This window comes from Epinephelus fuscoguttatus, linkage group LG3, assembly GCF_011397635.1.
Source record: "Epinephelus fuscoguttatus linkage group LG3, E.fuscoguttatus.final_Chr_v1".
Taxonomy (NCBI): Eukaryota; Metazoa; Chordata; class Actinopteri; order Perciformes; family Serranidae; genus Epinephelus; species Epinephelus fuscoguttatus.
Window position 1 is genome coordinate 18,170,856 of NC_064754.1, and position 72,089 is coordinate 18,242,944.

A 72,089-nucleotide genomic window follows, 5' to 3' on the forward strand; every position below is an offset into this window, starting at 1 on the left:
GGTTTTCTTGAGATATTGGGTTCATGAAAATGGGACGGACTGACAATCCATAAACATAATGCCTCTGGCCACAGCTATCTCTGGCAGAGAGGCATAAAAAAGTCTTTCAGAGGATGTTCAGCTTTTTCTTCAGTAACTGACTGAAATCATAATTTTCTGTCAATCAGCTACGCTATTATTTCACTGACCATTTCAGCTTCAACTGTCACTAAGATGAAGTACGAAATCATGAAATAAAAAAACATGTTGGGTTTTAATTGACCAGCTAAAGCAGTTGCATTTCTAGTCAAAGAAAGGAGTGCCAAAGACACTGAATTATTATTTAAGAGATCCATGTTGTTAGGCACGTCTGTGTGTAATGAGCCTGAAACTCATAGGAAAATAAGAGCTTGATTGTTTATTGTAGTAAGAACATTATTCCTGAGGCAATATGCATTGTTACAGCATGAGTTGCACAGTGAATTCTGCAGAGGTCCCCTGGTCTCTAATGAAATTTAAATAGCTGCATGTCCCAGAGCTAATCCCTTTTTCTTTTCCGTTCTTGGCAGGTGTACTCCTTAGGAGTGTTATTTCATTTTACATTCATTCAAGAAAGAAAAAAAAACACACTTGCATAAAGCCAGAAGTTTATTTAACTTTGCATACTTTGGAGAGTTGACCCTACTTATATTATTCTCTGACAAGACTAAGGTTCGTTGCTCAAGGCAAAGCAGTATGTTTTAACACTAATGTATGTGAGAATGTGTTGACAAAATGTCCTCGCAAACAAATTGCGCTGCTGGAATGTAATGAATTCTTATTCACCGGGAGGAACTTTTCTTACGTATGCCTAAATACAAGCAGAAAGCTTTGAAAACAGCTGTAAGGGAGCAGGTCTTTAATCATGCACAGAGAACAAAGGTAAATCTTATGAAAATAGTGCATTACTTTTATATTCCCCAATGGCATTACTCAACGAGCTTATAAAGAATGTCCTAAGATTATTGCAAAGCTATTTCTTTAATTATATGTGTGAATAAGGCTGGGTCAGGAGAGTCTCACGGCATGTTGCGTCTTTGAACTGAATCAATGTATGGTCATACAAAGGTTCAAACAATATTTAACAAATCGGTGCCCCAAAATGGACTATATAAGGTTAAATACTTAATGTAAAGTTACATACTTAAAGTAAAGTTATGTGGGATAGTTTAGGGAAAACAAAAACAAATGACGACGCACATTAAGGACGCATTCACGGTTCTGCATTCACACTGGTGCTATTTGGTCCGCTACAACACTCATGTTGCTCACATGAACACTCCTTCAAACTCTGGTGTGGACCAAACGAGCGAACCCTGTTCCGCTCAAAAACTGGGGGTCTCTGTTCACTTGCAAGTGAACCCTGGTGCAGTTTACTTACAGTGGGAAATGCAAACAGACTATCCAGCGAACCAAAGAGAGGAAGTGAACCAAAGAGAAGAAGTGACGTAGAGCACAGTGCATTTTGGGTAGGAAAAAAAGCAAAGCCAACAGCACAAACCTGGAGAAGCAGAGGTAAAAAAAAAAAAAAAAAAAAATGTTGGAAAATGTGTGGTCGGAAGACATGGAGTAGTGAGGAGGTGCAGGTGCTTACCCTAAGGCTGCATAAATTTGGTGTTGCTCCATTGTTTTTGTGGTGACTGAGCCGGATGAAGGGGATCGGTCCTGGCCAATCGATGAGCCGGGTTTTCCTCTTCCTCATGCTTTTTTTCTTCCTGGTCAGTGGTCATTTTGGGCAATATCATCCCCAAACGAGCAGCTGTTGTAATTGCGTGACGTTGTGCAGGCGGTTTGGTCCGCTTTAAAAAGTGCAGTGTGAAAGTCAACCGAACCAAATGAAGGTGTAAAATTTTTCGGCATCCCCAGCCCAATCGAACAGTCTCCCAGACTATCCTGTTGTGAACGCACCCTAAAATAACTTCACTTTTTGTCACATGGGACACAATCACTGATCTCCGGGTGAAAAGTCCTGTCTTTGTTTGACCAATGCAAGTTTCCCTCTTTTAACTAATTTCTTCCATACTCCCGTTATCACATTAGTCACATGTTCCCAGCTTTCTCAATTACGTGGGCTATATATGAATTACTGGTTCATGATTATATGGGTTATACAAAGTAAACACGTAGGTATACGTATGAACAGTGTATGAATACTGGCTGACTTAATACATACCTACAGTGGTGGAAAAAAGTTTTCAGACACCCTTAAAATTTTACACAATCTCAAATATTATCATGAAATATTTGTGGAAAAATCTTTTTTGTGTTTCAAAAGGTGTGGCTGCATTAGACAGATACAAACAAATACAAATTATATTTTTTTGTTTATTGTTTACAAGAAAAACTAACAAAACTAAATTCTTGACAGTTTCAATATGTCAGTTCTCAACATTGTCGGTATCAAAGTCAACAAATAACAGAGAATGTGTTCAAAACTGAACAAAAAATAAATAAACCATCACATCATCAAATTAATATTTAGTAGTCCCGCCATTGGTACGTAGTGGAGCTCTAATCCTGGCTGGCATGTTCCCCACGAGCCTTTCACACTGTTGAGGGGTAATCTTGTCCCATTCTTCTTGAATTACTGCTTTTAATTCTTCTAAATTCTTTGGTTTATGCTTTGAAACAGACCTTTTGATAATCCACCACAGATTTTCAATGGGGCTCTTGTCCGGGGATTGAGCTGGCCACTCTAAGACCTGGATACTGTGCTCCTGCAGCCAAGTTCTACTGGCCTTGGATGTGTGGCAAGGGGCATTATCTTGTTGAAACATCCAGTTTTTACCTCGACGGAACAGTGCACGCGCAGAAGGGAGCATGTGGGTTCTGAGACTGGTCCAGTACTTGGTCGAGTTCAATGTGCCATCACAGACAGTGAGATGACCAACACCAGCAGCACTCATGCATCCTCAAACCATGATACTGCCTCCACCATGCTTGACAGTAGGTACTGTACATGCTGGAGATAATGCTTCGCCTGGCCTTCTGCGTACCCTCACATTAGTAGGAGGAAGATAAAGCTGGAAACTGGACTCATCTGACCATAAAATCTTCTTCCAATTCCTGGCTGTCCACTTCTTGTGTGCCTGGGTCCAACGACGCCGGGTTAACCTCTGTCTCTCATTGATCAGGGGCTTCTTGATAGCCTTGTAGGACCTTAAGCCATGATCTAAAAGTCGGCCACGTACAGTGCGGGTGGAACACTGGACACCAGTTTGGTTTGACCACTGCTGCTGAAGCTCCTGTGATGTCATTCGGCGGTTTTGCCTGCACATGCGGATCAGGATGCGGCCATTTCTTGCTGAAGAAACCCTTGGACGCCCAGATCTTGGTTTGTCTTCCAAGCTGTTGGTTCGTCTGTATTTCTGCAGAGTGTATCCAACTGCTGAAGGACTGCATCTGCACTTCCTGGCTATCTGGCAGCAGCTGTACCCTTCCTGGCTGAGAATCTTTATCTTCAGGTGTGTCTCCTGCGTTAGGTTCCTTGTTTTAGCCATTTTTGTGTCTGAAGAACTTTCAAATGTGCTGGCTTTATGTAGACATGAAGCTTGGCAACAAAAAAGAACGACCTTCATCACTGGTACCAAAATGACCCAATACTCAAAATTTCTTTTTTCTTTCTTTTTTTAAGGAACCAATCAATTTTAAGTTTTTAATGGCCTTTTTAGGATTTATTTAGTATTTTGGCTGTGACTGTACTAAAAGAAATTGCACTTGAAGACCTAAGAGTGATTCTTAATGCAATAATTCACAAATGCATGGGGTGTCCAAAAACTTTTTTCCACCACTGTATGTGATGTCTGTAATGCTGCTGGTGAGCCATTTTAGATTCTATCAGACAATATTGTGGCAGTGATTGAAATTACAAATTACTGATTCTTCTACTGATGTACAAATTGCGCTTGAAATAACTAATTATTTCTGACGCCTTTTATGCTTTAAAGGGGCAATAAGCAAAATTCATAATTTCTTGATTGAAGGAATTAAAAAATTGCTATGTGAAGAACTAGAGGTGTAATTTCATCTGGAGTATAGCATGACCTCACACAACCTCTCTCTGTGTTGATCTCCAGCCCCTTGTTTACAAGCCGGTCCGGCTGCGCATTCATGTACGTTCATGTGAATCTGCCTGTAGTGAAACCGGGGCTAACCAGTGCTTCCTCCTCAGGCTCCACTTCACTCAGCTGCCAGCACAGCCAGTTAGCCTCCGCCAGCCTCCCAGCTAGCGGGGGCTAACCAGTGCTTCCTCCTCAGGCTCCACTTCACTCAGCTGCCAGCACAGCCAGTTAGCCTCCGCTAGCTTCCCAGCAAACGTTAGCCCCGGCTTTCCGTTTGGATCCAACTGGAGCACCGAGCCCTGGTTTGTTATTCAGGTTAATGTGGGAAGAAACAGCGGGTACATCGGGCAGCTGAGTGAAGTGGAGCCTGCAGAAGAAACACCGGGACCATCTGGATGTAACAGTCCATGGAAAGGCTGTGGTGCTCGGCTGCACAGACAAGGCGAGTGAGGTGGGGGGTGGAGAGCAGAGGCAGAGGGAGGTGTGGCTCATGACATACTTTGTTTTGGTCTACAGGCAGTGCACAACAGCGAACCTAGCGGTGAAACGATTTCGCTTTTTGCCCCTTTAAGTGCTGAAGACACAGAAACACTAACACATTTATTTGGATAATAAGGTTCAGACTATCATTAACAGCCACTGTTATTAAGGTTAAACAGATATGGTGTCACTAAACCTTGAAGTTGTCAGGATTTGCCATTGCACATTGACGAAGAAAGAAAAAACAAAGGAACTGTGACGCACAACAAAATACGTAACATGTAACTGCACTTCAGTCCAGTATTGTCAAAACAGTTTTTCTTTTACTGAGAAGACTGATGACAAGTACATTTCTGATTTTGGTTTCTGATTGTCTGCTGCCTCTTTTCTTTTATAAAGTGAAGAACTATTAGCCTTGGTCCTGCCCTACAAAATCCGGCAGATAAAAAAAGTACCTGGTTGACCAAGCCGGTGGGCACTTTTAAATGTATGCGGTGCCCTCACTGTGATAATGTCCTGCAAACTAAAAGTTTTGTTGATGTAAATACAAATAGGACTTATAAACAAAGTAATTTCATTAACTGTAACACTACTTTTGTTATATACCGCCTGTCCTGTCCATGTGAGTTTGTGAGTGTGTGGGTTTTTTCTACATAGGCCGCACCAAAAGACGCCTGAGAGATCGTCTAGCTGAGCATAAATATGCCATTAGAATTAAAAATCATGACTACCCCATTGCCAGGCATTTTAGTGAATATCACAATGCCAATGACTCCTTACTGCACATTGAGGGCATTGAGCACATTAAACCTCTGGTTAGGGGTGGTGACAGAATACAGAGACTTAACCAAAGGGAAGCTTTTTGGATTCATCAGTTGGATGTATTAAAATATCCTGGTTTTAAAGGCGCTCTATGTAAGAATGTGGCCAAAACGGTTACTTGCTACTTATTTGTTTGCCCACGGGCGGCTGCCGTGGCAGGGCCGCGTCGCCGCGTCCTTCATCTTCGGTTTTCCACGGAACGTTCGAGCAAGTCCGGCTTCTCTGCTGCTAACGCTGCTGCCAGGATACAGCTGAGGAGACTGCTAATGCTACGTACTGGGACACTGCTAATGCTGCTTGCCGTGCTGCTGTAGCTCAGTCGTAACTTTAACTGATGCTGAGACTCTACTGACTGTGTGACTGGTAGACGGTGGTGGGTGGCGCAACAGGCCAAAACACAAATTCAAAATATAAACATGATTTGCGGACCGTAAAAATTTTTTTTAAATGCAAATATTCTGGCTGTACTATTGTTGTCGGTGAGATCAGTATATTATATGAACATTATTCCTTAGTCTCTGTGACATATTAGGATGATTTTATGACTATTTGCTTTAGATTTCTTACATATAGCTCCTTTAATGAAGATATAGACCTTACATGTTTCCTTTAATGTTTCTGTTATGTTTAATATGTTTATCATATCTTGAACATATGTTGAATACTGGTTCATGGGTATTTTATTAAGTTTGATTGATGTTTCTTTTGGTTATGTTTTGTGTGTTTTTCTTGTTCTTTTTATTTATTATCATGGTTCATTGGCTTCACCTGTCATGTCATTAACTGTGTCATGTGATAGATTCTTATTGGCTGCTGCTACTATATAGATGAAACCACACCTTGGTGCATCTGTTTCTCCAGCCCTAATGAAGACCAACAGTGGTCAAAACATGTTGGCTTTTTAATGAGTTGGCCATTATATTAAAGGCTTTTTAATCTAATCTTTCCTCCCTCATTCTCATTTTTGTTTGGAGTGCCTGGATTATTTTCCTGTTTGCAAAATCCCGCCATACTTTGAGTGATTGAAAAAGCTCTTATAGCTCTCTCCAGTAATATACACACAAGGCACCTGTGTTGTCACTATGCCAGAATTTCAAACTTAGATCAAATACTTTGAAAAATGTCAATATTTCATTTTTGGCATTGAGAGCATGCAATTTGTTTTTCACTACTTACTAACATGATAGGAGCACTTCTTCATAACAAGTGCTGGGGGGTGCTTCACCCCAGTACCGCACTGCCACTGTTTGTGGAGTTCATCATTATGACTGTTGCCATCTTGGTTTATTTGGAGCCAGAAGTGATCAAATTTCAGCAAGAGGCTGGCGCTGTGGAGGAGTGGATCTGACTGAGAAGCCGACACTATCTGCCTGTCACTCAAAGTGGCCCGTCCTTAATTAGGCGTAAATTTAAGCCTTAATAAAATGTAAACGGGTTATATAAAAATTCCAGTACAGTTGTGATGAAGGGGGAAATCAGCTATAGAGACCAACACTGTTTTTTGTACCAAGCTATAAAAATGTTACATGTTTAACTTCAGCAGGTCGTCTTGACCATATTGACATGCCTAAATGCATTGAGTTGCTGCCACGTGATTGGCTGATTAGCTATTTGCCTTCACAAGCAGTTGAACAGGTGTACCTAATAAAGTGGCCAGTGAGTGTATTTTGCCAACCTCTTACAACTCCTTTATCTTCAAACCTTTATTATAATGCAAAGATTTGTGAAACACAACATGAAAGTAAAAGCAGTGGTGTTTTTTTTTTTTTTTTTTAATGTGAAAGTACAATAAAAATATTTTGTCCCTAAAATCAATGAATAATGGTGCTAAATAGTCATGATCTCATGATTAATTAAAATAATCATAATGGTCATTTTGGCCAAGAGTCACACAACCCTATGAGATTGTTTGTTCTTGTTTTTATATGTGCTTCTATGTTGTAGGTCTTTGGGCCCTATTTAGATGGTCTAAAGTGGACGGCGGAGGGCGCATAATCCATGTCGCAACTGTCTGTCATTGCTATTTAGATGCAGGCGCAGTTGTCACTTTCACGCCCTGCGCCCTCGCCGTCTAACTAGCAAATGAACTTGCGCTTCTCTGGATGTGTTGGTCTAAAAATGAGGAGTGGGCAGGCGCAGTCATGGCGCATTGCTAGTTAGATGACGTAAAAAGCAAATGCGCCAGTGACCAACAAAAACCTGGTCTAAAGTCAACGGTGCAGTATTTCGCTATTAAACAAGTTAGTAATATGTGTCTCTAGGCGGGTGCACAACACGCGTGCACTCTGCTCAGACACACACGGAGCAGCCACACATATGCAAAAGATAACAAATAAAAATATGATTACAAAGTGAAAGGTTATTATTGTGCACATTACAATATTTATCAGAAACACGTCTTAATGGTCAGTCATTAATCAGAATGATCTAATCGCAGTAATAATGATCATCATAACTTGTAATAATGACAAATGAAATTGTGAAATTATCTGGCCAATCAATCATTTTTTTGATTGGAAACCAAAGCCCACACATTGCATTTATTTTAACATTATATACTAGGCTACATTATATTATATTATTATATTGTTATCTGAGTGTAGAGAGGACACACATGCAAATAAGAGGCAGAACACAGCTCTAGGAAACATGTGAGAACAATTAACAAACGTGGGTGGGGGAGAAAACGCTGAACAGGTCCTAGCTGCAGGATCAGCACCTTGGGGAGCTCCGCGGCAGTCCTGACAGCTGTGCTCTGTTATATGATGAAAACAGGTTTGAATAATATTCCACAGATACTTACTAAGATCTTTCTTGTATTAGTGATCCCACGCCTGCTTTACCTCGGGGAGCTTGGGTGCCTGTCTGCTGTCCCCGTAGATCTTGTTCTGACAGGCCTTAACCTCCTGCACAAGGAGATCCGTCTCCTCAGCTGTAAAACGCTCACTGTTTCCAGTTGGTAGGTCCGCCATCTAACTAGCTCTCTAATCGCGCTTCTTTTAAAGGGAATGAGAGGTGACACTCTGATTGGCTTATTGAATGATACGCCCAAAACACACCCATAACTAATTCACAGAGTAAGTCCAACCCTTTTAGACTCTCCACCATGGCGCACAGTCTAAAACCTAGGGATGCACCAAATATTCGGTAACCAAATATATTCGGCCGAATATTGCAAAAAAACACACATTCGGTATTCAGTGGAATAAGTTAAAAGCAAGGCCGAATAATAGCGGTGTTTTGATAACGCAATCAAACGGCGTGCCGTGACGGGCGGAATAAAATGTCGGCAGTGTGGCGATCCGTCCGTCACGGCACTCGCATTTGCGACTAAAAATAGTTTTGAGCGAGCAAAATAGGCTTAAATCATTCAGCACGCTGTGCGAGCAGCCTACAGATTTCAACCAGTAGCAGAAAGGAAAGTTGAATCCCACCGATTGTGGGTTGAACGGTGGTCACAGACACAGACAGTAACGTTAATGTATTCCTGTCAAATACGGCGGCCATCGGCTTACCAGGCGACGGAGAAGTTGGTTCCAATAATATCCTCTTCTTGGTGTCATGACTGCCCAGAAGTACCTGAACAGCCGAGCCAGCCAAACACAGGTATGTGATGTGTCAGAGGAGAAACGAGCCTTTCACATTTCTCTCTTTCTGGCAGTAACAGCCCACAAACCTCACCGAACTTTAGGGACTGTTCTTTACTTATGAAGGGGCCGTCAGGGGAGGAGGGTGGCTGGTGGATTTTTATTTTTATTTTGATCCCCCCATGTTAATCACGTATTGATGCTGTTTTTGAAATATGAATAAGTCAATAAGTGATTTATTCCATTGAAATGTCATTGATGTATTATAGAAAAGTGATTTATCTTTTCATAAATGACAAAAGGCACATCTGCCTCATTTTTGCTGTGGTATCGTGATACTACTCAGAACCATGATATTTTCACTGGTATCGCACAGTGGGTCCCAATTTTGGTACCGTGACAACTGGAGGGGGTTCATCTGCAAAAACTAATGAACAACTAAACAATGATATTCGGTATTCAGTACTCAGTATTCGGCCAAGTGTTTAATAATATTCGGCTTCGGCCACAAATTTTCATTTTGGTGCATCCCTACTAAAAACGCACTGTCTAACTAGCAAGTGACTGGGACACGCCCATGCGCCGCACGCCTGGCGCTTTGCATTTTAGACCATCTAAATAGGGCCCTTTATTTCATTATTGCTTTGGACCCTTTTGTGAGTCTGGAATAGTTTGAACTGAACTGAGTAGCAAGGTAGAAAACTTTACTCAGTCCTGTAGAAGGCCAGGAGACTGTGACATTGAGGAGGAGAATCCTTCAATTGGTCTTTCTCCTCAAAGCTACCATTACTTTTCAAGGTTGCATGCCACCTCCTTGTGGTCTGACTATTGATTTAGAATCCACTTGAAGAAAAAGTAATGCACATGAGCACTTGAATTAACTTAATGTATGTTGGAAAAACACATGCAAAGTCTATTTTAATCACAAATCATCCACCTCAAAAATAATATGGCCTTTGATTTCATGACAAACTTTAACACAAACAAACCCAGCATAGATTGCAGATCAATAGAGGCAAGCGTGTGACTCACAACAAGTCAGTTACTTCAATACAGCACCATCAGCCACCGGAAGATACGGGAAAGGCACATTCGGTGTCATATTGACCTCCCAGTAATGCAGCATGACTGCGATCGTTAACAAGCTCTGCAGAAAAGAAATTCAATGCGAGCTCTAATTTCAAAAACAGGCAGTACCATGACAGTTGTGTGAGTGTAGGCGAGTGCAAGTGTATGTAGGGAGGGGTTATGTGTTTAATACATCTGCCCCCATCTACGAGCAGTTTGCACCTGTGGGGCTAATTAAAGGAATGATTGGACTTTGATCACGAGGGTAAGACCATGTATCAGCTACAGTGGACTATGAGAGATGGTGAAAGGCCTAATTGCTGCGTCGAAGCAGCAGAACAATGGTGAAGCTCAAAGCATGTTGTGGGAGGAAAGGAGAAAAGGTTGTTTGTTACAGAAAGTACAAGCTTATATATATTTATATATATACACACACATTTGGAGGATGACTCCCTCCTATTCCTTCCCCGCTTTGTACTGTGTTCATTTTATTTGCATGATAATAACAATACTAACCTAATAATACTCAATGCATTTTATATGCGCAGTGTGAGGTTGTGTTATGAATCACTTAAGAATCTTATTATATAATATTAGCAAAGAAATTGATGAAAATAACACAGCAGAGAGGTTTAAGTTGACTTTTTTCTGAGGGTGTTTTCACACCCTTTTCAGCACTCTAAACATGTTGTGCATACATGAACATTCCAAGAGAACTCAGACCCCTCTAAAGCAAACTGAACTCAAACCACCTCCAGATGTGGTCTGAGTTCAGTTCACTTCAAGCCTACAGTGCGGTTCACTCGTGTGGTTCACCTGTCTAGTGTTTCCCCTAGGTTTACAGCTTTTGGTTGGGGGGGGGCAGCAGAGGTATTTGTACCTCAACACAAATACCATTCCACAAAGGAATCATGGTGTTCATGTGTTTCTTGTAATGACAGCAGTCAGTATAACTGAACAATTATTTGAACATCATTTCTTCTTCACCATCTTCACCACCCTGGGAGTGTATAAAAACCACAGATATTTTTGTTTGCTTTTCAGTTGGTTGAGGCAAGTATCTGTATCTGAGGCTGTATCCGCTGTGCACGATACAGAGAGCAGAGGAAATGACATATCGTTGTGTAAATAAGATCAATAACGTTAGGCTATTTAGTTTGTTTAATAAAAGGACAAAGTATAGATAGACCTGTTTTGTAGGAAAGGTAACCTTACATGACTTCTGTTGTGATCTGGCACTATTAAGAAAATAAAATTAAATAAAATTAACTTGACATTCAAGGATGGGGGGGGGGGGGGGGGCGCCACCCTAATATAATAGTAGGGGAAACACTGCTCTCCCTTGTGAACACAAAGTGCCCCAGGTTCGCTTTGCTCTTTGCCACTGTACACTGAACAAAAACATAAATGCAACACTTTTGTTTTTGCTCCCATTTTTCATGAGTTGAACTCAAAGATCTAAAACATTTTCTATACACACAAAAGACCATTTCCCTCAAATATTGTTCACAAATCTGTCTAAATCTGTGTTAGTGAGCACTTCTCCTTTGCTGAGATAATCACCGGACATGTCACCCACTGAGCATGTTTGGGATGCTCTGGATCGGCGTATACAACAGCGTGTTCCAGTTCCTGCCAATATCCAGCAACTTCGCACAGCCATTGAAGAGGAGTGGACCAATATTCCACAGGCCACAATCAACAACCTGATCACCTCTATGCGAAGGAGATGTGTTGCACTGCATGAGGCAAATGGTGGTCACACCAGATACTGACTGGTTTTCTGACCCCCCCAGACCCCCCCAATAAAGCCAAACTGAACATTTCAGAGTGGCCTTTTATTGTGGCCAGCCTAAGGCACACCTGTGCAATATTCATGCTGTCTAATCAGCATCTTGATATGCCACACCTGTGAGGTGGGATGGATTATCTCGGCAAAGGAGAAGTGCTATCTCCTATTTTATGTTTCATCTGAAAGTGAGGGGCTTCATAACTGCACTGCAGTGCCACGTCAAAGTAAAAACAAAACTATGTCAAATATATATTATATATGTATAGGCTATAGTGTGAACAGTAAGAGGATTGAGGCCCCAGCAGAGCTGAAGTTGACCAGAAAGAGAACTGAGTCCCTTTTCTGTTGGTCCACTTTTTGGTGCACTTTCAGAGGACTGAGTTCAGTTTGTTTAAAAAGGACTATATGTGAAAACGCCCTAACTGCATGTATTCCCAATATTTTGATTTTTGACAAGTGAAGGGATGACAAGAGCATTCAACATCAGGAATATCTGATTACGCTGACCATTTACTGAGAAGTACACGTCGAGGCAACGGAGGAATCTTGATTTTTGAAGGTAAGCATGAAAGCAACTGGCAGCTTTGAAGGTGAAATGTGAGTAGATTACGTAATGAATTACCACTCACAGAAAACATGGTTTAAAAACATACTGGAAGAGCTTTTTTAAACCTTCTTACTTTATTTGCTTAAAATGAAAAGCCAAATGCTAACTTTAGTATGCTGCAATTATTTGTTGCCAAATTAACCTGATGTCACAAACAGGTTTCAGTATGTGAAAGGCAATTTTTAATGATTCCAAGCACACACACACACACACACACACACACACACACACAGAGTAAAAGTTCCATCATGCTGAGAGAAAACTGTTTCTGTTATGTTGTCTCATTCATTGTGGTATTATGCAGAGGTACCAAACCTTGACTCCATACTGAACACACACAATAACACACAAAGCTGTACACTTGTACCCTGAAAAAAAAAATTGCATGCAGAGGAAGTAAAAGAGGGAGCTGCAGGAAGAAGAGTAAAACATCTACTGAAAGGCAGCAGTTGCCCGACCTCACCTCAGTGTCATATTGGACAAGTGAGGCTCCATCATGCAATAGTGCAGCAGTTCAATACAAGCTCTAATCCCAGCCAGAAATATCGATGGTGTGTTGTCCAGCATGTTCATCATTCCTATTTTTTTTTTTTTACCACTGTGGTGACAGAAAGTCTACAGACACAAATCTCATGTCCAGGTCACAGTCACTGAGGTCTCAGCGTCCACCCCAGAGGACGTCCCTGCAGAGGCATGCAAAGGTTAGATTTGTCGCACAAAGCTTTTTGTTTTTTTGCTTATTATTCCAGGTGTCTGGTCAGGGGCGGCAATACAGCTGATGTGATGTGGATGAAAATCTATGGCCTTTTGTAACAGAGAAGATATCAATGGTACATATACTGTCAAAAAAATAGGCTTGTTTTTGTTTTACTGAGGCTATGGTGATGTGTTGGTAAATATATTAAGATCAGATTGCTTACAATTTTGCTTTGGCCTCTACTTTTAGTTTGTATTCAACATAATACCTTATCATCTAAATGACATGTACTGAAACAAATGTATATGTCACACAAAAATACAATATATTATTTTGGCCAGTAAAACAAATATGCTTGCCCAGTGAATTTTTTCACCCACCAGTCCTCTTGGCTTGTGACTCAATAAGTAATTTAGGATGCTGGCTATACATGCAGATGGACGACAAGGCAGTTTCCCAAAAGTAAAGCCAAAACATCTCACCCCCTGGTGTGTGGATGCAGTATAGGTCATAGACCTTGCCCGCTCAATGTTCTCAGATGGGACAAACTAAAACATTAAAAGACACAAACATGGGTTTTGTCATTGTTGGTTATCACTAGTTATTTAATGCTATATCAAAGGGGACCAGTAAATCAAACCAAACCATCTACGTCCCAACTCTCACCTATGGTCATGAGCTGTGGGTAATGACCAAAAGAATGAGGTCGCAAATACAAGGGGCCAAAATGAGTTTCAGCCTTAGAGATAGAGTAAGGAGCTCGGACATCCGGAGAGAGCTCGGAGTAGAGCCGTTGTTCCTTCTCGTCGAAAGAGGACAGTTGAGGTGGTTCGGGCATCTGATCAAGATGCCTCCTGGGCACCTCCCACTGGAGGTGTTCCAGGCACGTCCCATCGGTAGAAGGCCCCGGGGCAGACCCAGTACACACTGGAGGGATTACATATCACATCTGGCCTGGGAACACCTTGGGGTCCTCCAGGAGGAGATGGAAAGCGTCGCTGAGGAGAGGGACGCCTGGAATGCTTTGCTCAGCTTGCTGTCCCCGCGAAACCAGCTTCGGATAAGAGGTTGAAAATGGATGGATGGGGGGTTTGACATCATGATTCTGAGCTGTGTGTGCTGATCTGTGTACTCGCAATCAATGGCGCTGCTCCCAATTGGATGAACAGCCATATGGATAGAAACTCGATACCACTGAGATCTCTACTGTGCTGATACAGGCTTCAAATGAAGTCACCAAGAATGCAAGCATGCAGCAGCCGTATCCAGGATATTGTGGCTTCATTTTTGTACAGTAGCAGGAAGTGGAGATGCATTGTACATCTTTTTATACTATCTTCACCTGGTGAATCTTTAATTAATCCAGTTTAGCATTGAAAGTGACCTTACCTGCTCTCAGGTATAAAAACATCTGAATATAAAAAAAGGAACTGACTTCTGCTTAAACAGAAAAAAGGGGACGGTGCATAAAACAGCCTACTTTAACTGAGTCACGTCTGAAAAGGGATTTCCAAATCTTTTCAGATTGACTTGAGTGCGATTTGTGTGAATTTTGAAGTACTGTAAAATCTGAAAACAGTGAGGAGTGCGCTTGCCCTTTCTAACGGTCAACTGCATTGACAGAAGCAGACAGTATTGTATGTTAGGCACTGAAAAAATGGAGATATTCAAACTTGTAGGCTGAGGCGAGACAGAGTGAAAACAGTGCGCTCTCTAGTGATAGTGAGGGAGAGAGGTGGGTCTTATTGCCATTCCCATTCAGTGAGCGACTACACTGCAGCACAAAGCAGTGGGCAAAGGAGCACCAAGAGGTCGAGAAACAGAGCAGACAGAAATACTGGAGCAAAATATTACCTGTATGTCTGTGTATGTGTGTGAGACAATAAAAAAATACTTAATTTCTACGACATAAGTACTCAGTGTAGTCAGAAGCATGGATGACATTCATATATACAGTGGACACCGCAAAGATGTATGACAATGATTGAAAATAACCCCTCCCTGCCAGCTGCACCAGTACCACATATAAGAGGCTCACTTTCTTCCATGTCAGCTATCCTATAAAGTCCTTCAGGAAAATGACATTACATGACAAGAGGCAGTCATTCATCATGCGTGCCCTCTCCTTGAAGAAGGATTATTTGAACCGTACTGAGAATTTAACTGTCACTTTTAAAAGCAAAAGTAGAAGAGCATTTCCGTAGCTACAGACGCTCACAGCACGGCACATCAAAATCTCTGGGCTGTCAAAAGATTATTAAAGTATTTAAGGCTTTTCTTATACTACTTTCATACAAGAAACCCATGTATAACATGCTCTGCTGAACACATATTCAGCCCGTGTTGGACCCGTTCATAATCCCTGGTTGTCAACATTCAGAGACTCAAGTCTGCATCTGTAGTTCCACACACGGGACTGCTAAACCACAGCATCACATGAAATGACAGAATTACTTTTTATAAAATAAGTAGGAAGTAAAGCTCCAGTTTCAGATAACAATACTTTTTGTACATTAAACAAACTTTCTATCCCCAACAGAAACACATGTTCACCGAAGCCAAGCAGTGAGGAGGAGGAGAAGGAGGAAGTCCAAGTCGGACAACTCTCACTGATCTGTTCAGAAAAACTGTAGACCAGGGCGGATTTTTTCAATACCAATGCCAAATCTACTGTCAAGTTTCTTACTACTTATTACATATAAAAATGTTTTGATTTGAAACTTTTCTTATTTGATGAAGGCAGCCAAAGTTCTCAAATATTATATTGTCCAAACATAAGCTCCTGTACAAGAACTCAAATTAAGATAGTATAAGAACAACATATTCTCACTCCGACCTCGTCACATATTGACATTTTGGTCAAAAACACGTAGTTAGGTTTAGGCAACAAAAACACATAGTTAGGTTTAGACAACAAAAACGTGGTTAGGATTAGGCAACAAAAACGTGGTTAGGTTTAGGCAACAAAAACGCGTAGTTAGGTTCAGGCAACAAAAACACGTGGTTTGGTTTAGGCAACAAAAACACGTCGTTAGGTTTAGGCAACAAAAACATGTGGTTTGGTTTGGCAATAAAAACACGTCGTTAGGTTTAGGCAACAAAAACATGTGGTTTGGTTTGGCAACAAAAACAGGTGGTTAGGTTTAGGCAACAAAAACATGTGGTTTGGACTAGGCAACAAAAACAGGTGGTTAGGTTTAGGCAACAAAAACATGTGGTTTGGACTAGGCAACAAAAACACGTCGTTAGGTTTAGGCAACAAAAACAAGTGGTTAGGTTCAGGCAACAAAAACGTGGTTAGGTCTAGGCAACAAAAACACGTGGTTAGGTTTAAGCAACAAAAACAAGTGGTTAGGTTTAGGAAACATGTAGTTAGGTTTAGGCAACAAAAACGTGGTTAGGTCTAGGCAACAAAAACACGTGGTTAGGTTTAAGCAACAAAAACAAGTGGTTAGGTTTAGGAAACATGTAGTTAGGTTTAGGCAACAAAAACACGTTGTTAGGTTTAGGCAACAAAAACATGTGGTTAGGTTTAGGCAACAAAAACACGTGGTTAGTTTTAAGCAACAAAAACACGTCGTTAGTTTTAAGCAACAAAAATATGTGGTTTGGATTAGGCAACAAAAACAGGTGGTTAGGTTTTGGCAACAAAAGCAGGAGGTTAGGTTTAGGCAACAAAAACAGGTGGTTAGGTTTAGGCAACAAAAACGTGGTTAGGATTAGGCAACAAAAACACGTAGTTAGGTTTAGGCAACAAAAACACTTAGTTAGGTTTAGGGAAAAAGAACAGGGTTTGGCTTTGGAATCTTACGGGACATGAACACTGCTCTCTCGGGTCAAAGTCGACGTTTGTTGGACCCATCCAGCATCCTTTCCACCCGCCCCACTCAGACATTCACCGCCTTAACTTTCATCCTTGTTCTGGCACATTTGGCAACTGGCAGCGTATCATGCAGATGTAAAAGGAGGTTTCTGAAGCCACAAATCACTCCCCAAACACCAGATTTTAAAGAGTTCAGAGTGAGACAAGCTCCTAAGAATGGCAAAGGCTGGAACCTGCAGTTATTCCACAGGCTAGCTAATAACATGTTGAGCATGAAATCATTCATTGACTATAAACATGATATATCATCTGAAACATGGAAGTAGCTACATCCGCATTGGCACAGTCATTACTGCTTTGCCGACAGCGTCATTAACAGACGGCTCGCTCAGTGTGTGACGGCTCGCTCAGTGTGTGACGTGCACTTATAGATAAAATATAGGCCTATATTAATGAAGGTTCATTATGGTTTTGTATTTCTCTGTAATGTAGCACAGTGTTAACAATGTTACTGATACTATTCTTTCTCACACCTTCAACTCAAACCATTGTGTTGTCCTGCCTAAAAGTAAATTAATATCTTAAACATGTGAGGGACTAGTCGACTAATAGCCCTAAATGATGATTATTGGTCAACTCAGAAAATTCTTAGTCAGGGGCAGCCCTGATAATATTAGGCATGTTGGATTATGTAGCAATGTCAAGATGAGACAAAGACTGACTTAAGATGGCTTGGACTGAGTTTGATGACTATCTTACACCAAACAATCAGACCACAGGAGCATACACCAGCTGATGTAAAACTCAATTTTTTTCCGTCATTGGCAAACTGCCTGCGACAGTAAATTACTCATCGACTATTTTGATAATCAATTCATCATCTGAGTCACATTATATAGCAAAAAATTTGCCAGTTCCTGATTCCAGCAATGCTACTTTTCGTTGTCCTCTAAACTTTCTTGTCTGTAATGATCATTTTGTACCATTTTCTAAGCCCCCTGCTACAGAGCTGTGACGACACTTTGGCGTCAGTGGCCATGCTCATTAATGGAGCGTCATGTGACACACACTGGCCCAAAAGACTTGGACAAAATAATCAATTATGATAATTACTGAAAATTATCATTTGCAGCTGTATTTAATAAAGCAATACTGCAGGTGTGGAAACTACCTGGCTGAAAGGGACAATAATGTCACGGCTGCACAAAGTTCTAGCACAGATTTAGCCCACTGTTGTGCTGAAGTTACAGACTTTCTGTAATTATATATACACATACATGGAGATCCACATTTTGCCTCAATACACCCACAAAATATGTGACAAACTGGCAGTGACTCTTTAAACATCTTTAGTCACTCTCTGCTTACTGTTAAAAAGGCAGAAATGCCACCAAACTTTAAAACGTTAAACGCTATTACAGTAATGAGCCGCCATGTCTGCGGGCACTGTTGAACATAAACAAATGCTTTAATGTCCCTGCTCCAGATGGTGCCTACATATATCTGTTACATGCCAGCAAAAAAATCATTGATGTTGCAGAGTGTCTTAGCGTCTCCACAATCCATTCTTCATCTGATATTAATTTAATCAAGATGATGAGGGGGAAGCGTGAGAGAGAATTAATAAGAGATCACTTGGTGAACAACATATCAATCACTCAGCCTTGGGTAACAAAGCAAAGTGCTATATTCTCTCTTTTGTTTGATGACCCCAATTTACCTCTGTCACCTCTTGTCCCTGCTGACTCAAACAAGGCTAAAAAGAAAGCCATGTTTTCAGGTTTTCATTTTGTCCATCAGCACTATTCTATTGCTAAAGGGGGGATTGCAGAAAGGGGGGGGGGTCCTGTTTACGGCTACCTCTTCCATCTTGATGTTCTACCCAGCACAGCAGGTTTGGCAGCACTACAGTGAGCACATTAGCGCGCGGTTGTGAAGAAACCACATGTTATCTCCTCTTTGCTGACAAACACAGAGAGAGCAGCGGAATACGTGCTGGCCCATTTTTACAGGACACCTATCATCAAGAAGCTTTTTGTTAGATTATAAAAAATGTACAATACATTGCACCATCTCCGGGTTGTAAAATTTTAACGGCACTCATTCCTCCTACAAAGACCAAAGCAATGAGAGGGGCTGGTCTGGAGACAGCTATAAGTGTTGAGGTTCTGTATTTGTGGTAAGATACAGTTAGTGGGAGAGCCTAAGGAGAGATTGGTAAAAGCATTTAATAGAACTGCATTACCCATTCGAGTCATACATGCTCAGATATTAAACGTTATGAGCTTCTGTACGAGCAGACAGCACAATAAATAATTTAGATTAAAAACTACTGAGCTCACTTAATAAAAACGCAGCTTGTTGAAAACCGCTGCAATCGTAGAAAAGAGCCCTGATCAGAGAAAGGAGGCAGCTGTCTGGGGGTCGCTTCAAGGCTAGGTGAGGATATGTTGTTATGTGGTATTTATCAGGTGAGGATGTGCCCAAAGAGGATCGTTTCAAAGCCTTTGCAACACAGTACAGCAGTACATGCTGTTCGATGGAGCCCACAGTATATTTTTTCTCCCTCCAGGGTCCCCCAGCAGGCCCTGGATTGAGAGTCCATGTGAATGTTTAACACTTGATGGTGACTTACATCCCCTGTATTTATTTCTTTTTAAACATCACAGTCAAAAGACAGTCAGTACATTTTACAACCTGTAATTTTTGATTACCGCAGTTACCATTTCACATCATATTGTTTCCTGCTTTGGATGACTGTACTTTGTAAAATTTCAGATGGAATTCAAGCAACACATTCTCAGTCCGACTTGTCTTTAGGGATGGGCATCAATTTTCGATTATCGATGATTGATTGTTAAGGCTTTTGATCAATCACAAATAATTTTGATCAATAGTCGCAGTGTTTCCCCTACAATGCCTGGCATAGGTCCAGCGAGCCGCCGTGCCAACAAGACCCTTCCGCCCGGCGAGCACGGCGGCTCGACGGGCCTACGAGACTCCCGCCGGACCTATGCCAGGCAAAAAATCAGAAACAGACAGAGGCTCTCATCGCTTTCCAAAGCCTCGGCGGCTTCCCTTGAGGCCTCTGAAAACACTACGCCATTGAAAGACGGAGGTTTTGCTGAAAACTGAAGCATGTAACTCTGGCTGACAATGGTTATAAACACCCAGGGGTGAACTGCGCATGCGCGTCATTCTTCCTCTTTGGCCTAAGGGGTTGAGGCTCCAAACTGGGGCAGCTGCGCTCTCTTGCGGTGACATTCTGCACTGCACTCTTTTGTTTTCTCTCTTTTGAAATACTGGCTTATCAATTAATCGATAAGTGATTGTTAATTTTTTTGATGATCAAATAATGAATTTTGATCGTTTGCCCATCCCTACTTATCATATCAACATTTGGTCATGGACTTTCCACGTCCAGATATAACATGCAAGGTACCCTGGGTGTGTTGGTTATTGACTTCTGGGACACCGTGTCAAGTTCTGCCTGTAACATGCATTGTCTTCTTTCAAAATATACTTCAGTTTTTACAGTAAATTTACCCTTCACATACCTTCTCTTTCAAAATAAACGCGCGTCATGTGTGCAACAGCGCAAAATGATGGTTTTTTTTCCTCCAACTACTAACGCACATGGTTAGGTTTAGGAAAAAAGAACAGGGTTTGGCTTTATAATCTTACGGGACACGCACACCACTCTCCAGGGTGAAGGTCAGTGTTTGTTGGACCCAAACCCTCCACCCGGACTTTGCTGCCTTAACATTCGTTCTTGTCCTGCTGCGTTTCCCCTGACGCCACCAAGCGCTGTTAAAACGTAATGGTAATCGGCCGCGTTTCATGCCAGCGTTAAAGGACGGCTTTCTTTGATGGTGTCTGACACCGCAAGTCACTGCCCATGCCCAAACACCGGATGCCGAACCATGTTCGGCATCCATAACCATGTTATGGTTTGTTCAACAGTAACAAAATACTTTTGTCAACATTTTCATTGTGCTATTACAACTACTGACCAAATTAAATTCATATTAAAAAACTAATCTTAAAGCTATAGTTGGTAATGTTGGAGAGCTAGCAAGATTTGAAAGTGGCACCTCCTCTAAGCTCCACCCCCTGCTCCCCCTCCCGTCAGTGCTCCGTCCAAAGCCACGAGCCCAGACTTGCCTGAACGCGCATCCTGCAGTAGGAGTCAGCAGCAGGGCAGAGGAGAGTCGAGTAAAATAACAAATCCCCCCAAAGCAAACAAATAATTACCTGTCCAACAGAAAGACAGCAACCTCTGCATCACTTTTCCGGCCCTTCAGCTCCCTCAGTTGTCTCCACCGTTCAAAAGCTGGACTGCTGTTCATGTCTGGTTTGTCCTCTCGCTTTTTCCAAAGCCTTTTTCGTCGCAGCCTTTTCTGCCTCTAACTTTCCTTTCTCAGCCTGTTTAGTGGGGCGAGCCATTACAAATAACGCTGGAAGTGGTACTTTTGGCTGCATTTTCTCTGCCATTGTGCAGCAAACTCCTGCTTACTCAGTATTTCTGCTGAGGAGTGTGCTGAATATTTCCGGCAACAGTGACATGTGATGAGTGCACGCAGGGAGGAGGCAGGGACGGACGGAGGGGGGCTCAGGCAATACGAGACATGAAGGCATCTGATTGGTTCTTTCCATTCGCACCGAATGGCAGGGGTTGGTCAGAGTTTTTACAGGCCTGCAGCTGCCGCAGAGGTCTGATTTTTTTCATTCCTTTTTCTGAACACATTATGTATTGACTACTCTCAGGATGGAAGGACCATTTCACCCAGTATAACAAAAAGTGTTTCTGAACAGGATTACCAACTATGGTTTTAAGGATGCATTAAGATAATGATATGCACCTACTTTGACCAGTAAAGCCTGTTGCCAATTAAACACCTAGTCCCTAGTGCGCTGCTGCTCCGCACCAGATTCCCCATTTAGATCAACGTTGTGCGCATCTACGCATAAGAAGCAGCATAACTTCATTGATTATTTCAGAAGTTAAAATTTTAGTTCCATTTTCATGGTCATGTTAGTAAAGCTGGTAGTTTTGCTGCCTAACTGTCCCTCAATATTTGTTACAGTGACATGACTGCTCTTACTGTATTACTCTGGGCAGAAAACTGGTCACTTCTCCAATATGCTAAATCTGTCATGTTAATAGCATTTCACCAGGTGCAGGCACACCTGGCATTTAAGGGGAATGAGAGATGATACTTGGATGGGTTAAATTCATATTACACCCAAAACACACTTACTGCTTAAACAAATTACAACCCCTTTGCTCCTTAAAGCTTTCTTTGCACACAGATCATGCACCATTTGACTAATAGAAATAGTTGAACACATCCTAAATGCACTTATGCCATGCACTTTAGACCATGTGCTATACATCGTTTATATTAGGCCCTATATTTGCATTCAAGCAGCCATCACTCCAGGTGATAAAAGAGAGAAAACACATCCATTAAAAAGGTCATCTCACACATCTTTACCTCATGCATGTTAAAGATACCTACTGTGTTCAGTAACAGCAGAATCTTGCAGTGTCTCATCACAGGCATGAAGCAAAATCAATTTGTGAAACCGATTAATGTAAATTGACAATGACAAATTGATTTGTCGTTTTTTTAATTTCGAATCAATTCAGCACCGTCAATTGCTCTGATATAACCTAGAATGTCCTCTCTTTGGACTTTTCATCATAATGACATTTTTATGTTGTTTGTCATACGTTTGTGTTTTTAGAACAATAAACATTTTTGTTAAAATGAAATTAATCTTACTATCAAATGTTTTAATTTTAATTTAAGGTGCTAGTGTAATAAAGTAATTCTCAATGAATCTTGCATGTTCGACCTTCTGACTGTACGATCATAACACCATAATTGTTAATATCCTGCATTAAATTTAAAAAAAAAAAAAAAAATCAGACAAATGTACTTCCATTATATTTAACACAAGAGATGTATTGCACAGTTTCATGTCATGTCAGATTTTCTTTTACTAACATGTCAGCCTTGACTTCAACTTTATTGATCCCCGAGGGGAAACTGTGATTCGTTACAGTCGCTCCGATGTAAAGAATAAAGAATTATGCGAAGTAAGAATAAAGGTGCCAGTGTCACTGACTCAGAATGGCTGACGGAGGAGTTGTGAAACCAAGTTTTGAAATGTTGATTTGTTTTTCAGTTATAATACATAATATATTTGGTGTCTTTTTCTGTGACCTATCTGTAATGTCTTGGGGAGTTGTTCGACAACGACACAGTATTCATCTTAATCCAATATTCTTTACAACAAACAATTATTTTAATTCAAATAAATCAATAAGAAACAAAACAAAACAACAAAAATAACACGCACACAGGGGCAGTGTAACAAAGTGAGCTAAAAGAGAGGATTTAACAGATGTTGATTTTGCCTGCCAAAATCCCTCGCCGTATTTTGCAAACAAAGACTATATTCTTTGCTTGGTTAACCTTAGTATCAAATGCTGATAATCTATGAAATGGATTCCAGGCTTAGAGATGGTTGTTCACAGCCGCTCTGTGATGTAGTGATACGGTTATGTTTTAGGTGAGTATGTTTCCATTCTGCTCCCTTATTGCCTCCTGTCTCTGTTCAGACTGTGTATACATTTCCCAGATCTCACCTCACACACCCTTTCACAGAGGGCACTCTACCATGCTGCAGACTGTATTGGGCTTTAAATAAAATTGTGGAGGGTATGTCACTGAAATGACTGAACTGATGCGGTCTGGAGGAGGACGGAGGAGGAAGAGGGTGTCTGAGGCTGGTGGCTGATGTGGTGTGCATTCATAAAATACACCTAATGGCTTGTTTTATGAACAGCAGTGATTCATTCTTCCCTTTTTTCGGTTCTTTTCTTGAGACTGATTGGTTTTGAAAGATTGAGACGATAATGCTGTGAGATACAAATGAGGAAGCTGTGAAAAATCTCATTTGAAAAAGCAAGGGGAAGCGTAGCCTTGTAAACAAAATTCTATTTCACATTGTTAAAAGGTAATTTGTCTCCATCGTGCCTGGCAGAGCCTTCATAAATAAAACAGTGCACATTGCAGGTGAGTACTCCTTCTCCTTTCTTTTGTTTTTTCTCCACTTTTTGTTTTGTTTGCTCGACTGCTTGCATGCAAATTAGACATATACGGTTAAATGGAAGATAAGAAGGAGCAAAATTAATAACAGGTAAAGCCAGTGGTTATACTCTAAGGTCACATTTTGCTTTGCAATATTTTTAATGATAAATATTTCTATAAAGTGATGTGATATAAATTGTGAAAGCAGAGACTGATTATCTATTTACTTAAGAAGGTAGAAATTTTACAGTGGTAGTAACTTTTTTTTTTTTAACGTGTCTATTCTAAAATTACTTAACCCTTTTAACTCTGCATTAGAAATGGTCCAAAACTGCTTTCACTGGTATTTTTGCTTATTGTGATTTCATTTCTTTGAGTATCTTCAAATGTTCATTTCCATAAATCTTACAACCTAAGCTAAAAGGTTATGTAAGTCAATAAACCCGAATAACTGATAAAAGTAAGTGCTGTAAAGTTCACATTTTACCCACAAATATAACATCAGGGCTCAACAATAACGATTGCCCGATTGCCCGGGGCAAGTAAAACTCAAGGTCGGGCATGTAAACTAACAACTCACTTGCCCGATCGGGCAAGTTCCTAAAAATAGTAGACATTAATAGCTAATGGATAAAATAAATGTATTTTAAAACGTGCTCCTTCGGCTCTGATGCAGCGGTCTCTCTGCCTGAAGTCACAGGCACACACTGTGTAACAATGTGCTGCCCACAGCCTCCACTGATTGGTTACATGGCACAAGTGAAGCATCGAGCGGCACAGCATATAAGAGGAGAGGAGAGGGCTCTGTCTTACCTCTTCATAAACTAAAGTCATATTGTTTTGCATAGCAGACGCTTCATATAATAACATAACAATATACTATTTATGGTGTTATGTCATTGTGTCATTTCTGTCTCTACATGGTCACGCGTTAACAATTCTCTGCTCTCTGTATCGCGCACGGCGGAGTTCCGCCACACACACAGGTGAGCATGCTAGAGCGACTTGGGCCGCATTTTCCTGACCACGGGCACGGTGCAGTTTGTCAGCTGACAAAGTTATTGTTATGGACACTGTGTAAATAACCATCAACAGACTGCTGTTACGCACAGACAAACACGCTGCTCGCACAGCAGCGCAGCATGGCACTCTTGGTGCTGAGCTTGTGTTGCGTTCAGGCGTTGTCACGTAAATAACAACTTCCAACACTTAAATAGGTCTTAGCACAAAACAGCAGCATGTCATGTGACTTTTTACTTTCATTATATTCAATAAAATTGTATGTTCCTAAATCTTGAGACACCTCATATGTAAGCTAGACAGACATTTCACCTGCTCATTACTGTGCACACATGTACTGTATGTACTCAGTCCTAAAGATACCTTCTGGTGCCAGTAGATACATAGAAACATCCCAGCAGGCTGTGCTTTGCAAGCATACAAAAAAGTTTCACGCATGTGAAAATTATTTTTCATGCGTGTGCTTCACCTCCACTGCTACAACTCCATCCTAGGGGAAACACTGCTGTGTGTGTTTTGTGCAACAGGTGGATGTGGTAGTCTACTGGTAAAGTAGAGAGAGAGCTAAGTAGCGTTGAAGTAGAGTAGAGCAGGGCAGAGAGATGAAAGCAAAATATATTAAACCCAGTGTTAATACAGAACTGGAGAGAGGGGTGAAAAATAAATAGAGGTGGGCATGGCTCAAGTAGGGCGCAAAATTATAGACGGAGAACGACTGACAAAGACTGAAAGAAAGAAGATTGAAGACAAAGTAGATCTCTGACCAACTTGCCCGACCGGGCAAGTGAAAAAAAAACCTTAGCGCTGAACCTTGAACATGCTAATGTTTTTTGCACAAGCCTATGGCATTTTACATTGCTTAAATTAGCCTAGCGGCTACCACAGATTTCAGCTTACATAAAAATAGACAGGAGGTCTGTGTCACTTTCACGCGCAGTTATATTTCTGGGGAGGTGCACGTCAGGTTATGGCTCTAAACAGTATTGCTGGAGAACTTCTGAGCAAGTGAGTGGGGCTGAGCTGTGCAGAGAGTGCGAGAAAGAAGAAATGTACACTGGTATGCGTCATGTAATGCAAATTGACCCCTTATCGATATAAACGGTGTTGTCTAAATCTACATCTTGCTTTAAAATATATCGATATATCGCCCAGCCCGAGAACTATGTACTTTTTTTTTGTTTGTTTTTGAGATGAGCTGATGTTAATGGACAAAGTGCATTTTGATCGTTTCATGTTGATAGTCTTAACAGCACTGTTCCCATGTTCCCACAAATTTATTCTGATGGGGAAAAAGGCCTCCTGCATCGCGACCACCACGACCGTAACTCCTTGGAGGCCTTGATGTGGTGTGTGTCACCTGAGAGGAGACAGGCCTGGGCACACCACAAAACTGAACTGATAACTGTGTACTGGCTGGAAAATGGTTTATCATACAGAAAGCATAACCATGATGACATGGAAGACAGAAGCCTTAGCTCTCTGCTGCAACAAGAATAAATGGTCGAGCTATTAAGGTGTTCATTTTAGATCAATAAAGGCATATGCAACCAACTATTTCCTGCTGCCATTATGGGGAAATTCCAGCACCACAGGGCACTGACACATTTGCACCACACACAAGGTAAGGTAACATTACGTATTGATGTGATGATGTGGGAGACAGAAGCCTTAGCTTTCTGCTGCAACACGAAATCATGTTCAAGCTGTTATGGTTTTTATTTTAGATCGATGTATACAGGATTATGCAAACAACGATTTCCAGCTGTTGTCCACAGGCTGTCCAATTTTAAGATGGTTAAAACCCACTTGAGAAAAGAAATGGCAGTAAAGCTGAATCAAGTAATTTTATAACCATTAACATGAAAAACATGAATAACTATATAGCATTTGGCTTATTAAGTTATTCCAGGTAATGTGCAAAACTACACACATCGAGCACACAAGAGCAACGTGGGCATCCCACTGGATTCCTCTTTTCGTCACCCGCTGAATGTAAATGCAGTAATCTAATGATTTATCGACTAATCAAATCAACAAAAATGAACTGGATAGGACTGCTGGTGATCTTTGCAATTTCAATACATCACAAATATGGCAGCATTTTTTTGCTTTTTCTGAAATTTTATGGACCAAAGGATTACTTTAGAAAATAATCAGCAGATTTCTCAATAATGAAAACAATCATTAGCTGCAGCTGTTAAGTACACTGTCATTTTTAGGTCGCATTTGGTCAGTCAACTCCCGAGATAAATATCTGTCTGTATGGCCCAATGAATGTCTCCAGCCAGTTTTAAAAACTTAGACCAAATCATATCAGCTTTAGAAGTGGGCACCATCTCTAAAGGTATGTGAGTAAATTTCAGTCATACAATACGAGTACATCGTACTCTGCAGAGCAGCCAGGTTGAAGATCTGCTTTTATGCCCATCAACCATCCTGACCTCAATGTCCTTAGATTCAAGTGCTGTATCTTCAATGTCACACAACTGCTGTTTCAAATGTTTCTCACCTTCTACACACTTCAAAGACATTTTCAAGCACAGAAGTTATTTCTCAAGGGGTTGTTGTTTTTTTTTTAGAAAGCCTAAAGGCCAGACAGTTTTAAGAAGGAGGAAGATCTACTGCTGTCTGCTTTGTCACTGTGGTTATCTGATCAAAACAGCTGGCTTCTTTATCTTTTTTTGTGCTTCATTGCTGCACTAAATAATGATTACTGCTGCAAAAAGTTATGTTATTGTTTTTTAATATATGTGAACAATAAAAAAGCAAAAACATACCATTTGTCTTTACGATCTATTTTACAGCTCCTGCAGTTTTTACACATGTTGTATTATATTACATGACATTAATGTAGCCGATGCTTTTATCCAAAGAAACACAATCAGTGCATTCAACCATGTGATTGCTATTCGAAAAAACTTCAAGAATCATGCATGTACAAGAAATTCAAATATGCTAAGCTAGTCTACTTAAAGTGCTTCATTTAGGTACAAGATAAAGAGAAAGCTTTGCAGTAATTTCTACTGGATGGCATTGAGTATGTACTGGTTGCAGTTCCAGCTGTGGCCACTGTGGCAGAGATCACCACACATTCCATCATCATCTCTAAAGCTGCCTTTACACCAAACTCTCAGCTTTTCGGTTGGTGCGGATTCTGCCACTCTATTACGTGCGGGCTTTGACACATGCTGTCAGGCTGGAGAACAAGTCTTTCTCAGGAAAATGCACCTGGAGACAAAACCAACCGGGTGCCTAGCAACTGAAATCCAGAGTAAATGGTCAGAAATAAACTTATTGTCGAAAGAGGATTAAGTCTGTCAATGAAGGAGAAAAGATCTGGGGTAAAGCCGTTTTGGACAAGACCAGCTACTGATAGTGGATTTAGGGGGAAAAAATCATGGATGATTTCAGCTTAAATACTAGATCAGATATTATTTCACCAATGTGTGTTCGCTACACTGTGTTGTGGTTATTGATTGACAAGCAAGTCCAATCCCTCTTACAATAATTAAGTTCCCATTATCTTTTGCTATTTAAGAACGTTTCATTATAAGATCAGGTGACTGGTATCAGCTCACTGTCAGGCATGGATAGAGCATCCCTATCTTATAGACATAACAGTTGCCACATTAAGACATTATGGTGGTAATATGACACCTATCACAGAGCTGAGCTCACTGCTGTCATCACTGTTTTTTTTTTCTAACCTTGACCACTAATCTGCCATCAATCTGTGCTCTGTTGCAGGTAGGGCTTCACTTGCAGTCCAAATATAATGTGCCATAAGGAGAAAGCCCAAAAAGAAGGGATGTTTTTGCAAGAAGTAGCAGCAAGTAAAGGTTTGTTTCAGAGCCAATAAACTTGTGAAGTTGCTGTGCAAGTAGTGTTGTCACGATACCAAAATCTTTGTTTCGGTACCGATACCAATATGAATTTCGATACTTTTCGATACTCTTTGGTACTTTTCCTAAGGAAAAGTCCTTTTGGATACAAACCTTTAGAACAATAAATAGTAGGGGTGTAACAGTACCAAAAAAATCATGGTTCTGTAAGTACCCCGGTACGGACGTCACAGTTTGGTAACTCAAATGTTCCACCAAGTTTGTGTTGTCTCGTGTTGTCTCCCTTTGCAAGGCAGACTTTCTCTTGTCTTTTTTCACGTGCGCCAGCTGCGAATGTTGATACAGGTGTTGTCATGCACACCACATGTGCAATCTGTGCTCCAATAGGAACAAGAAAGCCGTTTGTGTGCATAATTGAGTAAAATAAATTAACTAAATTAATGAATTGAATCAGTTTCAAAGTACCGGTATTTTCCGAATGCAGTATAGTACCGTTTGGAATACTCTAGTACCGCGGTACTATTTTAATACCGGTATACCGTGCAACACTATGTGCAAGGACAGCCACCCACTTCAAATGTTATAACTCTATTAAACAGGCGTTAGTAGGGGTTAACCAGAACCAAGAGACATGATTACATCACTCCACTCCAGGTTTAGCCTCTTTTTGAGTTTTAAGTTAATTTAAACTGTCTTTTATTTCCTCAGTTTTTATACACTAAAGTGTTTTTATCAGTAAACGCACGGCAGACGTGCTCAAATGCCAGAGTGACACCGTCGTGGTGAGCACACATTCCCAAGCATCCATTTTTTAGGGCGCGATGGCTGAGCTCTGAGATAAACCAAGTTCAACTTTTGGAACGCAGCAGCGCGCACCACATGTCATGTAACAAGGAACATCCAATCATAGCCCACAATCTTTCCCCTCTTCTATATCAGTCTGTAGTAAGTATGGAAAAGTTGATCATGTTAGTGCAGGGCTACTCAGAGCTTTGCATCTGTCCCACGGACAGTAGGTCTACACACATATAAACAGTGCCTGGAAGAAGATCAGCTCAAAGCTCAAGATTCTAGGTAAATAGGCTTTGATACGGTGCTTGCTAAGTTCGCAACCTGCTGCAGCGCTCTCGAAAGCTGGCTCAAGAAAGGCACACAAGTACAAGCCCAATGCCAGGCCTCATGTTTTTCAGGTGGTTAAAGATGCACCATGTGTAAGACCCCTTAAACAGCTGCTGGCAAAACCTTGCATTTCATTACAATTCAACAGAGCTGTGGTAACGTGTGGTTATGTTTAGGCACAAAAAATGTTTGTTTATGGTCAAGAAAAAAATCATGTTTTGGCTTAAAATACCAGGTTTTGGTGGCACATTCCCAGCTGGAAACGTAGCGATGTCTTGCTTGAAAAACACCCACATTTGGGGGCAGACTGGAAACACCTCAATGTTTTGCTAATGGCAGTCAGTCTCACCTAAATGATGACAAAGGCAGTTCAAATACATGTTGCCACATAACAACAAACACTGTCCTTTAATAGCTATATCTATAACGCTGATAAACAAACTAAGGTCTATTTAATAAAGTAATAAGTTACCAGAGTTCCAACCAGGTGAGACAACACTGTAAATGATGATAAGATTTATAAAATCCACAATCAATCAAACCCATCCCTTACCCTTTCCCTAACCCATCCCTCCACCGTCATCTCAATGGAGAGACAGTACAGTCAGTAAAAGTACTGAGCTGACCTCATGGACTGAATGAGCCCCAGTTTTAGCTTGTTTCAGAGTAACGAGGCCTATATACAAGGCTCTACTTCATTTTGACAAACAGCAGTGTGTTTGCTTGTCTGATGAAACCTGCAATTTGTGGCTATAAAAATAACAGACATACACCAAACTATCAGTTTATTAGATGCAGCTCCACATCTGATCCAACAGCCCTGCAATAAATACTTTGTCAAGCTTATGATATTCAGTTGTTTTTCCAGCCACGGCGAGGTGTTGATTCAACACCATGGTGATTCTGCAGTTATTGGTGGTGTTGGATTGCATAATAAAACACTCTGTTTCTCTCATGTATGTAAATGAAGGTTGACAAAACACTGCATCAGATTGTACAAGTAGGCTACACCTAATAAACAGAAAGCCCTTGTTCTCCACAGTTCTCAGCTAATGGCTTCTTGCTGCACACCGAGCCAGAAGGATCAAATTTGTATTGAAGCAAAGGCCCTCAGAGCCTTAAACTCACCCTGCTACCACTGGTTACAAAGACAAATACTAAGAGTTACTAGGGGTGTATAGGAACAGATAACTTGTACAACAAGTCATATGATTGAAAGCATGAACAAGTCATGTTTTATTATCACCCATGCAATATGCTGTCTAAAATAGGGCTGCCCCCTGATGGTCAACCAAATGTTAGTCTATCAGAAAGGTAATTAGTTTGCAAGATTTCATTGGTCGCTTTGTTGCAGATAAAAAAAACAAACAAACATGAATGTCTATTGGGAGCTGCGCCTTGTCAAAATAAATCAGAACCTATATGGTTATGGTATACAGACACAGGAAGTGTCCACGCTACACAGTCAGACAGGAGTCAGAGGGCTGGTACCTGTGGTTATTCCACAGGCTAGTTAAAAACATGTTGGGCAGGAAATCCAAAGTGTGGGATCATTTTGAGAAGGTGAAGGAAGAACCCAAGGTGAACTCATCTTCATTGGTCGACTACAAACATGACGTATCATCTGAAACATGGAAGTAGCTACATGCCCATTAGCCACTTAGCACAATCATTACTGCTTTGCCGACAGCGTCATTAATAGGCGGCTTGCTCAGTATGTGATGTGCACTTGTAGATAAAATACAGGCCTATATTAATGAAGGTTCATTAGTATGGTTTTGTATTTCTCTGTAATGTAGCACAGTGTTAACAATGTTACTGATACTATTCTTTCTCACACCTTCAACTCAAACCATTGTGTTGCCCCGCCCAAAATCATAATTAAATTAATATCATAAACACGTGGGTGACTAGTCGACTAATGGCCCTAAATGACGACTATTAGTCAATTAGGAAAATTATTAGTTGGGGACAGCCCTAATGTAAAATAAACTGCCAATGTTGCTCACCAAATCTGGTTGAGTACACGGAAAGAACTGCTTCGTGTTGAGCGCTTAGAGGTTTGTGATGAAACAGTTCAGCAAAGATTTTCTAAGTGAAATGAGCAGTTAAAATTATGGTAGGGCATTTTGGAGAAAATCAAACATCACTATATTATTGACCAAATACCTAGATATTGATGATGTGACAGTACTGTAGGGTTGACCATTGGTGCTTTAAAAAAAACATTTACACAATGATTTTTGATAAATGATCAGAGTAATGTGGATACAAAGGAAATAACAGAACAGCTACAACAGTCTGGTAAGTTCAGCGGAAAAGACAACACTCACACTTGGATATTACAATATCCAAACTCTACCACAATATCCAATATCTAGTCTCATATAACGATAGCCAGCCTTAGTTGAAATTCACAACTAGAAAATGAAACTGCGGCTCCTCCAGTGACACAAATACGAGCCAACTTCTAAAATATGACCGAAAAATTATGATAGCGAGGAAGTTTGCAAAGTGCTTTCATTTTTACCAGGTTGTGAAATGGCAAGAGCGTTTTATTTCTATGGGCTAGAGGCTGCAAATAAAGACCATCAAACACTGGGCCATTCATTCAGTATATCCAGAGCAATACCTTACTACTGCTGCAGCTGCCAAATAGATGTACATTTAATGCAGCACACAAGTCTCCACATTAAGTTCAGACAGAAACACACACAAGGCTCCACAACACTTGCTATCACATGTACATGCAACAGCAGCAGCAACAAGAGGTACCAGCCTAAACCTCAAAGAGCATCAACAGCATTGAAGGGACACTCCCAAATCATGCTAAACCAGCAGCAACCAATTAATTAAACACAAGCAACAAACAACCAAATGCCCTTACCTTTTGCAGTTTTTTTTCTTGTTTTCCGCCTTTAAAAGTCCTTTTAGAGTGGATAAATCCGTTTGTGTGGGACACTGCCGACATTATTAGCTTATTTTGCTCCTGCGCTGCCTGTTAGCAACAGGTGAAACAAGATGGCGCTTTTGTGTGATTAGCGGCGGTTTGGGCAAAAGCTACTTTAGTCAAATGATTTACCTGTGAATGCGAGCTAAAGCTTACATGCTCCGCTTTGGTGGAAACAGCTTTTTACTTGTGTTCTTGACATTGGTTAGCTAACATTAGTAGTAACTCCGTACTATTCGGCTCCATGAAGCTCTACAGTCGTTGAAACATCCCGCCAGCAACATGACACACACTGCAGGTGGAAGACGGGGCAGAGCTACCTGCGCATGCGCACCCCCCGAGAGCGCTTGTACACAGCCCTCCAGACTGTTTTACTGGTTGCCATGGGAACGTTCAAGCGACAATTGTAATCACCTTACTGCTGTCATATTGTTTGCTCATCTGTCACTGCAGATTACAAAGTATAAATCCCATGTACAGGATTGTTTTGTGAGTGAACAAAATACATTTCTGTGTAACATACAGACTGCAGACATCCATGTACAGAGATGTTTGTAAATAAGGACTGGGCTGTGACTAAATAAATCTATGTCCATGATATTTACAAATATCTAAAGTCACTTCTTTGAATATAACATTAACAACCAAAGAATAACTCATAACTTTTGTAACTTTTATTTATATTATTATATAGTTGACAGTAAAGAGGTGGACAGAAAACGTGGGAGAAATTATTTTCCAATTAATGTTCATTAACTTTATGTGGTACCAGACTACAAAACCTTCAGTTATGCTAATATATGGCCAGTTAGTTTCCTTTTATATGACAGCTAGTGTTGAAACAACGTTTTAATTTAAAAAAAAAAAAAAAAAAAAAGTGTGGTTATTGATGCCCAATGTACTGTTAGTGTCAAAGCCACATGTTTCAACAAAAATCAGTTAGTCAGGACTGCAGTATTTCATCCACTTTATTTACATACGACAGAACAAGAATATACTGATATGTTATACAATACAATGTAGTAACATCACAACAGCCTTGTAAACTGCCAGAAATCATACAGTGTCAGCAATAAAAAAAATATATATATGTATCACAAACATGGCATTTAGTGTCAAAATATTTTACTGCAGTGCATTGCATTTTAGATAAATAGATAGTTGCCGTAGCCCACAGGAACGATGCTCCACAATGCTTATTTTCTCAGAGTAAGGATTAGAATACAGTATATGCAGTTCAGATAATACGGTTGAGATTAATATATATTTTTAAACGCTTGAAGGTCCCACTTATTACTTAAAGTGTGTGTCATCCAAGAGATAATACAAAGTAATTTAATGGTCAGAGTTGTCACATTGAAATTTCAGATGTGCTGATGGATTAGTGTTGCTAACTCATACATTGAGCAACAAATAAACGTTCCACCTTAAAAGTCGCTGGCAGGAGGCCCAGTGGATTTTTTTTCTCAGACTACAGCTGCTGCCAGAGCCAGCAAAACATCCTTTCATTTTGCAGTTTAATAATATTTGTAAAACTCTCCGCAGTATGAATAGTGGTTACTTGAGCCTCAAAACCAGCCACAACTCAGCCCTGAGCAGAATGACCGCCCTCTATTGACCGATCAATGAACGGCAGTGTTCACAGCTCCACCTTTTAGTACCAGATCTGTGTGCTCGGTACCTCAACAGAGGGGTGACCAAAAATGGGGATGGTACAGAATGGGTCCTTTGGTACCATCCTCAACTTTTCACAGTGGAAATGGAAAAAAGCGTACCAAACTGAACTGAATCGTACCAACATGCTTCGTTTGAAACGAGGCTTAACACACAGCTGTATGAACCAGTGGTTTGATGGCATTTCGCTATAGTTCTAAGGATTGGTGCACCTCAGGGCTGTTGTCTCGGTCCCCTCTTCTTTATTCACAACTGTGTGGCCAAATATGACAATATTAGCATCATAAAATTAGCAGAAGACAACATAGTACTTGTTCTAATAAGTAAAAGTGATGAGACCCTATAGGAGAAAAGTGGCAGACCTTACTGCATGATGACAACCTGTCTTTAAATGTCAGAAATCATTGTTGACTTTACTCCCATTTCAATCGGGGGTCATCTACTGAGATTACTGCTAACTTAAAATCTCTCGGTATACACATCTCATACATCTTCATAAGATCTACTGCATCCTCATGAAAGTAAGCACATCAGAGACTGTACTTTCAGAGGCGCCTCAGGAGATTTAGTATGAGCACCAAAACTCGGGTAAACTTTTATCGCTGTACCTTTGAGAGTTTATAACGAGCTGTATTAATGTGTAGTTTGGCAACCTGACTGCTTGTGACTGCGGACGGCTACAAAGGACTGTAAAGACAGCAGGAAAAATCATTGGCACAGAATTACCACAACTTCATGACATTTTCACCACATGTTGCAAAAGGAAAGCCAAAAACATCGTTAAGGACACCTGCCATCCCGCTGATGCTCTGTTCTCGCTACTTCCATTAACAGGAATGTTACCGGAGCATCAAATCACACAACACCCATCTCAGTAATAGCTTCTTCCCTCAGGCAGTTAGGTAGCTGCAGCTGAGGCATCCGTATGTACTGAACTTGTTGCTTATCGACTGTATGTACTGTATATTGTGGGTAATGTTTGTTTTTTTGTTGTTGTCTAGGGATGTGTTCCCTTTTTGTAGGCAGAGAGAGCCACTGAGCATAAGTTCTTCATCGTATTTTTTTTCTACATGATAATAAACTTGAACTTGAAAACAGTACAACCTAAATTGATTCAAACATATCATCACAACAAGAGCAGGTGGGCTCTACATTTCCACAGTAGCCTCTGTCACGGCAGCAGCACAGTCCATAAATGATGAACGGCCATGAAAAGGAAGAGCATTTTTATTGTGTTACCTTTGTGACTGAGGACTGAGTCAGTGATCTGAACTGATAACAGCACTACAACAAGATAAGGAACAGCTATCTGAACTCATGTTATTGTTGGCTCTTGCCCTAATCAATCGTGATGCAGTTAGCCAGCTGTATCTCGCCTAATGTTTCTCATGGAAATGATGCAATACCATCATAAAAGACTAATGTTTCTGTTGCTGCTCTCAGATTTCTTCTTTATCTGCTGCAGATGCAACAGAGTGGGAGAGGTCAACAGTGAAGCATTTACTGATACTGAATGAAGGAGGACCTGCGCCTTCACAAGGACTGTCTGGAGAAGATAAACATGTTTAGTTACAGTATTCCAGTTTTTCAAGGGCTATATGTTAGTGATTTGGTATTGATTTATTCAACAATATTTTTGACAGCATTTGGGTCACATCTGGTTTAAGCTGTTTACTGTAAAAGCATGAAATATTAAAGTACTCAAAGGAAATTAACATCAAATATCTAATTTGCTTATATGGCTTTATAATCTTGTAGGACCCGAACACTGTTCCCCCGGCTGAAAGTCGATGTTTGTTGTACCCATCCAACACCATTTCCGCCCACCCCAGTTGGACTGTTGCAGACTAAACTTTCATTTCTTGTTCTTGCATTCGCCCCTAGTGCCGCTGGGCGCCATTAAACTATAACGGCAACTGACAGCGTATCATGCTGATGTTTAAGGACAGCTTTTTTGTTGGTGTCCGACGCCGCAAGTCACTGCCCAAGTGCTGGATTTCAACGACTTCGAAATGAGACAGAATTGGTTTATTTGACAAAATATGAAGCTTCATCAAGCTAGTAAAAGAGACTGGGCATTTAACTGGGACTAGGCTTTTAAGTGAAGTTTTATGGTAAATAAAATATGATGTCATATAATACAACATATTGTTACAGACTGAACCAGCGGTTCCAAAAGTTTTTGGCCTATGACCCCTTGTCTTGTTAACAGATGTCTACAAATTAAGAGCTCCACCAAAGAGTGATATCCATTCTAATCTTTTTAGATGCTTTAATCTAAATAGCTGTGCAAATCGTCCAATATTACACTAAAGAAGAGATTAGTGGAAAGTTAACAACGTAAATACAACTGCTTACACGTTGATGCATTAGTATAAACAACCTAATGATGTCATATATGATAATACAGTGGCTCCCAACTGGTCTAGTCATGGAGTCCAGATTTCTCCTTATGTCATTACTTCAAGGTCCACAAAGTTTAACATATTCAGTGTCATACTTGGGTTTGGCCATGTTGTCGAGCCAGTTTGCTGTCTTTGTTAAGTAGCTGCCTGTTATTCACTCACCCTACAACAGGAAACGAAACTTCAAAATAAAAGCTCATGCTGGAAATTCACTGTACTTAAAAAATAAACTTGACACTTTCACGAGTCACTTGTGGTTCGTTCAGAATGGACCCATGACCGACTTTTGAGACGCGACCCACCACATGGGAACCACTGTGATAATTTATCAGTCATGGGGCAAAATGAGTACTTTATCGTTTGATACTTGATGTACATTTTATTGATTCTGCACTTTTACTTATGTAAGATTTTAAATATAAGACTTTAACTTGTGAAAGAGTATTTTTTCTTGGTGCTTTAAAGGATGTGGATACTTTTTCTACTGCTGGCAAGAAGGGAGGTCCATGGTTTGATTCTGCTGTCTGACTGCAGCCTTTTATTTGTAGGGAGTCTCCACGTTCTCTCTCGTGTCAACATATCGAAGTTTCCTACAGCAAACCTGCTTCTTCAAATATTCTATACAGGTAAGAACACGGTGCCTGTGATGGACTGCAGCTGTTAAATACTCTTCACAGAGGTCTCTCGGCACTTTACAAAACACTAACCTCACCACAGGAATCCAGAGGCGCTTTAGATACTGTAATTGACTACCCACTTCAAGAAATCATAAAAGTAAATTATAATGAGGCAATACAGTACTTATTTTTTAGTGGAGGAGATGAAGAAATGGGCAAAAGCTGCTTCTCTTGCCATAACATTAAATCAAGACCACCTGAGTCTTACACACAGCTCATCTCACCTTCATTTTATTCGTGTGAAATAAATCAGCACGAGACATTATTCCTCTTGGCATTCATTCATAAAAAGGATGGAGTCATTAAATCTGCCAGCACATGCAAAACAGTCCTTAAAACAGAAAGCAGATCATTGCCATGTTGTTCTGTCACACCAACTTACAAATACCATATTTTCTTCTGTTACAACAGATATTTTGATTCTGTAGTAGTAGTCGGACAGCAGCTGTATCTGGTAAAGACACGAAAGCAGGATTTTCCGATCAGTTGTCTCAGTCCTTGTGGGATTCGCTTGTCTCAAAGCAGCAAGGTGCAGTCTTCACTGCTTTGAGCCAAGCAATAAAAAAGAAACTGCATAATAAAGAAAAGAAACACAAACCACTAAATCGTGATGCCTTTTTTTGTGAAAGCTCATCAGAAGCCAGATATCAAAAGATATAAATGTTAATGTTCCCTACTGCTCTCATCGATGTTAATATTCTTGGCTACAAATGTTGTCTTCAAAATGTCATTAGAACATTGACATTATGCCTTATCTGATGTGTCTGCTGTCAAAGGTTTCTTGAGTCTAAAGTAAAACTTGTTAAACTAAACAACAAAGCGCTTCATACTTACAGTGTGTAATTCTTGGCAAACTGAAAAGCTGCAGACTCAGATTTAGAAAATAAATGATTGAAGGCTTTTGACAAACTGTGGGAGGTGATTATATTCATGGATGGCAGATTATTTAAAGAGGCTCTAATGGATATTTTTAAAATTAGAATATATCAAATGAGCATGTGAAAACACATTCTCACTTCAACCTCTTCACATATTGACGCTCGGTCATGAACTTTCCACGCTGAGATATGCGTTGGTTGTTGGTGTTGTGGACGCCGTGTCAACTTCTGCCTGTTACATGCATTGTCTTCTTTTAAAATGTACCTACATTTTCACAGGAAATGTACAATTTGCACACAGTCTCTTTCAAAAATAAAGTACTATGTCGCAAATTGACTTTTATTTTCCTTCAACAACAATGCACATGGGCTGCACGGTTGTGTGGTGGTTAGCACTCTCGCCTCACAGCAAGAGGGTTGCCAGTTCGATCCCGGGCGTGGGAGCCCTTCTGTGCCGAGTTTGCATGTTCTCCCCGTGTCAGCGTGGGTTCTCTCCGGGCACTCCAGCTTCCTCCCACAGTCCAAAGACATGCAGATTGGGGACTAGGTTAATTGATAACTCTAAACTGTCCGTAGGTGTGAATGTGAGCATGAATGGTAGTCTGTCTCTATGTGTCAGCCCTGCGATAGTCTGGCGACCTGTCCAGGGTGTACCCCGCCTCTCGCCCGATGTCAGCTGGGATAGGCTCCAGCCCCCCCCCGCAACCCTCAAGAGGATGAGGCGGTTAGAAGATGAATGAATGAATGAACAATGCACATGGCTGGGTTTAGCCAACACACACATGAGGTTGGGTTTAGGACAAAAAAACCCCCACAGGTTTTGGCTTAACATTCATACAGAAAGCAAACACTGGCCAACCGGGTGAAAGTTAGTGGTTGTCCTGTCCACCCTACTTAGACTTTTGTCCCCTCTACTTACGTTGTTGCCCAGCCGCGTTTCCCCTTGACGCCGACGGACACTGTAGTATCATGCCAATGTAAAAGGACAGCTTTTTTTGTCAGTGTCCAATGTTGGAAGTCACCGACCAAACACCAGTATTTGACAGCTTCAGAGTGAGACAGTGAGAAAACAATGTGAAAGGGGGTGTTTGTTGTGATGGAGCTGCAGATAATTATCTTAATCTTATCGGCTTTATGGAACTTTATAGCAAGTCTCAGCTTGTTATTTTGGCTGACAGTCCGCAGCTTTGCTGTTGTGAGTCAATCCATAGACTGTGTATAAAGATGGGCAATGCATCTCCACTTTCTCCCACTGTTAAAAAATGAAGCTAAAATATTCCTGATACAGGTGTGGCCATCTTACACTGGTGATGTCATTTGCAACCACAGTCTGTAGAGTAGCGATCAGGAACCAATTAGCACATGCAGCTCTCAATCATTATGTCATACCTCCTTTTCTATGGCATCAAATGACTAATTAAAACCAAACCGCTCCGAAAAATGAACACCTAAACATACACCAATGGGATAACTATTCAAAATGGCAGAAAACACCTTTAGGAAACATTTATTTGATGTGTACTTTTATGTTTTAGTTTGGCTCATGTCCTATCCACTAACATGGAGGGGTTTATGACCTATACTATAACGAGCCACTGGGGTGATTGAGATATTTTGGCTTCACTTTTGGGGAGCTGTCATGCCGTCTATTTTCATTTCAAAAAGATCTACACCCACTGAAATGTTCCAGCTCAGCACCAAACAGCAGTTAGCAACTAAATGATGAATATAGCAGCTAAAGAACTAGATATTCCTCTCAGGAGTTGGTAGAAACCAAAATATGAGTTACAAAACAGTAAATGTCAAACAAACGCTCATCAGGTGGTCAGAAATATGACTTCAAATAAATGATAAAGTTGCTCTGTAACTGCTGGGTGTGTAAATAACCATGACAATATGTCAGTGTTATAGCCTACGTATAATCACAGTTTGTTTCTGCTGCCCCCAAGTGGCAAAAAATTGCAATTACTGCAGGTTAATATCATTTAAAAGTGCAACATTATTTAAAAGTATTTCACTACAGGACTTTTGGAAATTGGTGCCATATAACCACAGGTTCAGGTTCAGGTAACTTTATTGTCCCAAATGGGAAACTTTTCTTGAAGGACAGACCATTTAAAACAACACAGAATGAATAGTACAATACATAAAAACAATACAGTACATCACAATAACAACAATAAAACCCACAGTGAAAAACGGTCATTTAAAGTGCTAATTTCACATGTGCCTTACATATCAGAATTTAAAAGAGTTATTGCACAGGGAATAAAGGAGTTTTCACTTCTACAGAAAAAAGACAAAAAGGGCAACAACAACCAGAATGCACTGCACCGCACCGGACCAGCAAACACACCGGCTGGTCGGTAACATTTTGCAAGCTTGGCTGTTTTGACACAGGAAACAATGCGGCAGCCAGCTGGTAACAAACTATTTTGTATAACAGTTAAACAGTGATCTAAAATATGTTTCTGAAAACATGTTAGGGAAGAAATAGGACCAGAATCTCGGTCATATTTTATCAGCACTTTTACCATTTGATCTAAGGTTGGTCTGAGTTTGAGAGTGTGGGTCTCTCTTCTATAGCATACTTTTTGTGTCAGCAGTGATGGGCATCTGAAAATGCAGAAGCACAATCTGTAGTTTGAGAAACAGCCTGAGAGCCAGCGAAATGTGTCACCCAACAGACTTAAGCTGGGAGATAAGCAGAAAGATTTGGGCTCTGTTATAATGGAGGGAAGTTTAGCACCGTTCATTTGCACACACTACTGTCATTGCTGTGTTACAAACCTGGTTAAAAATCAGCAAAGTATCCCTTTAAGTAGCCACAGTATCCTCCTACAAGTGCGAATACTTCAATCCTGCATGCTCCGATTTTTTTGCGTTCCAGCGGTCAGACAACATTGCAAAGCTTTTACGGCGCAGAAGAGAATTGAGCATGATTCCTATGTCAGACTGGTTGACACAAGGCCGCCCACTGCAGCACAAGCAGCTCTCCAGCCAGGAGCACAGAAGTCATTAAAAATGCTGTGTATTATTCATGCACACACTTGCAGCATCTGCCCAAATACACATTTTCTGGTGAGTGTGTGGAGAGAAAAAACTGTGCGGCCACTAGACGCCTGGCATGGAGCCTGATGTAAGATAGCAGTGAGAGTTAATTTAACATTCACACTGGGACACACAGCATCATCCAGGAACACTTACTGTAGGATTAAATCATCATTTGGGTCTCCATATGCACATTCACTTAAAAGGATTTACATTGATAAAATAGAAGGAGAGACCGTAGATGACAAAGAATGTTTCCATTCAAGTCAAGGCAATTTTATGTAAACGTGCCCCAAGACTGTAAACTTTGCCCTGAGATCCCATTATGTCATGTTAATTCACACATACCTCCTGGCTAAAAACCAGCACGCAGACACTGGTGACCTAGCAAATACATTCTGTTGCATAATAAAAATGTACTGTAGCGTCATTCTCGAGGACATTGGAGGACTTTCGGTTCAAACACCAAATGAGCTGTTTTAGCTAATTGAATACCTGAACTCATTACTTTATTATGAACTTTAAAGTAGTCATATTTTAAATGCTGTGGTTGTGGTACAGTTCACACTTAAAAGATTCAAAGATGCACAAAAACCTGAGAAAATACTAGACTAAAAAACTGATTACTCCACATGTTCCTTGCCTTTCCTTAACATCTGTTGTGGTCTTTACAGATGCTGGTTGCATCAGCCTGGGGCTAGATGCTGTTTCGAGGCAACTCATCAAGATGAGTGACAAGGTACTGATGCCTCACCAGCTTCAGGGGATAGGAGGGAAAGAACTAGTACCTCACAATGGAAAGAAAATGCATATTGTAGCTTTAAATGTCCAATCTGTAACGTGTTAAAGCAGACATCTGTTGGAGAGTTGAATGTGGAAGCCAAACTTTAGATTACACTCTATGTTTTCCTGAGTTTGACCAAGGTTTTATTTTGGGAATGACTGGAAATGGTTTGTCCATTTGCTAAACCACATTTTATTTCCAGGTTATAAAAGCAATTTCAAGAGGCAAACAAGAAAAGGATGTTTACAGTAGAAATAGGGGAAGAAAACATCACAACGGAGCCAATATAGGCAGGAAAAAAAAAAAAAACAGTCTCCGAAAACTAAGTTTTGACTTCTGTGTGCAGATAGTCCAATAAAATCCTCTCAAGGCTGCTATTGTGAAGGTTCTTGTGAACCCTACCAGCACCTTTGGGCTGTTATCAGTGCAGCCACGTGTTTTCACTGCAGCCTCTCTCTGTTGTGTTTTCGCTCAGGCAGGCTGGAGGTACATTTTCTCTGCCATAGCAGCTACACACATCCTCATTTTTAAATAAATAGGAAGTAACTGGGAAGTAGTTACGCACCAGTTAAACACATACAAATTGTGGGTGCGTTGTAGTCGTGTAATAAGAGTTTTTCTGTGATCATTATGCGTACAGAACACACCCCTAATTGAGACAAATCCCCCCCACCCCCTCTTTTTTGAACCAAAGCACTTTTTCATTCTCTCCTTCCTGCTCTTCCTCATGTTCTTTTTCTTCTCTTTTTCTTCTTCATTTAGAGCACAACCACTATGAGAAAAAAATGTATAGATTACAGCAAAGACAACAGAGGAACTAATTTACAATATCATTGTACTGCAAAGTAATAACAAACAAACACAGTATATGAATAAAGCTGTAGTTGGTAATTTTTATAAAAAAATAACTACTTGTCATATTCGCTTAAACCGTCACTATATTCACACATTATCACACAAGACAGATAATCTGTGAAAAAATAAAAAGTTCCTCTGCTTACTCGTAGTGCCTCTTATGGCGTTACAGCAGTTGAACAAAAGCAACCATGAGGGGTGAGGAGTCTTCAGTTCAGCTCTCCATTAAGTAAAGACGGGATGATATTTATTTAAAAAAAAAACAACAGGATTTCTTCTTTTGTGTTATTGTGGAAGGTAAACTCTGTGGCAAACAAAACATGTTTTGTTCAGCCATGATCTTCAAAAATGAACACTGCTGTTATGATTCTTTAAATCTAAATGCAATCGCCAGATGTAAAATGTTAATGTTAGGCTATAAATAACCACACTACGGTCGCATGACTTTAATATCACCGTTGTCTCCCATTTTGAAGCCTTGAGTTCAGCATTTTGGCCATTGCCATCTCGGATTTTTGGAGTCAGAAGTGACCATATTTGGCTGAGGGGCTGTCGCTGTGAAGGAGAGCGAGGGGTGGAACTGACTGAGAAACTGAGGACACTACTGATTGTGTGCAACTTTAAGCTTTTATAAAATGCAAATAGGCGAGTTATATAAAAATTCAATCACCATACAGTTGTCATGAACGGGGAAATTAAGTAGAGAGACCAGAACTATTTTTGTATGAGGCTGTCAATGTGTTTATTTTTGCTGTAAAATCTGGGGTCTGCTGGAATTGACTCACGTCTGGAGCCAGCCTCAACTGTCCATTCAAAGAGCTGCAGTTTTTGGCACTTCTGTGTTGGCTTCATTTGTCAGCCCTGGAGGCTGCCGCTTGGTTTGACCTGATCAATTTCTGTGGTCTCATTTAGCCATTTGTTGGCAACCAAATCTTACAACACGTAAAATTTACAGAAGTAAAAAGTGGCATATTCACTGATGTATTTTATGTAATAGAACAAAATGTGAACACCTCTTATGCTTGTGTTAACCATGTTGAGGGAGGACTCTATGACTCGGGATCAATCTTGCACCCTTTGTGCTACTTTATTAAAGACACAATATACAACTTCACATACCGCAACAATGAGACAGTTCTTATACTCCTCCTCAGATAAACATCATACCTAACTTTCCATGTGTGTGTATGTATGGGTGTGACTTCCTGCCGTTTCCAGAACTTGCACTTATTTTATCTTAATACTTGGAGCTTTACCACAAGCTTGTTCCTGCCGATGACGTCTCACTCCGGGGAGACGTAAGATGTCTCCCCAGAGTGAGACCATTCAGGGTTGCTCAAGTTTAGTAAACATGTTTTGCTTGTAATGTGACCTTAAAGGTCAAATATTTCTAGGGGGTTTTTTTTGCCACCACAACCACAGGTCTTCAGTTATCTGACAAAAAACCCTCAAGTAGCCCACTGACTTTGAAACGAGGGAACCAGAATGCTAAAATGCTAACTAATTTTTTTTTGGGATTGATACCTACACCACTGTATGTCAATCCTTGCTCATGGCCTGCGGTCAAACTGTCAAACTAGGCAGTGCTGATCAAATGTGAATCAAGATTCTGTTACTGCATTTACTATTTCTTGCTTCAAATGTTTTCAGAAGCACTTTTCAGTGCACTGTTTAGCTGTAAAATGAGAAGCATGTTGAAACCAGTCAAGCCAAAACTCAGTGCGACCCACCAGCCAGAAAAACTGTCTAATTTTAGTTAAACAGTTCACTCAAATATGTTTCTGAAAACATTTGAGGTGAGAAATAGGCAATGTAGTAACAAATTCTTGATTTATATTTGATCAACGCTGCCTAGTTTGACAGTTTGATCACAGTTCACGAGCAGTGATTGACATGATTGATAGCTGTTAGAAGCAAAACTACAGGTTTTTTTCCAACAGGCCGTGTCTCATATACTTCTGTGTGGATGTAGCAAAAGTTTCAGCAAAAAGTTATTTTTATAAACGTTAACAACTGCATCTTTAACAAGCAATGTACTTGTTATTTATTACACTCCCATCTAGTCAGGCACCACTCTGAGCCTGACCCTCTTTTCAGGTCCATACCCAATGATGAAGGTGAAGGTGAATACAGGTGAGCAGTGTCACCATGCTGGCTGAATGGCCTTTCATGAGCCAGGGGAGTGATGGGAGTCTAGAGGCAGAAGACAAAGAACTCGCCCTGACGAGCATTACTTTAACATGTGTGGAATATTAGATGCACACACGGAGCATCAAATGTGAAGGGGTCGACCCACTTAGTAATGCAGACGGGACCCGCAAACTGGGGTGTCAGCTTGAAGGACTTGACCCTGAGAGGCGGATGACGGATCGTATAGTTGCAATGACTACCTTGTGCAAGTATGTGGAGAGGTCGTACAGGCTTTTAACCAGATACATTTCTAAAAGGAGGTCTGGAAGAAGGAGACGCTGATGAGAAGTGCCCCTGCTGACTGACCTGCGAACAGAGAGTCTGGAACCAACAACTGGCTAACAATGAGACTCGCACTTGGTGTGGTCTGCTGGTTTCTGGGCCGTGTTTATCAGGTGCTCAAAGTCCCACGATATGTCCCTCTGACATGGGTGGAGGGCAGAATGTTTTCAGGAATTCTGATTTAGAAAAAGTAAATAAAGTTTTCTGTATATGAGAACGAGTGGTGTCAGACAAGCAAGAGTGAAGGCATGCTGGAATCCACATTAAGTATCTGACCAACTACAGTTTTTTTTGTTTTGTTTTTTACAATTGCTAACAAGTATTACCTATAAGATACTTTTAATAAACTTGTAACACAGCAACACACCTACAACACTCAAAACCACATTTTTTTCCATTAAATATAAACTCTGCTTTTCAAAATGAAAACCTGACTCAATATTAGAAGAAGAAGATACACACAGGCCTGAAATACACACACATTCACAAACAGGATCTATACATACATCAGCTGGAGAGATGTCAGAGTGAGGGGACTGCCCATGGACAGGTGCCCTGAGCAGCTAGGGGTTTGGTGCCTTGCTTAAGGGTCTTGGCAACCAACCTTGGCATTGCCCAGGAGGCAAACTGGCACCTCTCCAGCTACCAGTCCACACTCCATTTTTGATCTGGAGAAGGACTTGAGCCAGTAACCCTCCAGTTCCCAACCCAAGTCCCTATGGCCTGAGCTACTACCATCCCCAATGGGTCAAACTCGGGCACATGCTTCACACCACAACTTTCAAAATATTAACAGTCAGTGTCATTACAAAAACTACATTACTTTTCATGTTTTGGATCTACACGCATACAATAGACTAAAAAGTATTTTACTGTTCATCACTCTACATTTTGGGTTGAGTGTCGAATGTCTATTTTTGGTAATCATTGAATGTGATATCTTGACAGTATTTCTCATTTTCACGAATACATTTGTCAGATTCAGATTTTATATTTTGAAAACCATTCACACATAGGCCTAAACTGTGCAGCAGAGTTTCACACAGGTGCTTTAGAGAGTTCCAGTTAGGTTATTAATTTCTATCAGCTGTAAACAGATGTTTTCCTTTTGTTATAACACAGTTAATCAAACAGAGTCATAGATCTTTCATGAGATCTATTTTTGGCTGTTTTTAAAAAAGGGTATGAAAAATGTGTGAAAAGTGTTAAGACATTTATAAGAGAAGACTTCTGCTGTGCTGAGGAGGTGATGATGCAGATCAGATGGATCCCAGTTATATTGAGTGTGTCTTGGCAATCAAGAAAAACTGTACAGAAAGCACAGAAGAAAAACATAGGAAGTGACAGAACTGCTGCAGTAAAAGCTTTATCAGTATCACAAAGTTTCTGCCAGTGATTCACAAAAAATCAAATATACGTGGCCTTTGGTTCTAAATGTGTACAAAAAAATAATGAATGAATAAATAATACATAATAAAAGAGAGAAAAAAAATCCCCTTCTTTGAATTAGCCGCTAGTCTATTTTACACAAATTCAGGGTTGCATTAGTTCAGGCAGGACACAATGTCAAGCTCAGCTCACATCCCAGCTACATCAGCTTATCTCAAACAGCCAATCAACTGATGGAGCAGCTGATTGATGGAAGGGAGTCAGCTGATAGATCACATGATTCCTTTCTCAGTAATTAATTGGCAAATCTGATTCAGGGTGCCCTATTTAAACTGCTCTGGCCTGCCAACTGTTGCTGCTTCGTCTGCAAGCCGCTTTTCAACCCGCCTCCATCCCAGCTCCTCCTTTTCATGCTGTCTGACTCATCAGTGTAATTTCTGTTTGTCATTGATGCTGCTCTGTTCTGTTCCCGGGGGGTCTTTGCTGCTGCTCTCTCTGCCTTATGCTGTGTTCCCACCAAACGTGAATTCACAAATTTGCGTCAAGATTACATACAAAGTCAATGCAAAGACACGATTAGACGCGAATTCGCGCCAGGCGGCGTGATGGACACGTCTAGCGCGACACGATGGACACGATGGACACGATGGACGCGATAGAGGCGTCTAGTATGGCGCGATAGATGCGAAATTCACGTTCAATGCCTCATCGCTTGAGTTGAAAATATTGAACTTTTGAGGTGAATTCGCGTGACGCTGTGCCGCGAAAGCCAATCAGCGTTGAGATTCTCCCGACGTCACTGGCATATGTCAACTGCTACTCACCGGAGACAGATGGACAGACACTCCGCAGCTGAAATGGAGCGCCTGTAGTTGGTGTCCTGCCGGGAGATCCTGGCGCCAACCCTCGCCAACAGGTCCTCAAACTGGGCCCCAGTCAGCCTGAAGTACCGCTGAAAGCGGCTATCATCCAGACGGAGTTCCTGGAGGAGGTGGTGAAACTTGCCGAGCAACGGCGTTTGGCCCTCCGACGCATCTGGGACTTGCAGAGCAGGTACAAAGCAGCGATGGTGGTTATCTCAGCCATGGTCGTCAGTGGCTACCCGGAGCTATATGATACTACGTGTCTACTCTACAGAGACCGCAACAAAAAGGAGCAGGCTTGGGTGAAAGACGCCGAGGAGACTGGTCTACTTGGTAAGTTCTGTAAATATGTGTGTTTAATTAGTTTGCAGAATGGTTGTACTATGAACGTTAGCACTAGCTTAGCTGCAGTTAGCACAGCCAGCTTCCCCGCTACTCGCGCGAATGACATGATAACGCGAATTAACAAAATGGTCCAGCGTCCAAACTGGCGCATCACGGGCGGTGTGTTACTCGCGTTACGAGCGAGTTAATTGCGTTCATCGTGTTTGGTGGGAACACAGCATCAGGCTTTCCATGTATGCGCATGGAAGGGCAGGGAGGTTTGCTCTCTCTGCCTCAGGCTTTTCTCGTTTGCGCGTGTGAGGGCAGAGAGATCTGCTCTCTTTGACTTAAGGCTTTCCATGTAGGGGCATGGAAGGGCAGAAAGGTGTGCTCTCTCCTCCAAAGGGCTTTCCATTTAGTCGCGTGGCAGAGGCTTTCTGCATAGGCCTAGGAAAGGCAGAGAGGCCCCAGAACACAGCCATACCAAATATAATACTGCAAGTGTTCCTGGCTGAACTAACTGAAAATCAGCTATTTCTTGAATGTTTTAATGATCTATTAATTCAAAAATACCTCCTCAGTCATCCTCACTTTTCAGCTGCTGTTGCAGAAGTACAGGCTTTATACTACTTTTAAAGTTTTGAACATTAAAAGGGTTTTCATTTCTGGCATGTAAGCATGTGTAAAAAAGACAAGAAAGATCCATAATTTTGGTACTGGGTTAGCTAGTATGTAAGGAAAATTTAAACATTTTAGAAACCTAATTGACTACATATTCTGTGAAAACAACATGAATTGTGTAAATACTATGGTAAATAACAGATGGATGTTGTGCTAATTGTCTTAAAACTGAAACAGAGGAAACCAGAATCTATTAAAGACCTGGATAAATATTTCTCCCTTTTCTGTCAACTCATGCCTCTGTTTTTACATTTATTTTTTAATTTTTTAAAATGTCAACTCAAAATGTCATCTACTTATCCTTTTATCCTTTGCATGTGGAAGGGCAGAGAGGTGTGATCTCACTGCTTTAAGGCTTTCCACGTAGTCGCGTGGGGGAGGCTTTCTGCATAGACCTAGGAAAAGCAGAGAGGCCCCAGAACAGAGCCATATTGCCAAATATAATACTGCAAATGGAAATAAAGTTTTCTTTGAAAGTGTTCCTGACTGAACTACTTGAAAATCAGCTGCGTCTTAATGTTTTAATGATCTGTTGATTCAAAAATCCTTATCAGCATTATCACCCTTCAGCTGCTGTTACAGAAGTAGAGGCTTTATACTACTTTTAAAGTTTTTAACATTAAAGGTTTTCATTTTTGGCATGTAAACATTTGTAAATAAGATACCACAGATCCATAATTTTGGTACTGGGGTAGTACCCAGTTTACATATTCTGTAAACAACATTAATTGCGTAAATACTATGGTAAATAACAGATGGATGTTGTGCTAATTGTGTTTGTAGTTTTGAAAAAGTGACTACAGATTGGACAAAAGGATATTTGTGCCTTTAAAAACTTTATCAGAGAAAACCAGAATCTGTACAGACTTTGGTAAGATAAATATTTTTCCCTTTTTTGTCAAACATGCATCTGTTTTTAGTTTTTAAAATGACATTTTTTATCCTTAAATGGTTATTATAGTGCAGAACTATACAAATATTTTTAAAAACACATCCATTAGTCCGTCCATTAGCTATACTCACTGATCCTTCAGAGGACCCATGGGTAATTAGCTGTATGCTACTTTATTTCATTAATTTGTTTTTTTAGATCAGACAGAAAAACAAGAGATGTGAGTGCAACATGAATTTGATATGTACGTCGCCTCTTACAAATATGAACACAAACCTGCATCTTTTAACTTTTGCTTTGAGTGTTATGTTTGTTGTATGCAACAACCATCTATTTATGTTTCAAATCCCAGCAGGTAACATTTGCTCATAAAATGATACCCTCAGGCTACATGTCCCACTTTTAATGCCTTATTTATTTTTTACAGAAGCTTGCTTTCTTGCAACGTCTTCATACACTGTGTCACAGTTCCACCCCTTCGGCCAGTCAAGGCTGCTGCAAATATTGTGATAAAAAAAAAAAAAGAATACAGAAATAGACAGCAAGAAGAGGACAAGAGAAGCCTTGATTTGTAAGCTGATTTCAAGAGCAATCAGGAAGCACTTGCTTGTTTTCGCAGCCTCGACATGTGGCTCTAATCTCCAAGCAGGCGGCGAGCACAAAGTAAACTCCCTGTGCGCTTTGTGCATCCACTAGCATTTGTAGGAGCACACCTGTGCGGTGTCAATCACACAAACATTGCGCATTAGATTAGATCTTGCCAGACATCAATCACAGGAGTGCAACTGGAAGCAGCAACAGTATTCTCTCCAGGATTAAGCTGCTTTTAAATTGGCTGCAGTGAACAAGATGAGCTGTGGAGAAGGAAAGTAAAGTAAGCCAGAGGATGGAGGAGGAGAAGAGAGGGAGGAGGAGGAGGAGGAGGAGAAAGAAGTGGATAATGAGCTTTGTTAGGGACAGAGGAAAAAAACCCTATGACGCTGTGTTTAACTTCAAGAATTACGGCCCTGCTTGTGTGAAATGAGAAAAACTTGAGGAAATTATTCACTGAGTGGTAATTAAATTCACTATGAAACTTTAAATCAGCTAAATAAATTGCTTTTCTCAATTAGCTTCCCTTGATTCCTCCTTAGAGCAGCTTTCGGGATCTTATTATTTGTTTGCTTTACCTTAATTTTGCAAAATAGGATGTTTTAGACCACTTTCAGAAACTATTTGCTCAAGTCATTGATTCTTCTTTTGGTGAATAATTATCTGCTTCGAATAATTGCATGTATTAAAACTTAATTAGATCAAATGTTAGGTTATGTAACAGTATTTTAACTCATGCTCAAATGTGTATTATTATGCCTAATCTGCATAGAGTACATTTGTGTGATAAGCTTAAATATGTATTATAATAATCAAATGGAGCACACTTTTGAACAAGGAAAATGTGGGACCAAATACAGAGGCAACAGATGAATATTTCCGATGTAAAGACTTTTGTCAAAGTTGTAAAAAAGCTGTTTATTAAATGTATTTATTTATATTTTTGAATGTATCTGCTGTAATGGTGGGAGTTTAATCTCTGTGATTATGTTTACATGCACATTATTAATGAGAGGCAAACACTGATTATGTACCAACAACTTTACCTAATTAACTTTATTAGAGTGCGGTCATTATAATCAGAGTATAAGCATAATCAACATTCCTGCTCCACCTGTTGATTTGCAGTGACAGGTGGTGCACTGGTTACATTGCTTTCAGATATATTAACTGCACATATTTCCTAACAATCTTTGGGACTGAAGTGTCATCAAATTGTCAATGAAATTATTAAAAGAACTGTAACATGTCAGCATCCAAAGTCCAGGCTGTTCTCACTGGTCGGATGTTTTTATACAAAACGTAATGCATACATATCTCACATATTTTGAAAGGCTGCCATCATGTGACCAATGCGCTGACAGGAGTAAATAAGGAAGCAGTCCCGATCAGTCGGGTAAGGAGGCAGGTTAGGGTGGTGGATGGGTCACAAGAACTCGGACTTTACCCTGGAGTCATGTGTTTGGAACTGTGTGAACTTTGGGTCAGTTTGAGGTACGTCCTTGCCATGTTCCTTTTCTTAAACCTAACCTCAGTAACTTTTACTCGCCTAAACCTTATCTTCGTAAATGTGACTGGTGTAATGCACAAATTAAAAATGCTCACGTAAAGAGGTGCGTGGAAATGCTCCTCATGTTGACTTGCTAGCAGTCTTCTTCCACCCTTTTACTACCTCTGTTGGTGCATTCAAAGGTGGGAATTTAACACCATTATGATGCATCGCTGATCTCTATAAAAGGTACAAATGGGGAATGTGGGGACAGAGTTGTCTCGCTTTTAATCTGGCATCGAAGGTAGCAACAGTGCCAAAGCAAAGCCTATATAAAAGGCACAGCTGGCAGGATGGGTTCATGGGATCGTGGGCAGCATGGGCTTCATGTTTTGACAACATGTTATGTGTGCAACCCAGCATGGCAAATTTAAAAAGTAGTTGTTAGCAGTTAGCAGCTAACTCAAAGAAAAACAGTGGCTGAAAATGTCCACACACTGGGAAAACAATGAGGTCCAGGAGCTCCATACCCTCCAAGCAGAGGACAAGATCAGCCGCCATATTACAGGGACAGTAAATGATTGTTAGTGCCATGTTATTCCTTTGTTATTGTTTATAAAGCACTGTCGACATGTATGTCACATGTCTCATTAGAGGCACTGTTCCTCATCTTGGTGTTAATTTACTCTTTAGGCTCACCACTCATGGTAACCAGCATCTAGGGTGCATGTTTCATAAGGTGATAACATATACATTTAGATACTGTACACCCACTTTGTGCTATATTAATAACTACCTATCACTTCTGCTGCTGTCATCTCAGCAGGTGCTCTCATTGATCTTATTTTTGTTTTACTTGAAAAGTTACTGTGGGAATTTTCAGAGTCAGGATACAAAGGTACAAGTCTTTTAAAGCAGTGTGCTGAACATAAAGAAAGAACTGCTGTTTCCCTCAAAGGCTGCAAAATCAAAAAGAACCTGTGTTTATTGTATTTGAGGTGCCAATACAAGCCCAGACATTTTGTTTGATTGAAACATCATTAAAGATCATTAAAGGGTGACAGATCACTCTCCAGTAAACGAGTGTATCAGGTTCACCCTGCACTGTGTAGACAGATGTACAGCCACACGTTCTTTAATTCCTTTCTGTTCATGATTATTTTAAATGGCACTGCCGACTTCAAAGGCCCCCGTTGTCGGAAGATGTTGTCTCTCCCTACTGTTGTGTCTCCAGTCTCCTGCCCAAACACTTCTTCAACACAAATGGAATAAAATTAATTGCTAAGGAGACTAGCAGCTGGCAGGAAGTGGCTCAGGCAAGACACAGCTCCTATTAATATGGAAGAGATTTTTTACACAAGAGAATTCACTTGTATAGAGAGAAGTTATCAGGTAACTCAACAGCTCGACTCTAGAATTCCCAGATATTCTTCTTGTATATGTATAGATATTGTGTTAATGTGTCCTCTCTGACACACCAGCTCAACTCAGTCACCAGAATAAATGTTGGCATGGTACATTTCTTCAAACGACGGATATGTTACATTTGTATATTAGCATGTAGCAGATGTTGACACTAAAAAAATACCTGCTTTAGGTGGCACAATACTGGCTAGAAATGCTGTGACATCTTGGTAATAAACAACCTGTTTTCGAAATGCAATCCCTGCTGGAAACACAGTGATGTCTCAGTGAAAAACAGTTGCTTTTCATGGCACTATCCTGGCTGGAAACACAGTGACAGTTCACTAAAAAACATTGGTGACTAAAAAGCTGCTAGAAACACTGCGGTGACTCACTTAAATACAACCAGTACTGTGGTTAACATGTGGTTATCTTTAGGCACAAAACCCACTTAGTTATGGTTGGGAAAAGATCATGTTTGGGCTAACAATACTCACTTTTGGTGGCACTATCCCAGCTGGAAACATGGCGATGTCTTGGTATATACAACCCAGTATTGTGGTACTATCCCAGCTGGACACAAAGTGATGTCTCAGTAATAAACAGCTGCTTTTCGTAGCACTATCCCCGCTGGAAACATAGTGACGATTCACTAAAAAACACTGGTGGCTAAAAAGCTGCTAGAAATGCTGTGATGACCCATTAAAAACAACCAGTGTTGTGGTTAACGTGTGGTTAACTTTAGGCACAAAAACCACTTGGTTATGGTTAGGAAAAGATTATATTTGGGTTAGAAATACTTGCATTTGGTGGCACAATCCCGGCTGGAAATGCAGTGATGTCTTGGTAAAAAAACAACCACTCTTTGTGGCACTGTCCAAGCTGGAAACACCATGATGTTTCAGTCAAAACAACTGCATGTCATGGCACAATCCCGGCTAGAAGCATGGCGATGTCTTGGTCAAAAACAACCCCATATTGTGGGACTATCCCAGCTGGAAACACAGTGATGGTTCGCTATAAAAACACTGGTGGCTAAAAATCCACTAGAAACACTGTGATGACTCATTAAAAACACAACCAGTGTTGTGGTTAATCTGTGGTAATCTTTAGGTACAAAAACCACTTGGTAATGGTAAGGGAAAGATCGTGTTTGGGTTAAAAATCAACGCATTCTCACATATTGACGTTTTGGTCATGGACTTTTCACGGCCACATATGACATGCAAGGTACTCTGGGTGCGTTGGTTGATGATGTTCTGGGACACCGCGTCAAGTTCAGCCTGTTACATACATTGTCTTCTTTCCAAATACACGTCCATTTTCACAGGAAATGTAACGTTTACATACAGTCTCTTTCAAAATAAATGCACTACGTCGGTACAACACTATGAATTGATGGTTTTTTTCCTTCATTAACTAACGCACATGGTTGAGTTTAGGCAACAAAAACACATGGTTAGGTTTAGGAAAAAAGAACAGTGTTTGCTTTAGAATCTTACGGGACACAAATATTGCTTTCGCGGGTGAAAGTCTGTGTTTGTTGAACCCATACACCACCCCTCCCGCCCGGCCCACTCGGACTTCCACTGCCTTAACTTTTGTCCTAGTCCCGCCGCGTTTGCCCCTGATGGCAACTGGCCACGTATCATGTCGACGTTAAAGGATAACTTCGGTATTTTTCAACCTGGGCCCTATTTCCCCATGTGTATGTGTGCGTATGATTCATAGGTACAACTCGTTCTAAAATTGGTTCAGTATTGAGGGAGGCGGATGCAGCCAGCAGCCACGAAATGAGCTAAAATGGTAACGGGGGCAAATGGGGGATTAAAAAATGGGGAATAAGGGAAACGATTACTGTGCTATTTACAGAGATAACACTGGCGATCTGAACCGGTCAGTAGCGAAAAAAAGCACTTTTAATGCGCAAACTTATACGGGACGCATTTGCCCCCGTTACCATTTTGGCTCGTTTTGCAGCTCCCGGCTGCATCCACCTCCCTCAATACTGAACCAATTTTAGAACGAGGTGTACCTATGAATCATACGCACACATACACATGGGGAAATAAGGCCCAGGTTGAAAAATACCAAAGTTATCTTTTAAGGATGCCTTTTTTGTTGGTTTCTGATGCTGCAAGTCACTGACCAAGCGCCGGATTTTGATGACTTCGGAGCGAGATCACGCTTTAAAAATACACACTTTTAGTGGCACTATCCCGACTGGCAACATGGTGATGTATCAGAAAAAAAGAAAAGGTTTTGCAGCACTACACTGGCTGGAAACCCAGTAACAGTGCACTGGTGGCTAAAAAGCTGCTAGAAATGCTGCAATGACTCACTATAAAAACAACCAATTTTGTTGTCTGTTGGTCTTGAACAGTGGTCTGCACCGTGGCGACTGCCATCCGCCAGCCATACCACTTCCAGCTGACAGTCAGTTTAAATATTATGTCACTTTAGAAACGTTGATATGATATAAATGAAACTGAGACTGGGCTGACCAGCTTTTCCATTCCATTTACATTTGTAAGCTTTGATTGTAAAACAAAAGCTCAACTACATCTTAAAAATGCAGACTTTTTGAGTCTATGCCTCTCACACTATGTGATTTCTCCTCCTGTGATGCAAAGTCTGAGGTCTTTGATTGATTTGTCCAAGTCATTTTAATGCGCAGACATCTCTTTAATTAAGCAAAATTTAAGCAGCTTTATTCAAGAGGTGTGCTTGTTTTTATGCATGCATGTTGTGGCAGAACAAAGTCTGATTGGAGGCGATGTGCATTTAGGATTCTGGTAGCATCCTGTTTAAATCACTTAACAAACCATATCAAATGCTCCAGCCTGGCCAGCATAAATCACACAGCGTATCTCTTAATTTGTTAGTCATGTTTAAAGTGCTCTCTGCTTGCTTGAATAAACAGATATGCCATTAACTATTCATTGTTAATGCTCTTTTGTCATTAAGAGTGGCATTAATTGCCCACGGAGCATCAGATGGGTAATTTACTTACATAATACACCATAAATTAACAACACTACTTTTAGATAGAGGTATGTGTAATCTTTTAAACGTACAGCACAGTACACCTCTTCTTCAGGCATCACACACACTCCCCAGATTTTCTTCACTTTACGCTGCATAGTTTCTACTCGATGTGAGAACCATTAATGCGCCGCACACACACAGTACCTAATCTCACACACACACACACACACACACACACACACACGGTGGAGTACACTTCTCTTTATATGTGCCTAGCGTCTTGGAATTTAATGAGTAGGTAAAGTCTCTCACAGTGCTCACTGCCGCGCTGTTTGGCAACCACAACAAAATGATCGTCGAGCATGAGAGAATAAAAAATAAATTGCTGGAGAGGAAGGAGAAATAACAGTGCGGTGTGGTGGGAGATATTGCTAATGCCACCTGTGCACCTTCCTGTGCTACATCTTTGATACTGTACAAGGACATGTAACCTGCATTTCCTGCCAGGTGTTATGCAAGATCCGGACAAATGTTACATAACATAATGACATAATGTCACGCAGGCTATTTGAACAAAAAGCAGGAATTTCAATTACCCTCAGAGGCTTTCTTTCTCTCTCTGTCCAATAAAAGACAGACGTTTGGACAAAGTCAGAGGCAAGGGTACAATTTAAAAGTATTTTCCTATTGTGAAAGTACCATGCTCATAATCCCACAGTTCTACAAATTATTCATTATCTAAAGCTGTGGTTATTTTGGCTCCATTATATTTGCTTCATTTCAGTTTATCACACTATCACATTTGCCACGGTGGTGCTATGAATTTGTGATTAATTATTCTTACCCCTTTGCAAACTGCTAACACATTTCCACCCCTCTTTACTCATTTTACTGTCACAACACGTCATGCTGATAATCCTTATATCAGCTGTCCACCCACTACCGCTGCAGATAAATCCCTCCTTTCATTTTGAAAATGTTGTTTATCTCTTACTCTGTGGTTTCAGCAAATAGAGAAGAACGAAGACAAATGTGCTCGTCAGCGAGGATAGCTGCTCCCAATATGCCTGAATTAGAAAAAAGAAAAAAAAAATCCTCAGAGGTAAATATTTATAATTAACATCTAATTAGCTTACCAGCTAAAATGGCTAGCTGACGCCCAGCAATTTATTTGATGTGATTAGTCAGTGCAGGGGTACTGTTGTTAAATGTGTCAGCACAAATTATTTGTTACAGCGAAGCAGCCGTCAGAGGGACGCTGAAGAAAATCACTTAATAACTAAGTGTGCTCTCCTGTCGCACATTAGGTTCGACTTAAATGAAAGATAATGCGGTGCGGCAGGTAAACAGTCTCCAATTTAATTATGTCCTTAAAGGATGAGTCTAACAATTTATGATCATTTTGTTGTTGACAAATCCCAATAAGATCCAAACTAAAAGTGAAATGACTCAATCTTGTCTCCTAAACCTCCATTTTGTCCTCAAATTATTAAACACAATTTATCTTATATACACTGTCCTGCAGCTCTGAAATGTGTATTCATCCACAGCTAAAAATAGTCCCCAACAAATGCACTATTTCCCCTGCTTGAGAAATGATTGCCAAAAATTGTAGTGCCCAGCTCTTTCAGGTAATAGCTTTTTTGTTTTTTTTTTAAAGGAAACTATGGAATGAGAATTTATGACATTTTTTTAAAACTTTATGTTGGCAGGAAGATTTAATGGTAAGAAAGTGAGACAGATTGTTATTTGGGTCTTTTCACAGGGTTTGTTGACAATAATTATATTGTAGAACAACACCAGTTTTTAATGTCGAGCATTAGCAGCCCCTCTACAAAAAGTGCATTGGAAAAGTGAATATTTTTTAACTTGGCAGTGCTTTATTCCATGTTCTTACTGGTTTGAATCACTGGGTTTGTTTGTTTTTGAGAGGACGAGACCTGATGATTCAGCCCCTGGTAAAAACCTCCTGAATGTCTGGGGCCATATTCACAAAGAATCTACTTCATAGAGTTGCTCCTTGTGACAAAATTCTAATTAATTTCTTAGAATTATGACGTTTTCCACGAATTTCCCCTTAAAATTAAGACTGGTAAAAATAAATGTTAGTCACAAACCATCTCAGCCCTTAAGAGAGCTCCTTGGGTGTAAAACTGTTGGGAGCAGGGAGGAGGACTTTACAGAGGCTTAAGAGTTTCTTAATCAGAGGAGAAACTGGCAGAAAGACAAAGAGGTGGGAGAAATATTCTCCAAATGCTGAATGACAGTGAGTAAATGAAATGGCACAGATTAGATGGTGCAGGGATAATGTTTGTGGTTGATCTAATTACAGATGAAATCTCCCACCTAACACAATAACGATATAACACCAGAAATAAAGTGATCACAGCAATAAGACATTTGGCAACGGGAAATATGAACATTGCAGCAATGATGACTTGAATCTGTCTCAACCTTCCATCAGCAGCGCGATTACACAAACAATGAAAGCACTTTCACAGTCTCATATTGTGACACAGTTAATTCATTTCCGCTGAATGTCCACACCTTGCAGGCTCACCAAAGGGCAACCAATCACATCCGTTAAAAGAATGTCATACCTCGCAAGACGGTCAACCACACCTCCTCACTAAGGTAAAAGTTTCTGTCCCTTCTTTGCTCAGAGTTACTCTGAGAACTTTCCTACATCACTTCTACGCTAGGACTCCTTCTATAAAGTTTTAGGGTGTTTTCAGACCCAGAGTTGTCTTACTTTGGTCCGAATCAGGAACTAATTTTGTTACAGAGTTGCATAATTGCCTAGACTTGGTTTGTGTTCTCATGTGAGAGTACACTTGCAAGATCGGACTGTAATATGCTCATGTTTAACCCAAACAATGTGTCATGTGACTGCAGTTGGTTCAGATCAAGGTCGGAACACGTTCTCACCACAAACAAACCGTACCAGAGTTTGTTTGTAACTGGACCGAGACCACCTCTTCAAGAAGGTCTCGGTCCGGTTGTTTCGGACCGCACTTAGGGCGCAAGTGAACTTGAGTTCGATTGAATCGAATCAAACAGGGCAGTTGTGAAAGCACCTTTAGGCTATGTAAGGACCTCTGAGAGTATTCTCAGTATGGTTGTGAATACAGCCCCTGGTTTTTAAGTTATCAGGAAAAAAAGGCGAGCACACATTAGCAGGTGCTAGGCTAGCCATGCCAAACAGCGCAGAGAAACGCTGATTTGTAATGTAAAACTACTTCATTAAAGGGCCAGGGTGTAAAATGGGTTGAAAACAGTGACATCAGTGGTCAAATTCTAGATTGCAGGGCTCACTCGCTCACCCCTCCTGTCGGGTAAATGACAGTGGCCTCGTAGGGACAAAAAGCCTTGCGCAGACACAAGTTTTTCAGGAGTAGGTCTATCTAGCGACGAGGTGAATATTTATTTAGAAATCTAAACCATGTTACGATATTGTAATGAATCCTTCACGAGCAGGAGACCAGAGGAGCGTTCGGGAAAAAGGCCCATTTATTTAAGCACTCCAGAAACGCCGGTAACACTCCACTCCGTCCCAAACTCTGACTCTTCTAGCGTAACAGACACACTTCATAACTTTACACACATTCTCGTTTACCATACCGAGTGGGGACCCCCTCCCCTCTCTGCTCCACCAATCTCCAGCCTGCACACTGACTGACAGCGTAGCCAGTAAACAGAGCTCAGCTGTTTATTTAGCCTAGCAATATCTCCGGACTATAGTAGCTGCAATGGACGACTTTGAACACGATTTTGAAGAGTTTCTTGTAGCGGACACAGACCCAGAGCCATACCTGTTTGAGCCGGAGTATACAGATGAGGAACTCCATGTGTTTGATGCTGAGCGGGCGAGAAGAGAGGCTGAATGCACTAACACTCTCTGCTGTTTCCTCCTCCTCCTTCTTCCTTCCTTCCACTGTCTTCGTTGGTTCATTTATACACGAGAAACGCGTTCTCTGGCTGGCTGGATTGTCCACTCGGGCTGCCGTACATACATGGCGGCGCAAGATGGCGACCTCTCTAAAGCAAGGCCCTTGCTATATATATATATATATATATATATATATATATATACAGTACAGGCCAAAAGTTTGGACACACCTTCTCATTCAATGCGTTGTCTTTATTTTCATGACTATTTACATTGTAGATTCTCACTGAAGGCATCAAAACTATGAATGAACACATGTGGAGTTATGTACTTAACAAAAAAAGGTGAAATAACTGAAAACATGTTTTATATTCTAGTTTCTTCAAAACAGCCACCCTTTGCTCTGATTACTGCTTTGCACACTCTTGGCATTCTCTCCATGAGCTTCAAGAGGTAGTCACCTGAAATGGTTTCCACTTCACAGGTGTGCCTTATCAGGGTTAATTAGTGGAATTTCTTGCTTTATCAATGGGGTTGGGACCATCAGTTGTGTTGTGCAGAAGTCAGATTAATACACAGCCGACAGCCCTATTGGACAACTGTTAAAATTCATATTATGGCAAGAACCAATCAGCTAACTAAAGAAAAACGAGTGGCCATCATTACTTTAAGAAATGAAGGTCAGTCAGTCCGGAAAATTGCAAAAACTTTAAATGTGTCCCCAAGTGGAGTCGCAAAAACCATCAAGCGCTACAACGAAACTGGCACAAATGAGGACCGACCCAGGAAAGGAAGACCAAGAGTCACCTCTGCTTCTGAGGATAAGTTCATCCGAGTCACCAGCCTCAGAAATGGCAAGTTAACAGCAGCTCAGATCAGAGACCAGATGAATGCCACACAGAGTTTTAGCAGCAGACCCATCTCTAGAACAACTGTTAAGAGGAGACTGCGTGAATCAGGCCTTCATGGTCAAATAGCTGCTAGGAAACCACTGCTAAGGAGAGGCAACAAGCAGAAGAGATTTGTTTGGGCCAAGAAACACAAGGAATGGACATTAGACCAGTGGAAATCTGTGCTTTGGTCTGATGAGTCCAAATTTGAGATCTTTGGTTCCAACCGTGTCTTTGTGAGACGCAGAAAGGTGAACGGATGGATTCCACATGCCTGGTTCCCACTGTGAAGCATGGAGGAGGAGGTGTGATGGTGTGGGGTGTTTTGCTGGTGACACTGTTGGGGATTTATTCAAAATTGAAGGCACACTGAACCAGCATGGCTACCACAGCATCCTGCAGCGACATGCCATCCCATCCGGTTTATGCTTAGTTGGACGATCATTTATTTTTCAACAGGACACGACCCCAAACACACCTCCAGGCTGTGTAAGGGCTATTTGACCAAGAAGGAGAGTGATGGAGTGCTGCGCAGATGACCTGGCCTCCACAGTCACCGGACCTGAACCCAATCGAGATGGTTTGGGGTGAGCTGGACCGCAGAGTGAAGGCAAAGGGGCCAACAAGTGCTAAACACCTCTGGGAACTCCTTCAAGACTGTTGGAAACCATTTCAGGTGACTACCTCTTGAAGCTCATGGAGAGAATGCCAAGAGTGTGCAAAGCAGTAATCAGAGCAAAGGGGTGGCTATTTTGAAGAAACTAGAATATAAAACATGTTTTCAGTTATTTCACCTTTTTTTGTTAAGTACATAACTCCACATGTGTTCATTCATAGTTTTGATGCCTTCAGTGAGAATCTACAATGTAAATAGTCATGAAAATAAAGAAAACGCATTGAATGAGAAGGTGTGTCCAAACTTTTGGCCTGTACTGTATATATATATATATATATATATATATATATATATAAAAGCGTAATTATAAGGCTATGAAAACCAAACAAATTTTATTTTATAGCGATCATACACTTGTATAAACATATTAATGGGTAGAATATTCAGATTCAGATTCAGATTGACAATAAACCATGCCAAATATTACACACTGGCCCTTTAAGTGTTTTTACTGGTTGCAATCCCTGGGTCCATTTGTTGGCAAGAGGAGGAGACTTTTGTGGATAATTAGGCTCATGGTAAACTGAATGTCTGCATCAAGTTATCGAAGGAAATAGGTGAGCACACATTAGAAGGTGCTAGGCAAGCTGCCCGTCTCTGACAGGCCAAACAGGGTAGGAGAAACACTGATTTGTAACGTGAAACTACTTTATTCACTGTTTTTACCGGTTTTAATCACCTGGTCTGTTTGTTTTGGAGAGGAAGAAACCTCAGATGATTCAGCTCCCGGTCAGAATCTCCTGAACAACTGAAAGTGAAGGAATCCTAGCCGGGAGAAGTTTCAGTTGGTTGCAATCTGCAGTAATCTGTATTTATTTAACCAGAAAACCTCTTGAGATTAAAAATATCTTTTTCTTACTGTCCTGGCCAAGACAGGCAGCACTATAAGTTATAGACAGAAAACATAGAACAAAATTACAGAATACAATTGTAAAGCTCTAAAACAAGCAATATAAAAGACAAAATAAGAACACTATAAGGAAACACCAGAAAGATGCCACTAAATCCTACACGCTAGACCTTCAATAACTAAGACAATTTCCAATTTAATCATAACTTCTCATCATGTTTTTTCTGGCAGAAACAGGCTCTCACAGCAGAGAGAGATCAACCTTATAATAAGATTTTTCTGAAAGAAGAGTTTAAGTTGAATTATGTTAGTGGATTTTATTCTAACTCCCACTAACTCTAATATATTGTGAGGTTTTATTGACAAGCACATGAAAATTAAACTGTCAACTTGTAAGTGGTACTTTTAAATTCAAAACTATTAAAAGTGTTAGTTTTCCAAAACAATTTGAAAAGTACACCCAACAGATTGTTTACTTGTTGTTGGACAGCCACGTCCAGCTTCACACCTGTGTCCCCTGTCACCTGCCAGTGAAGAGAGGGTACAGAGTGACCAACATCACAGTCACCGAGGTGGAATCTGGTCCAGTTCATAAATAAATCACCAGTTTAGTTTGCAGCAAGTCAAGCCAAATTAAATCAAGTTCAAGAATAGCCCTTAATCACGTCCTCAGAGGTCTTCATAATGCCAGTATGTTTGAACTGATAAATGAAGACAATATTACTTCATAAAAAAGAACAAGAAAAAAATCTCATTAGGATACAAACATGGAAGAAAGTGCAAATGTGCCTGACAGAGAGGGAGCCATCTTCTAGGCAGGCGTGGAGCAGGCACAGAGAGGGGGTAAATGGAGATTAAATGCTGAGAACAACTTGGAATATATTAACAACAAACTAAATGAATGGGGGAACACTGGAATGAACATGCTGATGATTTGGGGAGAATCAGTGTCATCTTACAAATGCCACTGTTTGTCATCAAGGTCATTGCACCACTGAATGACTGACACTAACTGCAGTGTGAGTGAGTGGTGCAGGGAGTCTTACTTCCTCCTCAAGTGTTGTGTTGGTTAATGGGATGGATGGTACATGCTTTAAATATTAAACAAATGAATGTGCATTTAATTCAGGAGATTTTTATATAATTTTTTCAGTTATTCTGGTTAAAAATATAAAATCTGCATCACAATTTTGTTTTGATGTTAAATTTCAGGATTTGCTTTGCCATAACTGCAGCTGTTTATTGACACCTCATTGTTGACTGCACACCCCAACCACCAGGACATTATTAGGGTATTTCATCACTCACTGCTGAAGCCATTGAAGCATCTTACATATTTAGCTGGTGACTGCAGAGATAAATCCCTTTTCCAAAAAAGTGATAGATGAAGACATTATCATAGGGTTCCCGCTGATCCTTAAAGAGTCTTAAAAGGCATTGATTCATTAATCGTAAAATAAGGCCTTGATTGGTATTAAAATGTCTAAATCAATCTCTAATACATGGGAATGTTTGTTTCTTAGATATTTTTAGGGTTATTTGCCTTTTATCGAACAACAGTAGTAGCGTGAAATGACATGCAGCAAGGGCCATGGGTCAGATTTGAAACTCTGGCCTCTGCAGCAAGGACAGGGCCTTCGTGCATGAGGCACCTGCTCTAGACAATAAGTTATAAAATCTTAAATTAACTTGTAACAGCTATTTAAAAAAATCTTCTCAATGCTTCTTGTATTAATATCATGTCATGGTTTGCCCAGTTGAAGTCGGCTGCAGAGGCTTTGTAAGCAAGTCAACTACCAGGCTGCTTAGAGAAATGGGAATTCGAGGTCAAGCCCAGCGTCAGGCCATCTAAGCCCTCTCTGGCACAGCCGACCAGGCAAGCAGGTGGCCATGGGTTAAGAGGAAAGACGCCACTTGGGCCCTGAAATACCACCACCAACAGCAGGGTACAAGGGAGTAAAAACAGAGCGGGGCACACCTGGGACGCTAGGTGTTGCCAGTGAGCCCCCTGGAGTTGTTTTTGGCCTATTGTCAAAATACTAGTGAAGGAGGGTACCCACCTGATGACCCCAATGAAGCGTTTACCCTCCCACATGTAGAGTGAGGAATACAACATTGCAGAGAAAACCCACCAACAAATGCCAGGTATTTCCTTGTTCTTTTCTACCCTTGTCTCTGTCACATATCTGGTACCAACACATTCTCACTCCAAACTTGTCACATATTGATGTTTGGTCATGGACGTTCCACGTCCAGATATGATGTGCAAGGTACCCTGGGTGTGTTGGTTGTGGACGTTCTGGGACGTCATGTCGGCCTCAGCCTGTTACATGCATTGTCTGTTTTCAAACGGGAAATGAACCGTTTGCATACGGTCTCTTTGAAAATAAGTACACTGCTTTGGTACAACACCATGGCGTTTTTTCCTTCAACAACAAACATATGTGGTTACATTTAGCCAACACACGTGGTTGGGTTTAGGCAACAAAAGCATGTGGCTAGGTTTAGGACAAAAGAATATGGACTGGCTTTACAATCTTACGGGAAGCGAACACCGGGCTCCTGGGTGAAAGTCAGTGGTTGTTGGACCCATCCACCACCTCTACTTCCTGCCCTACTTGGACTTCCGAGGCCTTAACTTTTCTAATTGTCCCACTGCGTTTCCCTCTGACAATGACTTTGGAAAGGATCAGCAGCAACAGATCTCCTAACAACATTTGGGTGTACGCCTACACAGAGTAGAAGTACTGTGGTGTCTGAACGTGGTGACAAAACACCAATTGTACAGGTCAAATAAGGGAGTAGGAGACCTATTTCATGCAGTGTTCCCAGACTCCAAAATATGTTGGCTCATGTTTTTTTTTATTTCTTCAGTTTTGGTTTGGTGTAAAATTGGCCTTACATTTAATTCAGAGTGGCATTAAAAAAGTCTTAAATCTAACTTGCCTTAAGCTTTAGGAATAGATAAAGCACCGATGATGGAGGTGAAACAAGGTTGGACAGGAGGGCTGAAAAGGCTCAGCAGTGATGAGTAGTGCACCACAGTCTGCTTGTGTCACCAAAGCAACTAAGGCTGTTCCCTAAGGACTTACTTACCTTTGATGCCCATACGATGACATTCAGCACTTTTCCTCTGCTGCTCAAAGGCTTCGTTAGATACCTTACAATATAATGAGACTGTTTCCTGCTAGGATCTGCCTGGGAGGACACATTTTTAGGAAGTGATGTTAAGAAAGCAAAGAAAAAGACTGTATCCCCGTGGGGAGAAACAAAACAAAACTTTTTGAAATATTCAAACCTGCGCTATTGGTTTTCAGCGAGTGGCAATATACAGGGCTGAAAAATGAACCCAACATAGAAGTGCCAAAAACTGCAGTTTCTCGAATGGCCACTTGAGGCTGGCTCCAAGAGCAAGTCAATGCCCATAGACCTCCATGTTAAAATGTCCACCTTTACAGCAGAAATAAAAATGTTTACAGCCTGGCACCAAAACACACTTTGGTCTGTCTAGCTGATTTACCCATTCATGACAGCTATGCGTCTAAATGTAGCTACTTCTGGCTCCAAAAAACAAGATGGCGACTGCCAAAATGCCGAACTCAAGGCTTCCAACGGCAGTCCACAATCCAATGTGTGACATCATAATGGTGACATTTTTTGTTTTTTGGCCACTTGAGGGCATTGCAACAAACTGTAAACAAAATGTAGACATAATATCACCCAATGAAGCTATTGTGGTGCGTGTTAGCTAGTGGTTGCCTATTTGGCAATTTATTAAGAGTTGTGACCCTGCAAATGTAGTCCAGTAGTCTCTTGTTAGCATGGGTGGACTATGAGACTCTTACTATGTTCTTGTGCACAAAATATTCCAGTTTTTGCCCTTATTCTGAAAAATGATGAAATTATGAAAATGAATATCCCACTAATACTCCCATTTACATGCAGCTGTGCATATACCGATTAATGTTCTCTAGCATGTTGTTTACCACGTCAAAATATAGAGGTATAAAGCTGGTGCTGCTTGTCTTTTTGCTTCTTTGCATCAAAATACGTGTTTTCTCAAAGTTTTCCACAGGTGACTTGTTCAGCCATGCGAACTAGGGATGGGCATCAATTTTCGATTATCGATGATTGATTGTTAAGGATTTTGATTGATCACAAATAATTTTGCTCGATAGTCGCAGTGTTTCCCCTACAATGCTACAGGCCCGGCGAGCCGATGTGCCTACAAGGCACCCCACCGGACCTAAGCCAGGCAAAAAATCATAAACAGACGGAGGCTCTCATGGCTCTCCAAAGCCTCAGCGGCTTCCCTTGAGGCCTCTGAAAACACTACGCCATTGAAAGACGGAAGTTTCGCTGAAAACTGAAGCATGTAACTCTGGCTGGTAACAGTTGTAAACACCCAGGAAAACTGCGCATGTGCGCCATTCTTCCTCTTTGGCCTAGGGGGTTGAAGCTCAAAACTGGGGCAGCTGTGTTCTCTTGCGACGACAGTCTGCACTGCACTCTTTTGTTTTCTCTCTTTTGAAATACTCGCTTATCAATTTATCAATAATTGATCGTTAATTTTTTTGATGATCGAATAATGAATTTTGATCGTTTGCCCATCCCTAATGCGAACACAGCCTCCATCTTTCATTCCTTTAACCACATTCTTGAAAAAGATCAGTGTTGCAATGTTTGCAAATATCCTAAAACCTGTTAATAGTCTTTCATAATATGTAAAAGTAGTTGTGTTTCTCCTTCTGACCAGAAATGTCAGCTTTTCGTTTGAGCATGTATCTCCACAGCCTTGCAAACTGATGGCTAGTTATTTTGTGTACAACGTGTCCATGATAACAAATAAAGCTGACCATAAACAGGCAAGAGGCTTTGTGTTGCAAACTGAGGTAAAGACCCAAGCTGAGACATATATCACATATAGATGCTGTATACATGTCCAAATATTGCTATCAAATGTCAAATAATACCAACATATCCAACATGTCTTATTTGGAAAATGCTAAATTCAGAAAAAGAAATGTAATATGCTGTTTACATGACCCACATAAAATTCTGAATATCGTCATATTCTGAATTATAGTGTAATATTTGTGTGCATGTAAAGGTACCCTGGGTACAGATATGCAAAGGGCGCCACCACCTCTCCTACATAGGAGCGGTGTGGCGTCTCTTTAGAGTCGTTATGTGCCTCTCTGTGGTTTTGTGTCACTTTGTAGTCATTTTGTGTCTCCTTGTGTTCGTTGAATGTCTCCTTGTGGTCATTTTGAGTCTCTTCCTGGTCTGTATGCATTCATTTGAGTGACATTTTGCAGGTAAAGGCCAGGGGAGCCACTGAAACTCTGAGCCGCCAGGCCTGTGCCCTTTGGGCCTGTTCAGCAATCCATGCCTCTTCCCCCTGAAATCTATCTTTTTATTTGTGAAATACTCCAATATGTTTACCAGCTACTCTTTGTCTTCAGGTTGGTGCTGGGCAGGTTGCATTCAGTGGGATTATCAGAGCCTTTTCACTGCAAACAGCTGCCTGCTGTGGCTGGAAACAAGGTTGATGAGAGTGCCGAGACTAAACCCAAACAGTGAAGCTCCGCAGAGACGAGGGGAACTGCAGAGTCAGGTGGCAATTCGCTTCACACTGCTTCCTTTGGCTATTAACTTAATTATAGGGACAGCACCTTATAAATCTGTCTTCCTCGGTGCTCCATCTCTCTCACAGAGCTGAAAAATACCTCAAGGCCCCGAAAGAGAGGAGTGGTCTTTCACCCTTCAACTTCAATCAAAGGTTGTTGAGCCAATGGAGCGTGAGAGGAACTTTTGAAGTATTTTTCTGAGAGTGTAGCAGCGAAGAATTGACCACAGAACACCTGTCACAGTAAATCATCTGGTGTGTAGATCACATATTCTACCCGGTGAAGTTTACCTTTCCCCGGAGGATGCTACAGTCTGATACAGTTAGTGAATGGCAAGATGACATCCTCCAGTCTAGTCCCGAGGAATTGTTGCGGGCTCTGAATATGAAAGCCCCCCTGGAGTATAATGTCAGAACAATAGTGTTAGTGCAGTGAAAATGCTGACTGACTGCAATGATGGCATTAAGTGTGGGAAGTCCAGAAACTTTTTGCTCCTCAGTATGCTCGTTTTATTTGATTTTACCGTGCATATGCATCGGTGTCCAGTGTATTACATTACTAAAACAGTCTGCCCCCAGTAGACTGAGGGGCTGCCGCAGACTGCAATGCAAATCGCTGAGCACATCACTCTCAGACGCTTAGACCTTTACATTGACTCCCTTTAAGCCTCCCAAATTTACTTTAAGATTGCAGTTCTGGTTTAGAAAGCACCGGATGACCTAGCTCCACAATACATTTCTCACTTGCTCACTGTTTATCAGCCGCAGACCTCTCTGATCGTACGGTAGGGGGAATTTTTGTTGTTCCAGAAATGGAATCAAAATCTGGCGAAGCTGCTTAGAGTCGCTCTGCCCTGAACCCATGGAACAGCGTGCCAGATGACCTGAGATGTGCCCCTAATCTTATCAATTTAAAGAGTGGGCTCAAAACATTTCTCTTCTGCCAGGCTTTTTATTAGTTTTTATCCAAAGCCCTTGTGTAAGTGTATATGTGTGTGTATGAGCGCATGTGTGACTGTGCACTCTGTTGTTTTTGTAGTTGTTGGTGGTGTGTGTGTGTGTGTGCGGGTGTTTAATCTTGTGCCATGCATTGTGGACTCAGTATTTTACATTTGTAGTGTTGTTTCTTAGGTGAATCTGCTTTTAAATAAATGCTTAAGAGGTGGACAAAATAACAGCTGCCAATAGCATGTAGCCAAAGTATAGTACTATTGTAGCACTAATACCACATGTGTGTATCATAAAGGAATAGTTTTACATTTTGGGAAATCCACTTACGCACTTATTCTTGCAGAGAGTTAGCTCACATATCTAACCCTTAAATATGAAGCCACAGCTCAGCAGCTAATAAGCTTAGCCTTGCATAAAAGATTGGAAAAGGAGGAAGCAGCGAGCCTGGCTCTATCTAATCAGAGATGATGGTGTGTGACCCAAAGTCACTCTCCAGTGATCCTTTGTGACTGCCATAGTGCAGATGGACTTCTACAGGTATTTGGCACAGGTCCAGGGGCTTAAAGTGTCAGGGCCCCTTCTGGCCTTCATCTGCGAACTGTCACTCATACTAACACTCAAATTACAGGCCATAAATGACCACAAAGAAACACAAAAAGACCAGAAAGTGATGCAAAGGAATTGCAAAGAGACACAAAACCACAAAAACATACATAACTATAACAAAGAGGTGAAAAACAACAAAGACAAAGAAGTAAAAGCGCCTCAAAGTCTGTGTGTCCTCCTCTTACAGTGGCATGCAATAGTTTGGGCACCCATGGTCAAAATTTCATTCACTGTGAATAGCTGAGTAAGTAGAAGATGAAGTGATCTCTACAAGGCAAAAAGTTGAAGATGACATATTTCTTCAATATTTTAAGCAAGATAACTTTTTAATTCAGTCTTCTCAGTTTCAAAATAACAAGATGGAAAAGGGCCTGAAGCAAAAATTTGGCACCCTGCATGGTCAGTATTTAGTAGCACCCCTTCTGGAAAATATCACAGCTTCTACAGACTTTTTGTAACAGGCTAAGAGTCTGTCAGTTCTTGTTTGGAGGATTTTCATCCATTCTTCATTGCAAAAGGCATCTAGATGTGTGAGATTCTTGGGCTGTCTTGCATACACTGCTCTTTTGGAGTCAAAATTTTTCTAAAGCTTTGGAATTTGTATCAGCTGGCCTTTCCTTACGATGATCGTGAACCAGCCGTCACCCAAACAAGCTAATAAAGGTCTGACACTGTGGTAAAAGTTGTCTGAGACCTCTCATTTCTTGGGGTGCCCAAACTTTTGCATGATGCTCCTTTCCTTGTCTCACTCTTGAACTGTACAACACAAAAATAATAATACACTGATCTTGCTTTAAATGTTGAAAAACATGCATCATCTTTAACTTCACGCCTTTTGGAGATTTGTTTTGTCTTCTACTCACTTAACTATTCACAGTAAGCAAAATTTTGACCATGGATGCCCAAACTTTTGCACTCCACTGTCTGTAGGAGATGCCAAAACATTCCTGCTCTGATCTAGTCATATATTTTCGCTTGGTTACAGACTTTACGAGTCAATATATGACATGCAAGGTGGCCTGGGTGCATCTGTTGCTGGTCTGGAATGCCGTGTCAGCTCCAGTCTGTATCTTTGAAAATACACTTCTCAACAACTCACGCACATGGTTTAAGTTTAGGCAACAAAAGCATGTCATCATGTTTAGAGAAAGATGGGTTTGGCTTTACATTCATATGAGAAGCAAACACCGGCCTCCCGGGTGAAAGTCAGTGATTGTTGGACCTATCCACCACCCGTCCCACCCGCCCTATTCCGACTTTTCACCACCATAACTGACGTTGTTGTCCTGCTGCACTTCCCCATGATGCCGTCTGTGAAAGGATGTCTTTATTTCATCAGTGTCTGACGCAAAGTCACTGCCCAAGTGGCGGTATTCAACAACTTCCGAAGGAGACCATGTTGGAGAGGTGGTGGGGCCTTTCACATATCTGGGTCCATTGTCCCATAATGTCCACATAAATAACAGACTGGTGTGAATGGTCCACATGGTGGCTGTCTGCTCCAGCGTGTAGTTGAGGCTGCACTTTCTAAGAAGGCTCAAAATCTTTGGTATGAACCAGGAGGTGCAGCTTTTGTTCCATCATGCAGTGGTAGAGATCCTCCTGCACTGTGGTATTTGGTTTGGTTTGGTAATCTGACGGTACAGTCAAAGGCCCGGATAACTCGACTTTTACAGACAGCCATGACAATCATGGGAGTCTGTCGAAATCCCAGTCCTCAGGCTATTTTTCAACAAACCATACTCAGACAGACCAAAAAATCCTCTCAGATCCAATTCATGTTCTCTCACCTAAGCATCAGTTCCTCCCCTCAGGCAGATGGTGCAGGGTTCCCCTCAGCAGCCACCACAGCTTCAAATGTACCTTTGTCCCCCTGTCCATTAAAGCCCTTTACAACACCTAGGCTGAATTATGGGTATTCTGAGCTGTCCTTCTTGTCGCTGATCAGTGTTATATATTGTACCATGTGTGCATTTTTACTGCTGTAGATGGGCATGTACAACTGATGGATGAATGTATTCATTTTTTGTTTTGGTGTGATTTTATACTGCAGACACCAAACTAAATATCTCACTGGAACACTGAAGTCTATCCTATTCTTAAAAAAAAAAAGCAAAGACAAGAAGTTTTAATTTATGGCCACCAGACTGATTCTTGGCAGTGACCACCTCAAGTCATTTCCCCCTGCTTCA